This window comes from Rhodamnia argentea, chromosome 8, assembly GCF_020921035.1.
Source record: "Rhodamnia argentea isolate NSW1041297 chromosome 8, ASM2092103v1, whole genome shotgun sequence".
Lineage (NCBI taxonomy): Eukaryota > Viridiplantae > Streptophyta > Magnoliopsida > Myrtales > Myrtaceae > Rhodamnia > Rhodamnia argentea.
Window position 1 is genome coordinate 5896336 of NC_063157.1, and position 66597 is coordinate 5962932.

At 40.3% G+C, this 66597-nt stretch overlaps 10 protein-coding genes and 1 pseudogene across 19 annotated transcripts in view; 7 read left to right on the plus strand and 4 right to left on the minus strand.

Moving 5' to 3' along the window:
- The first annotated feature begins 4405 nt into the window (after window positions 1-4405).
- Window positions 4406-5627, plus strand: LOC115741355 (serine/threonine-protein kinase/endoribonuclease IRE1b-like). Its single transcript, XM_030675231.2, has 2 exons — window positions 4406-4533; window positions 5171-5627. Exons 1-2 carry the CDS (start codon window positions 4406-4408, stop codon window positions 5625-5627), a joined length of 585 nt encoding a protein of 194 aa, XP_030531091.2.
- A 4159-nt stretch (window positions 5628-9786) lies between these two features.
- On the minus strand, window positions 9787-11503 carry LOC115741354 (GDSL esterase/lipase At5g14450-like). Its single transcript, XM_048283708.1, has 5 exons — window positions 11358-11503; window positions 10978-11122; window positions 10584-10643; window positions 10218-10476; window positions 9787-10043 (listed from the first exon to the last, which is right to left on the minus strand). Exons 1-5 carry the CDS (start codon window positions 11501-11503, stop codon window positions 9805-9807), a joined length of 849 nt encoding a protein of 282 aa, XP_048139665.1. The 3' UTR covers window positions 9787-9804.
- A 1995-nt stretch (window positions 11504-13498) lies between these two features.
- On the minus strand, window positions 13499-14888 carry LOC115741353 (GDSL esterase/lipase At5g14450-like). Its single transcript, XM_048283709.1, has 3 exons — window positions 14325-14888; window positions 13923-14208; window positions 13499-13752 (listed from the first exon to the last, which is right to left on the minus strand). The coding sequence occupies exons 1-3, from the start codon at window positions 14529-14531 to the stop codon at window positions 13514-13516; spliced, it is 732 nt and encodes a 243-aa protein (XP_048139666.1). The 5' UTR covers window positions 14532-14888; the 3' UTR covers window positions 13499-13513.
- A 2324-nt stretch (window positions 14889-17212) lies between these two features.
- LOC115741352 (GDSL esterase/lipase At5g14450-like) lies at window positions 17213-19175 on the minus strand. The gene is made up of 5 exons (XM_030675230.2): window positions 18956-19175; window positions 18483-18683; window positions 18161-18336; window positions 17785-18046; window positions 17213-17596 (listed from the first exon to the last, which is right to left on the minus strand). Exons 1-5 carry the CDS (start codon window positions 19149-19151, stop codon window positions 17358-17360), a joined length of 1074 nt encoding a protein of 357 aa, XP_030531090.2. The 5' UTR covers window positions 19152-19175; the 3' UTR covers window positions 17213-17357.
- Window positions 19176-22891: 3716 nt separating this feature from the next.
- Window positions 22892-24750, plus strand: LOC115741269 (transcription factor WER-like). The gene is made up of 3 exons (XM_030675083.2): window positions 22892-23112; window positions 23201-23330; window positions 24096-24750. Exons 1-3 carry the CDS (start codon window positions 22974-22976, stop codon window positions 24478-24480), a joined length of 654 nt encoding a protein of 217 aa, XP_030530943.1. The 5' UTR covers window positions 22892-22973; the 3' UTR covers window positions 24481-24750.
- A 1192-nt stretch (window positions 24751-25942) lies between these two features.
- On the plus strand, window positions 25943-27751 carry LOC115741351 (annotated as a pseudogene).
- Window positions 27752-32232: 4481 nt separating this feature from the next.
- LOC115741349 (GDSL esterase/lipase At3g27950-like) lies at window positions 32233-34324 on the plus strand. The gene is made up of 5 exons (XM_048283710.1): window positions 32233-32482; window positions 32699-33054; window positions 33203-33271; window positions 33385-33720; window positions 33856-34324. The coding sequence occupies exons 1-5, from the start codon at window positions 32233-32235 to the stop codon at window positions 34036-34038; spliced, it is 1194 nt and encodes a 397-aa protein (XP_048139667.1). The 3' UTR covers window positions 34039-34324.
- LOC115741273 (protein KINESIN LIGHT CHAIN-RELATED 2-like) lies at window positions 34324-38310 on the minus strand. 3 transcript variants are annotated; one of them, XM_048284033.1, is made up of 4 exons: window positions 38128-38310; window positions 35574-37535; window positions 34887-35103; window positions 34324-34615 (listed from the first exon to the last, which is right to left on the minus strand). In XM_048284033.1, exons 2-3 carry the CDS (start codon window positions 37529-37531, stop codon window positions 34905-34907), a joined length of 2157 nt encoding a protein of 718 aa, XP_048139990.1. In that variant the 5' UTR covers window positions 37532-37535; window positions 38128-38310; the 3' UTR covers window positions 34324-34615; window positions 34887-34904. The 3 variants fall into 3 exon arrangements, with proteins under 3 accessions (XP_048139990.1, XP_048139989.1, XP_048139991.1); XM_048284032.1 differs by having other exon boundaries at window positions 34887-35091; window positions 35574-37551; window positions 38128-38309; XM_048284034.1 differs by lacking the exon at window positions 38128-38310 and adding an exon at window positions 37711-38041.
- A 3681-nt stretch (window positions 38311-41991) lies between these two features.
- On the plus strand, window positions 41992-51439 carry LOC115741192 (formate dehydrogenase, mitochondrial). Of its 3 annotated transcripts, none has more exons than XM_030674956.2 (6): window positions 41992-42230; window positions 49452-49623; window positions 49833-50373; window positions 50603-50727; window positions 50829-50941; window positions 51042-51439. In XM_030674956.2, exons 1-6 carry the CDS (start codon window positions 42156-42158, stop codon window positions 51153-51155), a joined length of 1140 nt encoding a protein of 379 aa, XP_030530816.1. In that variant the 5' UTR covers window positions 41992-42155; the 3' UTR covers window positions 51156-51439. The 3 variants fall into 3 exon arrangements, with proteins under 3 accessions (XP_030530816.1, XP_030530817.1, XP_030530815.1); XM_030674957.2 differs by lacking the exons at window positions 49452-49623; window positions 49833-50373; window positions 50603-50727; window positions 50829-50941; window positions 51042-51439 and adding exons at window positions 42443-42614; window positions 42719-43259; window positions 43357-43481; window positions 43562-43674; window positions 43770-44173 and having other exon boundaries at window positions 42014-42230; XM_030674955.2 differs by lacking the exon at window positions 41992-42230 and adding an exon at window positions 47765-48146.
- The window catches only part of LOC115741191 (deoxynucleoside triphosphate triphosphohydrolase SAMHD1 homolog), a 16608-nt gene continuing 547 nt past the window's right edge, over window positions 50537-66597 (plus strand). Inside the window, exons 1-20 of the mRNA XM_030674954.2 lie at window positions 50537-50547; window positions 51585-51588; window positions 61021-61145; window positions 61712-61749; window positions 61839-61861; window positions 62484-62590; window positions 62677-62728; window positions 62804-62888; window positions 63463-63553; window positions 64058-64096; window positions 64216-64283; window positions 64375-64437; window positions 64526-64581; window positions 64666-64739; window positions 64850-64942; window positions 65022-65123; window positions 65254-65334; window positions 65445-65536; window positions 65644-65659; window positions 66524-66597. The exon at window positions 66524-66597 is cut by the window's right edge and continues 37 nt beyond it. Of these exons, the coding sequence (XP_030530814.1) occupies window positions 61023-61145; window positions 61712-61749; window positions 61839-61861; window positions 62484-62590; window positions 62677-62728; window positions 62804-62888; window positions 63463-63553; window positions 64058-64096; window positions 64216-64283; window positions 64375-64437; window positions 64526-64581; window positions 64666-64739; window positions 64850-64942; window positions 65022-65123; window positions 65254-65334; window positions 65445-65536; window positions 65644-65659; window positions 66524-66597 (1277 nt within the window). The 5' untranslated portion in view covers window positions 50537-50547; window positions 51585-51588; window positions 61021-61022. The remainder of the gene's footprint in view (window positions 50548-51584; window positions 51589-61020; window positions 61146-61711; window positions 61750-61838; window positions 61862-62483; window positions 62591-62676; window positions 62729-62803; window positions 62889-63462; window positions 63554-64057; window positions 64097-64215; window positions 64284-64374; window positions 64438-64525; window positions 64582-64665; window positions 64740-64849; window positions 64943-65021; window positions 65124-65253; window positions 65335-65444; window positions 65537-65643; window positions 65660-66523) is intronic.
- LOC115741197 (uncharacterized protein At4g28440-like) lies at window positions 54466-56610 on the plus strand. 6 transcript variants are annotated; one of them, XM_030674963.2, is made up of 3 exons: window positions 54466-54631; window positions 55347-55569; window positions 55968-56610. In XM_030674963.2, the coding sequence occupies exons 2-3, from the start codon at window positions 55347-55349 to the stop codon at window positions 56162-56164; spliced, it is 420 nt and encodes a 139-aa protein (XP_030530823.1). In that variant the 5' UTR covers window positions 54466-54631; the 3' UTR covers window positions 56165-56610. The 6 variants fall into 6 exon arrangements, with proteins under 6 accessions (XP_030530823.1, XP_048140661.1, XP_048140660.1 ...); XM_048284704.1 differs by having other exon boundaries at window positions 54482-54631; window positions 55143-55569; XM_048284703.1 differs by lacking the exon at window positions 54466-54631 and adding an exon at window positions 54747-54954 and having other exon boundaries at window positions 55143-55569.

Consider the following 66597-nt stretch of genomic DNA (forward strand, 5'->3'; position numbering starts at 1 on the left):
TTACTGAGATGCCTCTACTTTTGGCTTTTGGCTTTTTCGGTTGAAATAGAGATCTTCAGATTTCTCAAGATTTCTTATGATTTGATGTTACACCAAAATTGCTGTCCACATTGGTATGGACACTGGTAGAATGAAAAATCTATGATTTCTGATGTGAGAAACTCTTTATTGATATACATCTCATCATTATATTGATGTTACAGATTATAATTTGTCTAAAAAACTAGCTGAAGCCATTCTTCACATAAGTTTAAGAAGACTCGCTCTAATGGAGGTACCCAAAAAATGGAGCATAAGTCATTTTTTTTGTATCTTGTTCAATTGTGTTGATAGCTCTTTTGGTGTTCGTGTTGCACAGAGAATGAAATTTGTTGATGAGATCAAATTAATGACGGAACGATTCTTAAATTAGAGGGACCCTTGTCTAATAGAAAAATTTCAGGTAACTAGTGTAAGAGTTTTCCTGATGTGAGCTACATTAATTGGAATTGTAATTACCGTTTTTACGGGGTTGGTGTAACAAAAAAAAAAGGGATATAAGGATTTTTAATGGGCCAAATAAGGGTCCGGATAGTGTGGGCCGAGTTCGGCCTGGCCCTTGATGAAAGGGCCCGGCTAAAACTCTAAAAATAGGGCTAAGACGCTCCCTCTAACCCCGATAACTTTATATGCCATTTAGAAGAGTAAGTTGGATCTGTGATTCCTTAATATTGATTGTGGTACCACTCTAATTGTTTCATGGTTTTGTTGAAACTTGCCTCATGATACGTGTCGCGACCTCACCTTCGGCCTCCTTGAGAAGGTTCGGCGGGTTTAGAGGTATTGTCATCGATCAATGGCGTAGACTCTCCCAAGTCCTACCTCGCGTGACATTTGGATTCATTTTCATTGATTAGCAAATTGAAATGCTATTAAGATTCGCCATTAGCCTATTGGGGTCGGTTAGAAACCAATCGAGACATGGGAGGATTATCTCGATTCCTACGCAACCAGAGTTTCTAGGTTCGGGGACTTGTTTACGCTAACTAGATAATTAGCGCCCTTTCGGTACCTAACCGGTTGATATTCCCTAAGGTGACCACACATTATGCATATCATTTTAAACTTATCAGATATCTAACTAGTACTAAATGATCATGCATAATGTTTTTCTGTCATTTCGTGCAATTACCTATTTATCCTTAACCTAGCATATAGGGAAAGCGATTAACATGCAATTTTTCAAAAGATCGTTATAAACACTCAATCAAATAAATATGCCAAATAAAGATTAGGATAAGCACATGCAAACCAAATCTATGATGGCGATATTTAAACAAACAATTTCGACTCGAAGGTCGAATTACAATGATTATCAAACCGGATTGGACATCGGTCTTCAATCAACACCAATTTAAGGCTTGAAAATTCACATTAGGGGTAAAAAGGTCAAAGAAACCAATTTTCTAATTTTCTGAAATTTTTTTTATTTTTTATTTTTGAATTTTTTATTTATTTTTCAAATTTTTTATTTTTTATTGTTTTTTTATTTAAAGGAAGCCGGGTCCGGGTCGGGTCCTCGGACTCGGACCCGGATCGGGTCGTTGGGCCTAACCGTAGACGGTGGGAAGACCGTAACAGGGCCTAGTCGATCTAAAAGGGTGAGGCCCACTTTTCCACTTTGACCGAACCGGGCCCATAATCCTATCACCCATTTCTTTGAAACAAAACAGCCTTGGCCCAGCAATTTCTCTTTTTTTTTTTGTTTCCACAAGAGCCCACACGACCAGCCTTCGCTCTTCATTTTTCTTAGGCCACCCCACTCAAGCCCGCTCTCCTCTCTTTGGCACAGCCCAACAACCTCGGCTTCTCTTTTATTTTTCACGCCATCCCAAGCTCCCCTCTTGACCTTCTTGGGCTGGTCCACCAAACATCTCAAATAAAAGAAGCCAAGCCCAGCTTTCCTTTTACTCTCTATGTCAGCCCAAACGCCCAAAGACAGACACCAACAAAAAATGTGGAATGGCCCTCCGCTACTATTCATCGTTTTCTTTATTGCGTTTGCAACATGCACCGTGACACCGGCTTCGCCTACGGTCGTGACCAAGCCCGACGCCGCTGGTCCGGGTGTGAGCACCGACGCCGACTTTGTCGGCCGCCAAGCTTCCGCGTCGGTCCGGCCTGACCTCCTTTGTTCTCCTAAAAAAATCGTCGTTACGTTCGTCGTCGGGCCGCCTCTGTCACCACGTCGGGCTGCCACGGGTTCGAGCTCGCGCGCCATGCCCGCGAGACCCGCTTGTTGCCGCTAGTAAGTTACACTCGCAGGACCTTTTCGCTGCAAATGTCGAGTCCATCTACTTCGCAGGTTGCTGTTGGTCCAACCTCGCATTCGCTCGCAACTACGTCAAGTCGCCTAACTATTGAAGACCTTCTCGCGCTCTGTCTTCACTCACTTTCTCGTCGTCACCGGCCCAAACTAGTGTGCCATCTCTCATGCCCGTCGGATACCATTGAATGTCGGAGGTGGGAGGATCATCGACACATACCACCAAACCCGTCTAACCTCGCCATAAACTAGAGAGAACTTTCCGAAAGAATGGAGCTCCGAATCGCTTCCGTCCGACACCACCTCCTCCTCTTCGAGCGTTTAACCTTTGCCTCGATATCCAACAACGGGACACGCAATGGTCCTTCCCGGACGAGAACAGGCGACGACAAGCAACTCCTCAAAACTGGTTCAACAACCACCAACATAAAAGAGACCCGATCGCACCTAAACTAAACTCTCAACCAACAATATAGGTGAAAGCACGTATGAGCAACAACAAGATTGTGGCGGTGCAGCCATGCTACAACTAAATGGAGTGCATCAAACAAGTGAGGACGTGGGCTCTTTGTGGGTACGGGACCATCCAAGTTCACAAGAAAACAATCCATACATTCATTATATGTGGACACGATGCATACATGGACAAGAAAATGCCAATCTTGGCTGGGGCGAAACGCCACAGTGAAGAGCCAAGAAATGAACTTACCTGATTGGCGGATAGGAGAGGAGCGAACTTCACAAAAACTCACGGAGCGTCCTCTTCGTGCTCTTTCTCTTTTTTTTTTCTTCGGTTCTTCCGCCCTCTTTTTTGGGACCACCGAACCAACAGCCTGCTCATTCTCCTTCTTTTATCACCTTCTTGACTCCTTCCCCAAGTTTCATTCTGCGGACAAGAGTAAAATCCGGCTAATGTGGACGTGGATTGGTGAGAGACCACGTGAGGTGTGCGGTGAAAATGAAAGTAACGTGTGTGCGTGTGCAGGTGAGTGATGTGAGAGACCAACGTGAGTGGGCTGAAGAAGAAAAAATAAATGAGAGATGGATTTTGGGGGAATGTGGGTTGAAGAGAAATAAGAAAGGGAGATGGGCTGAGAAATAAAAGGAAAAGGTGGGCTGAGGAGAAAATGGGCTGCGAGAAATTAAAAAGGAAAAGGAAAGTCTGGGCCCGATTTGGTTGAGAAAGAGTAATGAAGTGGGCCATGTGAAATGCGACAGCCACGAGCGGGCTTGAGTCGAACCGGCCCGACCCGATATTTTCTTTTTCTTTTTCTTCAATTTTCTTATTTTCTCATTTCTTCTTTTTTTTTTTCTAAAAAAAATCGTTATATATATTTATTTGTTTATTGCTTTTTCTATTTTGCAATAAGACAAAAATAAATTAGACGTATTCATATTTAACGAATAATAATAATAATAATAATAATAATAATAATAATAATATGGGATCGCCAAAATTAGGTGTCAACAATACGTAGCTGGTCACAAAAAGTACTGTTGATGAACCTCACCTTGGACTGAAGACGAAATTCTCTTTTACAATCGCAAATCTAAGGTTTGGCCAAGTGAGTGATAATCTATGTCTTTCTCTCAAAGTTTCTTTTTGAAGCACAACATACCAAATTGTCTTTACATTTCTCCAAAGCGCTACCAACTGTCTTATGGTGTGCCAAGACGGTGGATAAAGAATGATGCTAGTTGGCATTACGGTACCTTTGACGGATGCCCGCAGAATGACGAAGGTGGAAAGTTAGGCGATGCTTCTAACGATATATTCGAAGTGTAGAATAGCTTGGCTAAAGGGACTAGCGATTCTATCCGTCGTTGTATTGTTATGTGTATATCGAATAAAATTGGATTCGGTAGTCATGGGAGTATTGTTTTTAGGGAAGTTATGACAATAGACCTATCGCGGTGAGGCAGCTTCACCTTGAACGTTGGCAAGAAACGAAAGGGATAAAAGACACCCTATTAAACTATCATCATCCGAATGTCCTACTTTATGAAGGTGTGCTGGAAACGAAGCATTTTATATTTGTTTGCCAAGATCTTTGTAATGGCGGCAGTCTTTTAGACTTAGTTCAAGCGGTTTCTGCAAATATGGACTTCTCTTCTTTCCTCAATATAGAACACGGAGAAAAATTGGAAGTTCTTAGGAGGGAAATGGAGAACTTTGAATTATGGACAGCTAGTGGGCATCCGTCATTGCTTTTGCTAAACCTAATGGGGTAATTCTTATGGCTTTGAAGACTTCGATTATCTAAGATGTTATTTAGTTGTTTGATTTTTTTTATCATGTCTACTTATGATACAGGGAAATGATATTAGGATTGAGTCATTTTCATGGATTAGATATCATCGAAGGTGATGTAAGGCCCAAGAATGTCCTGATTACTAGGAGCAAAACATTATCGATCAAATGGACCGACATAGAAATTAGCAAATTGCCCATTTGAGAAAATTCAAACAATGGTAAGTTTGATCTTCTACGTTCGTTTGCAATTTTTTTTTAAATCTCTGATGTGTTGTCAAACCTTAGGGTGGCGAGCATCGGAGATGCTTTGTCTTGGGACGCAGCTAACAAGAGAGGCCAACCTGTTTAGTCTTGGGTGCGTCTTCTTCTTCCGTGCCACCTCTGGAAATCACCCCGATCTACTATATGATGAAATGGGGCATCTAGATCACGGTAGAATTGAGAACCTACTCAGACCGTAGCCACTTCTTGTGAGGCTCGTCATTTGATTTGGACATTATTGAACTCGGATCCTAAATAGAGGTAAGAGTGTGGTTTCATTGAGCTAATATGATTTTAATTTTTTCATAAATTGCACTAATCAATATTTAATTGCTTCTATTTATTGGCAGACCAAAAATATCAAACGTGATTGATCATCCCATGTTTTGGGATTCTACGAAGAGACCGTTGTTTCTATGCGATGCCAGCGACAAACCGCAATTAGAACAATTCGCTTCAAATCTTAGGAAAGAAATTCATATGGGGGCAACATGGATTCTTCCCGGTCATAAAGATTGGCACAAGATGGTAGATGGTGATATTTTGTTGAATTTATTTGCCCATGAGCTCGGTGTGCAACACAGGTTTGCTCACGTGGTATCTTTTCTGCGAGCTATTAGGAATCGCTTCAACCATCACATAGAAACCCCACACCTTCAGCAGATCGAAGGGCCATCTCCCGATGGCTTTGATGCATATTACTCTAGTCGATTTCCTGCTCTTTTGATGCATGTATATTTAGTTATGTATAGAAACCGTGGTGGGGAAGAAGTTTTCGGGAAGTACTTTACTTTCTTTATAGATTAGAGGTGCATAGTGCTCCACAAAATTTGTCTTCCATGAGTTATCTTTTCATTGAAGAGAGCTAGACAAAATGACATTCTAGCAACACTGGATTTTGATATTGTATTTTGAGTGAGAACAGAACAATTGATCAAATGTTGAAACTAAAACACTGCTATAGCAGTGAGGGAATTTCATATGTTCAAATTCTTGTTTTTCTCCTCATTCCTCTTGATTTCTCATTTTTGATTGAAACTGCTCTTATTGAGATGCCTCTACTTTTGGCTTTTGGCTTTTTTGGTTGAAATAGAGATCTTCAGATTCCTCAAGATTTCTTATGATTTGATGTTGCACCAAAATTGCTGTCCACATTAGTATGGACACTGGTAGAATTAAAAAATTCGTGATTTCTGACATGAGAAACCTCTTTATTGATATACATCTCATCATTATATTGTTGTTACAGATTATAATTTATCTAAAAAACTAGCTAAAGCTATTCTTCACATAAGTTTAAGAAGACTCGCTCTTATGGAGGTACCCAAAAAATGGAGCATAAGTCATTTTTTTTTTATCTTGTTCAATTGTGTTGTTAGCTCTTTTGGTGTTTGTGTTGCATAGAGAATGGAATTTGTTGATGAGATCAAATTAATGACAGAACAATTCTTAAATTAGGGGGACCCTTGTCAAGCTGAAAATTTCAAGTAACTAGTGTAAGAGTTTTCCTGATGTGGGTTACATGAATTGGAATTGTAATTACCGTTTTTACGGGGTTGGTCTAATAAAAAAAGGGATATAATGACTCTTCATGGGCCAAATATGAGTCTAGCTAGTGTGGGCCGAGTTCAGCCTGGCCCGTGATAAGAGGGCCCGGCTAAAACTCTATAAATAGGGCTAAGACGCCCCCCTCTAACCCTAATAACTTCATACGCCATTTAGTCTTCTCATGAGGTGAGAGAGGAGAGTGTGAGGTGGTCTCATCGACGCTAGGCATTCGGAGGGCGACGTAAAGGAAGCGCTTGAGCTTCGTATTGTCAGAATTCCGTATCAAGAACAACGAATTCCAAATTAGGTGCACAAATTCCTTTTCCTTTATTGTTTTGTTTCTAGGTTTGGATTATGGCGATCGTAAGGTGTCGTTTGCGATGACGGGCGGCTGTTTGGATTGCAAACAGTTGAGATTCGAGAAAAGTTGTTTTCTTCAATCAAGCTCATCTCGAATTTAATCTGCATAAACTCAACAAACTTTTTGTGCAAATTCGCATGGAAGATATGATATCTCACTTAAAATATTATGCCCTAGCTTTCGAATAAATTGAATAGCAACTATAAGAATATCAACTATTTGAATCCGAAGCTACTTGACCTTTTACAAGAAGCATTAAGGACTTGCTCAATACATTTTGAGATGCCTTCAATGATTTACGAGAATTGTAAGTGAAGAGGAGAGTAGGAGAATTTTCAATCCTTCGGAAATATTGTGGGATCTTCCTCCAAAATATGATTTTTTTTTCAACTTACTAGAAAAATGTGTTAACGAGAAGCCTTTTGATTGTCCATGAAAGTACTTAATTATAGAGTGTTGTTAACAATGAAACATTCTTCACTAAGCCGATTTCATAATTTTCATTAGCCTCAAATGATCGGAAAGATTTTCTTCGAACCAAACAGAAGTGAACTCGCTTGAGTAGGTGGGTTAACCCGGCGAAGCCACGCTCACGTCTCATTGGACCTAACTTTGTTTATCATGCAAACAATCAACTATCGACAAAGTTGCATACCGATATTTCGAGGCGGCTCAAGCCTCGGTCAAATGGATCGGGTCGAGACAGACCTTGTTTACAAGCCCCTTCCCGAGGTAAGCTATTCGACCTTCATACTCAAAGGGCTCGGATGAGTCCGCGCCAATGATTAGCTCAACCCCCAAAGTCAACAAATGACAAGGTTAGAATCATATGCCTTACCAACATCGATCTTACAAATGAAACATTTGTATCCTTAGGAAATGAAATTTAGTTGGGAAAATTTCAAATAAGGGTCTCAAGTACTTTCATTTTATCAAATAAGGACCCGAAGTGAACCTTGTATCTAATAAGGGTGTGAAGTTCCCTTTTTTTCTCAAATAAAAGCATGAAGTGACAAAAAATCCTCAAAAGAGAGCCTAGTCACAAGGGCATTTTTGTCATTTCCTCTCTCTTTTTTCCTTTTTTCTTTATCTTTTCATTTTTCTATTTTTAAGAATTAAAAAAAATACAAATGCACATGCGAGAGGGTTGGGGCCGCTTCCCACCGTCGGTAGGGGGCGGACAAGCCCTCGCCGGAACCAAGAGAGGGTCGGGCCCTCTCCCGGATCCGGGCGAGGGCCGCCGACCCCGCCGCCCTTTCTTGACGCCACATCGGCGGGAGGGGAGGAGCCTCCCTCCTGTGTTTATTTCTTCTTCTTTTTTTCAAATTTTTAATTTCTTTTTTAATTTACAAGAAAGGAAAAGAGAAAGAAATTTTTTTTAAAAAATCAAAAAGAAGAAATGACAAAAATACCCTTTAAGGGCATGCCTTTTCTTGAGACTTCATGGCCACTTCAAGCCCTTATTTGAAATAAAATTCACTGTATGCCTTTATTTGAGAAAATAAGAACATTTCGGTACTTTAAATGGAATTTTTCCAATTTAGTTAACAGTAAGTAAGATCTTGCCAGTGGGGTCTTCGTGCGGTCATTTGTTTGGGCCACTTGCTCCCTCTCTTCATTTCTCAATTGGTGTTCTTGGGCTATGTCCGTGGCGTGGCGGCCTCCAACTGCAACAACCTCGTCTTTTGCATTCTTATATGTTCTTTTCTTCCTTTTTTGCCGTTCTTGAGCAATCGCTTGCTGACGACAGAAGGCATCATCGCCTTGGTAAGCTATTGAACTAAGATATGAGTAATAGTGTTGGGTTTTCTTTCTGTTCTTGCATGTTCCTGGGTGACATGGTATATCTACCGACCTTGCGAATCACATGAAACAGCAGTCAATCTCGCGCAAGAATCCGAAAGAACCATGCTCCTCTTATTGAAAATTAACAGCTGCTACATTGAGACTGCCTTCACAGCCAAAGTCTCACGCTTATTCAAGATTTCTTGTTACAAAAGACTTACGAAGTGCTCTGCTCGGCAAACAGGGCATTTTTAAGGCATTTTGATATATAAAAATTTCTCCTTTCTGCCATCTGTAAGTCTATGGATGAATTGGAGCAGTCGCTCACATTGCTTAAGAAGGCTTTGAAGATACATGCTGATGCCCCTGGCCAGCAAAACATGGTTGCAGGAGTCGAGGCATGGATGGGGGTTATGTATCGTATGATGGGAAAATATTTACACCTCCATAAATTCTGCCGCTCCGAAATCCGGAACAGTGCAGAGGAAAAGTCTCCCTTGTTTGGAATTGCTTTAAACCAAATGGGTCTGAGCCTGCGTGCAATCTAATGCAATATACGAGGCTGCAGAACTCTTTGAAGAAGCATCAAACATTTCGAAAAGGAATATGGACCATATCACCGTGAAGCATTTTGGTTGGCACGTATGATGCATTGAACAGGTATGACTGTTTATTCTCAGCTTTGCTCGTGATTCTTGCCATTTAATTTGTATTTCTGCGATCTTGTCTCCATAGCATCTATCGTTTCTGGGCCAAACTTCATGGTTTTACCATCATCTCCGAGTCCCTTGAAAATGACAGCTTAAGTTAGACTGTTCTTTAATTCCCTTGTTGGCATTTCGTTCGCACTGCTGCTAGTTCTTTTATTTATGGAATGGAATCTAACCGGCAGTAGAGTCAGGTCCCCAAGGCCATTTAGGCGTGATCGTGACGTGATCTTAGAAGATGGTGGCATCAAGGTATTGTGATCTTGACGATTTACGTACTTTCTTAGGCATGAAGCAAATTTGAGAGAGGAAGTACATAAGCTATCTATTTCTGCCGAATAATCTCTAAAGCAAAAGAGACTTAGCAATTAGAAAGCCACGCCCTTCTTATTGGATATCTGGTTTTATATGTCATTTTTAAAGCAATGCTTGTATTATTTTGCATGTGAATATTTCCTAACATGTGCTCCGACAGGATTGATGTTTTATTTAGGACCAGAAAGTAGAAAAGGAAAAGCAATATTTTTCGCTCTTTTTTCTTTGGTTCTTTTGGATATTACATCTTCAATCTTGACGCTGTAAGTTATGGACAAGCACTGGAGATTGGTGAAGGTGGGTCGGACATGGAACAGTTGAGGATGCGTGAAGAGATCCACGAATTTGCTGCATCCGTGAAATGTATGCTGTCCCAGCCAATTTGATCCTGAGGATCGCCACAAGCATCTCCATGAACAGTGGTTCCATTTACGTGTGCTGACAGTCCACACATCACGAATGTCGGCACGAAGGTACCACAGCAGTAGTTCAGTGGATCAACAAAACCTGCCACCAGATTTCATCAATGGTTAGAACATGATTTACACAAGGAGATCTGCTCATTAAGTGTATCCTCCTGTTGCTTGCGGATTGCCAACTTTTTCTCTACATTTACCTTGTAGATCTGCTCATTAAGTGTAGCCTGAGAGAGCTAGTACTCTCTGATATGCGGAAGATTACCTTGGTTTTTAGCATCACTTATCAGCGATAGCTTGGCTGAATATAGGTCGACATATGTGAATGCAGCCACAGATAGATTATTTACCCTTTCTTTAAGCTGCTGATTGAATTCTTGAACGACATCGTTTTGATAAGCGACACAGCCATTCTGGTTAAGGGTGCCATTTCTGAATTTAAATGGCACAGCCATGAAAGGCAAGCATCCAATTGGACCGGTGTTGTGTATCCAAAAAGCTCTTGCTCCTTCGCCATAGAGTTGCTGAAAATAAACAACAGAAATACCTTTAGCAGTATAAAAATTAGCAAGTTTTGTGCATTATTGTTAGGCTTTTTATGGATCTCAGAAATTCTATGACTGCCCATAACTTGTATTGCTGCGTCAAGGATGCCAGGAATTGTAGCGACAGTTTGATCTACTGTCACGTTCTGAAAGGCAAAAAAAAAGATCATTCTGTCCCATATCAAATGTGTAGATGGCCTTTGAGAAATCATCAGGATGCGGAAGGGACATGCTGCTGCAACTCTCGATCATCCCTGAATTTAACGTGACTTTTTTTTATGTTGTCAGTCTTTACAAAATTATTCAGATTTGTGCACAAAATGCTATTATGGGGACTCTTAATTGGACTGAGTGGCATATCCAGATTACTTGCCTCGTGCCATAATTCTGGCTAATGAACTGCAGAAAGCTGACGAAGGGCATAATGGCTCACCATAATCACTTGAGTTCTTATAGAGTTCTGTTGTGCGAGATTTGAACTGTTTGAATTGCAAGATTTGAACTGTTTGTTGCGGCAAAGTTTACACCGCGTCCAAAGTTCGTCCCTACGGAGTCCAAGTATGCACTCATGTATGGTAATCCTAGTTTCTCAGCTGCAGCAAGTTCAAGAAAACCGATTATACCTCTGTGATTGTACAAATATTAACCTGTAATGACCTTTATCAAGGCATCTTTTTGTCAAGACAATGAACTTCTAGTGATCAAAACATGTTCATCCTGACAGGTGTGATTAACCACTAAATTTCCCTCGTTGCATGCTTATGGGATCCATATAAGGAAACCGATGACTCGAATGTTTCAAAGTAGTCCGCTAAGAAATCTTACTTATGAAATCGAGGATGACATGCTCATTGGATAACCTCTTGGGAGGATTGCCAAGGTTGGTTTCGCCGTAGGGAGGTGGAATTTGTGTGAGTGCAGCAGAGCGGCCTCCGGTGTCCGAGTTTGAATCCCCAAAGTTGTAGATAGCAGGAAAGTTGCAGCTAGATGAACTGCTGGACACCATATCCCTTTTGTGTCATTGCCAATCCCAAAACCAGCAGTCCCAAAATGCCGAGTATTTTTGCTAATGCCATCGTTCCTTCAAACTCAAAAGCAAGTGATATTACGCTGTTCTTGTGTTAGTGGTGTCTTATGGCTTTTCCAGGACCTATTCTGTACTCTTCTAAACGCAGACCGGGACAGTCGAAAAAAAGGGCAGCTTAGAGTTCACGTAAAATGGGAAGATTGGGGTTCGCGGAATTGCCTCTAGCTTCATGCCGCTCGGCATCAGATAGGACAGGCTAGAATGTTCCATCCCACAACTTGAGGACTCCTGAAAATTACAAAACTGAAGTGATAGGCAATAGCATGAAATCTTCTACTTGCAAGCGTGGACTTGGAATTAACATCTTTCTTGATGCTTCGTCTCATGCTGGCATAGTTATAATCGACGAAGCAAAGTTGCGGTCCTAATAAGGAGAGGGACAAATTGGTTGAGAGGTAGCAACTTCTATGCTCTTTATATGGAAATTGGGTCAGCTTTTTTTAGTCTATTACGTTAATATAGATTACAGAAGTGAAAATTCACTGACCAAATGGATTTCTACTCTAAAAGTGTCATCATGCGTGGAAATCCACTTCCAGAAATGTCATCATATGCACCAACTCCTAAAGGCTGACCTAAGTATGCGAGAAGAGAAGAACAAAAAAAGGGACCACAACATATGTAGACAAGAATGGTTATCGAATGGCATTGATGGCAGATCAGTTACCTCGGCAACATTGATTTGTCTGATAATGACAACTTAAGCAGGGGCATATTCGCTCATTTCCAGGATTGGCAAAGGTGGTCTGTCTTAACCTATAGGCTTTTTATTTGTTCAGATTTTAGATGGAACCTTTATGATGGTTGTTTGCACCAAAATTTAACCAGGTCATTGATATAAGTAGACACGTGGCCAGAAGGCAAATGGTTGTCGACACTAGATATGCGAGCCATTATCCACGACTGACAGAGTATTCGATATTAATATGCATCGATGATCATGAATCGGCTGGGGACATACGACGACGCACGATTGACGATCGTCATAGCAGAGCTAGTCGACAAAGATACCAACGAAAAAAAGAAGATAAATCCCCGATTAAGATACTGTTTCGCTAGAAACCCATGACGAAATATCTTTCACCAAAAATTGTTCTTCGGCTATTAATTGAGTGAAGCAAGGTCACGCGAAGCGTCATAGGCTAAGAAACGACGATCGATTTGATTCACACAGAAATGTACAAGCGCAAATCGTGCCGAAATCTAATCGATGACAAGGTTAGGTAATCAGATGAAAATAAACTTTGTTGAAATTTAATGAACCATACATTTTGAGAACACGAAAGTACTATGCCGGAATTTAACCGAGGACACAGTACTCATGATAAATACATGCCGAAATTTAATCGATAACGCGAATCTGGAATCAACAACTATGAAAGTAAAGATAAATATAAATTTGGTTGATTTCAAAAGTTGCCAACTCTTTAGCGAATTTATTTATTTTTATTTGAGTGACTTACCGGCTTTTATCACCAGCAATTCACCTTTCTTCTAGTTAATTTTTTTGGAGTTCACGGACCTCACGTTCCAATCCTTTTTCTTAGTTTTTGCAGTGTTAGTCCGTTTTTCTGTTCATGTTGTCTTGCTAGAGCTTCATGATCTACTTGGGATATTTCAAATTTAGCACGAGATATCTCAAACCTGTTCCTTGAGTGAGGCCCAAAAACTGGTCTGAATCGCCAGTATCGAACTCAAACAAGAAGCAAACGCTACAGCTTTCATGGCGAATAAGTCCACATGCTGGTTCTTTTGAAAGCAAAGCTTTTGTTATTCCCCCAGGTGAATATTACATGACGTGCTCCGACTGGAGTGATGTTTTATTTGGTAATCAAATGACGGAAGTTAGCAAAGCGAAAAGGAAGATTGTTCTCTCGCTTTCGTTTTGCCTCTTTTGGTTCTGACATCTTCAGTCTTGATGCTGTATAGTTATGGACAAGCAACGGAGATCGGTGCAGGTGGGTTGGTCATGGAACCATCAAGGATGCGTGAAGCGATCCATGAATTGGCTGCATCCGTGAAATGTATGCCATCCCAGCTGATCCGATCCTGAGGATCGCCACAAGCATCTCCATGAATGGTGGCTCCATTCACTTGTGTTGACAGTCCGCACATCACGAATGCCGGCACGAAGGTACCACAGCAGTAGTTTAGTGGATCGACAAAACCTGCCGCCAGATTTCATCAACAGTCAGAACACAATTTACACACCTCGGTAGTATAAGTTCAACGAATCATTAGGCAAAAAGGACCTCCTGTTATTGCAGACTGCCTAGTTTTTCTCTACATAAACCTCATGGGGTTTCTCATTAAGTGTATAGCCTGAGAGAACTATTACGCTGCAGAAGATTACCTTGATTTTTAGCATCACTTATCAGCGATAGCTTGGCTGAATATACGTCGACGTAGGTGAATACAGCCATGGAGACATTTCTTCTTAGCTGGTCCACACTTTCTTTAAGCTGCTGATTGAATTCTTGAATGACATTGTTTTGGTAAGCGTTGCAGCCACTCTGGTCAAGGGTGCCATTTCTAAATTTGAATGGTAGAGCCATGAAAGGCAAACATCCAATTGGACCGGTGTTATGTATCCAGAAAGCTCTTGCTCCTTCGCCATAGAGTTGCTGAAAATAAACAATGGAAATCCCTTTAGGAAAGCAGTATAAAAATGAGCAAGTTTTGTGCATTTATGTTAGGCTCTTTATGGATCACAGAGATTCTATGACTTCCCATAACTTACTTGTATTGCTGCATTGAATCTGTCAAGGATTCCAGGAATTGCAGCGACAATTTGATCTACTATCAAGTTCTGAAAGCCAAATGTAAGATCATTCTGTCCTATATCAAATGTGTAGAGGGCCTTTGAGAAACCATCAGGATGCGGAAGGGACACGCTGCTGCAATTTTCGATGATCCCTGAATTTGACGCCATTTTTTTATATGTCATCAGTCTTTACAAAATTATTCAGCTTTGTGCACAAAGAAACTGAAGGAGATGAGATTACAGGGACTCTAAATTGGATTAAGAGGCATATTCACATTACTTGCTTGATGTGCAATAATTCTGGCTAATGAACTGCAGAAAGCTGAAGAAGGATATAATGGCTCCCCGGAACCACCCAAATTCTTGTAGAGTTGTGTTGTGCATGATTTGAACTGTTTGAATTGAGAGATCTGAACGCCGAGATCGAATGGGCTGAAAGGACCAGGTAGAATGGAAGAGCCTCCGGTGGCGAAGTTTGCGCCGTGTCGAAAGTTTGTGCCTACAGAGTCCAAGAATGCACTCATGTATGGTAGTCCTAGTTTCTCAGCTACAGAAAGTTAAAGAAAACCGATGATGCCTCAGATATTGTACAAATGCTAAACTATAATGACCTCTATGAAGGCATCTTTTTGTCAAGACAATGAACTTCTATTAATCAGAACTGTTGATCCTGAGTGGTGAAACTAATGACTGAATTTCCTTAGTGCATGTTCATGTGGTTCATATTCTGCTCTAAAGAAACTGATGACTCAAATGTTCCAGCAGTCTGCTAAAAATCTCACTTATGAAATCGAGGATGACATGCCCATTGGATAATCTCTTGGGAGGATTGCCAAGGTTGGTTTCGCCGTAGGGAGGTGGAATTTGAGTAAGTGCAGTGGAGCGGCCTCCAGTGTCCGAGTTTGAATCCCCCAAAGTTGTAGATAGCAGGAAAGTTGCAGCTAGATGAACTGCCAGACACCAAGTCCCCTTGTGTCATTGCCAATCCCGAAACCAGCAGCATCAAAATGCTGAGCGTTCTTATTAATGCCATTGTTATTTCCAACTCAAAAAGTAAATGATATTTAGCTGTTCGTGAGTAGCTGTGTCTTATGGCTCTTCGAAGACCACTTTTATACTCGGATAAGAGCAGATGATGCAGCGAGAAAAGGGCAGCTCGGAGTTCACATAAACTGGGATGGCAGGGTTCCCAGAATTGTCTCTAGTTTCATGTCACTTGACATTGGATAGGACTGGTTACATTGTTCCATACCACAGCTTGAGGGACTCCTGAAAATTATAAAACTAAGAGGCAACTTGGAGTCAACATCTTTCTTGATGCTTTGTCTCATGCTTGCATACTTGTGATCACCGAAACAAAGTCGTGGTCTTCATTGGAAGAGGAACAAATCGTAGGAAGGTAGAAACTTCTGCATTTTTTACCTGGAAATTGGGTCAGCTCTTCATAATCTAGTGCTTTGATATATAAGTTACAGATTGGTGAAACTTGTAAATGTTGACCAAAGTATGCGAAAAAGAAGGAAAAAATGGACAATATAGGAAAAAATGGACAATATATGTTACCAAGAATGGGTATCAACTATCAAATGATATTGATAACCAGATCAATGACTTCAGCACATATGATCTGTCTGATAATGACAACTTAAACAGGGGCATGTTTCACTCATTTCTAGGATTGGCAAAGATGCTCTGTCTTAACCCACAGGCTCCTTCATCTGTTTAGATTAGATGATTACTATATCAAGGTTCATATTTTCCTTAATCTCTGCCTTATGCATCTGGTAAGCTGGCAAATCCTGAGTGATCTCTGCCTTTGAAATGAGTTATGATTTAGGTGAGGGTGGGGGATGCACAGACGACACATGTTTTTTTTAAATGGCTTTTATCGTCACCTCCGTGTCTCTTGAACATGGCAGTTTAGATTAGGATGATTTTCAACTTATGTATTCGCTTTTCATTTCAAGTTCCCCTAGTGTTTCTTTATCCCTTCGTAGTTATGGTATCCGGTCGGCGGTAGAGTTAGATCTCCAAGAGCATTAAGTTCTTCATTCTTTGAATCAGTCATCTTTAGCTCGAGTAGATCCTTACTTCTTGTTTACATCTCTAACAATTTGCACAGGTCGGATGAGGAGATTGAAATTCTGGAGTGTATTGTTGCCATTAGAGAAGAGGCACTTACGGGCAGGGAACCCTGATGCGGATTGAACAAAGCGGGAAGGGATTGGAGCAGAAAGTCCAGGACACTGGGAACTTTACTTACACTTAACTCTTGCATCAAGGCACTGTAATTCTGATGCTGTAAATATCGTTTGTGCGCATGAAGCGAAGTTGATAGTAGAAATACATAAGGCTGTTCGTTTGCGTTGGAAGAATTGTTGCGCACAGGAAAGCGACGCCAGCCACACCATGCTGGAATTCTAGCTTACTGGTGTGGGCAGTTGAAAGCACAATTAAGGTTAGATTTTGCACGTCATTTTGGAAATAAAGAATGTTCACAGATTTAGTCCTCTAATTGTTGGCTGCAAAGGGCAAGTATGGACTTAAATGGCTATTCCATTCGGCATTCCCAGTAACTATCGACCTATGTTGACCTTTGTTGATGAGAGAACAATCTAATTATTTTCCGGAGCGCGAATGAAAGAACTACAGAAGCTTTACATTCACCTTAATGGGTTGTTTCAAATCGTCTTCCTGCAGCTTCATGATCTTCTTGGATCTAGTATCCTATGAAGCAGAAGATTATTTAGCATGAGATGTCTGAAATCTGTTTCTTGAGAAAGGCCCACAAGTTGGTCTGAATTTCCTGTATTGATGTCAAACTAGAAGCAAATAGTAAAACTTTCCTAGTGGGAAACGTCCATGCTTGTGTTATTTCCTTTGTCGATGCTACAGGACGTGCGCTCTGAGTCCGACGGGAGTAATGTATTAGTTAGACTGAATGATCAGATATTGGAAAAAAGAAAAGAAGATTTTTGGTGCCAACGTCGTCGATCTTGACATGGTGAGTTATGGACAAGCATTGGAAATTGGTACAGGCGGATCAGACATGGAACCATTGAGGATGCGTGAAGCAATCCATGAATTGGCTGCATCTGTAAAATGTGTGCCGTCCCAGCTAATTCGATTCTGAGGATCGCCACAAGCATCTCCATGAATGGTGGTTCCATTCACTTCTAATAACATTCCACACTTCACGAATGTCGGTGCGAATCTACCACAGCAAAACTTTAGTGGATCAACAAAACCTGCCACCAGATTTCATCTTCTCTATTAGAACAAAATTTAGACAGCGCAGTGGTACTAGTCTAACGAAACATTAGGCTAACGGACCACCTGTTACTGCAGGATTGCCTAGTTTTTCTCTGCATTTTTCTGTCGTTCTTTCTCATCAAGTGTAGCCTGAGAGGGCTAGTACATTTATGCAGATGATTACCTTGATTTTTAGCGTCACTGATCAGCAATAGCTTGGCTGAATATACGTCAACGTATGTGACTGCAGCCATAGAGAGATTATTCCTTAGCTGGTTCACCCTTTCTTTAAGCTGTTGGTTAAATTCTTGAGCTACGTCGTTTTTGTAAGCGACACAGCCATTCGGGTCAAGGGTACCATTATATGGTAGAGCCATGAAAGGCAAGCACCCGAGTGGACCAATGTTATGTATCCAGAAAGATCTTGCTCCTTCGTCATAGAGTTCCTGAAATTAAATGGCAGAAGTCTATGGGAAAATAGTAACAAAGAGCAAGTTTTGTGCATTTATGGCAAGCTCTTCAGATGGATCTCAGATCTTCTATGACTTCCCATAACTTACTTGTACTGCTGCATCAAAACCCTCAAGGATGCGAGGAATCGCTGCGACGATTTGGTCAACCGTCATGTTATAAAAACCAACTGCAAGGTCATTATGTCCGATATCGAACGTGTAGAGGGCCTTTGAGAAGTCATCAGGATGTGGAAGTGAGATTCCGCTGCACCTTCCGGTCATCCCTGAGTTTAGCGCCATTGGTCGATATGTTGTCAGTCGTTACAAAAACATTCAGCTTTGGATGCAAGGACACTGAAGGAACTGCAGTTCCGGAGACTCTCAATTGGATTAAGAAGCATTGTGTCAGATACAAGGTGACTTCACTCACCGGAATCCTTCGAGTTCTTGTAGAGTTCTGTCGTCCGTGATTTGAACTGTCTGAATTGGGAGATCTGAATACCAAGATCAAAAGGACTAATGGGGCCGGGTAGAATGCCTGAGCCTCCGGTAGCGAAGTTTGCACCGTGTCGAAAGTTTGTTCCTATGGAGTCCAAGTATGCATTCAAGTACGGTAGTCCTAGTTTCTCAGCTGCAGATAGTTCGAGAACACAATTTTGCCTCAGAGACTTGCCACAAGTGTCTACCGATAACAACACTTAGACAAAGAAGCTTCTTATTTTGCCGAATTTAAAAACAGAAGTTGAAGTGATTGAAGACTGCTAAGTTCTGATTCTAAAATCATCACCAAGCTAGTGATTCCTAGAAGCTGCTTCACTTAGGTGTAAATGAACTAAATTAGTCCAAGAGGCTTCATAAGACAAAATGCATCATGGGCTCATAGCCTCGAACAGAAAGACTCACTTATGAAATCGAGGATGACATGCCCGTCGGATAATCTCTTGGGAGGATCACCGAGGTTAGTTTTGCCGTAGGGAGGCGGAAATTGAAAAAACGCGGCGGAGCGGCCTCCGGTGTCTGAGTTAGAATCCCCGAAGTTGTAGATAGCAGGAAAATTGCAGCTAGATGAACCGCCAGAAACCAAGTCACCTTCTGTCATTGCCAAGCCCAAAACCAGCAGTCCCAAGATGAAGAACATCTTTACTGACGCCACGGTTCTTTTACAATCAAAGACCTCTTTTATACTCTGCTAACAGCAGCAGATGGAAACCAGGTCACGTTGGCTGTGATGTGCAGGTCATTGTCTCTAGTTTCATGTTACTTGACAGTGGATGGGACAAATTGGAAAAACTTTTTAATTGCAAGTAGGTGCTCTAGATCAGTTGCTTTCTTAGTCCTCTTGTCTTATCCTTGCATAGTTATGATCGACGAAGCAAAACCTAAGTTCATCGAATGATAGTGATGGGAGATCAATCATATCACCGCATATTGTTAGAATATTTCTCAAGCTTGAGCTCAGACGAGACCCGAACCGAGGAAGATACGTGAACATTCGACCCCATGAAAGTCGAAATTAACTCGGCATTGAAAATCGGGTCTGTTTTCGTCTGCATGTTCAAGATCAAAGCCGCACAATAATTGAAGGATTTGAGTCCATTCTTGTTAAGTGCCGCTCTCTCTTCTTTGTCATATCCATGTCTCGGACTCCTGCTGGAGGTGTGATGATATTGAATATTCCAAATGCTTTGTTATGTGGTGTTGGAGCCTTAAAGTGAAGAAGTGCAAATCGTTGACGAAATGTGTTGTTTCCATCTTGGCAAGGCCACGTTGCTGGGCCAGCTGGTGGGCCAAGATCTCCATGATGAGAATGGGCAGGAATAAAAAACGGAAGAATTCTTGGTTATAAATAGAAGTGTGAGCAGAAGGATGGAGTGGGCCAAATCTCTCCTTGGTGGCCGAGGAGTGTGCAGAGAGTTCTTCGAGAGAGAGAGAGAGGTTTTCTTCTTGTAATTATACCCGAGTGAATTAGCGGATTAGATTTTTGTGATTAGAATTTTACAATTACTTTTTAAGATTGACATCATTCCATTAGGAATTGAGAAACAGTATTTGAGCATTCGTGTACTGTTATAATCTCCGAGTGTGTGAAATTTTGTGAAGTTCCCATGTGGACGGAGGTCATATTGACCGAACCACGTAAATATGGAGTCCCATTTCCTTTTGTTCCTTGATCCGATTTATCCAATCGCCTTGTCTTAATAGATATGATATGGTATGGCTGATTTGTATTGTTTCCTTCCATCCAAATTTACGTTAAAAGAGATTGATTTGTACATTTGGTACCGATGGTGTCGCTCGTGTTAAATCGATGACGCCTCTTTATGATTAATTTGGGTTCCCGCTTGTAATTTGCATCATTTTTGTAGTACTAGTGCATCTCGTGATACGGTAGTTCGATACTCTGTTTCAAAATAGGCATCCACAACTCGCTTTTGATTTTCAAATCGGTTGCTTCGTAAGGTATGTGATTTATAAGATATGCGAAGCAAATACGTCTTTGCAATCATGACTTTTGCGATACATTAGCACTGACTTATAAAGTTTCGGCACATCCATCGACGATTCTCGAGTCTCGAAATGGAAACGACCTCAATCTAGAATACCATCTAAACACTTAAAGAAAGAGGAAAAAAAAGAAAAATGTGGTCTGCTTAGGCCAAAGCCCACCTAAAGCATCACCCCATTTCTTAAAGTCGTGAAGGAGGGTCTCCTCCCCTCCTGAGGCAGTGGGATTTAATGAATGCCATGTTCCCTCTTGCTTGATAGATGGACCATCTCCTGTGATTAGCTAGGGTTTAAGTTGGCACTGCCCTTCTTCAATGCCTCTTCAGCTGCTCAATAATCCATCCCACAATTGGAAAAAAAAATTGATTTTTTTACCATTATTTTTCTTTTTCTTTTTCTTTTTCTTTTTCTTTTTCTTTTTCTTTCTAAAAGGCTGTTAACAAATTGGAAAATAAATTTCAGCTCACAGTTTTTGAAGGCGTCCACCTAATTAAGAACAAGGGCCAAGGCCATTGATAAGAGTCAGTGATGAACATGAATGGTCCATCTTTATTGCTCTGGATTCTGTGGACCACGTGTCTTGTCCACATTGGGTTTAATTTGTCTGAGTCGACAGCAGAAATTAAGGGCGCCGCATGCATTGCGCTGTTCTAATGAATTGTAAAAGACATGGAGATTTTTATGTACTAAAGTTAGAGCCCCAAGGACAAAGGGCACTTTCCTATTATTTTTTTCCTGCGGTTGGGACTTGTTGAGCACTGGTTTTCATGCGAAATTGAATCTATTTTTTCGTGCCAGCAAACTTTTATATTAAGTCGGCATTTTTTTAATTAAGAAATTACAATCCAAACCCCTTATAATTAGACAAATCAGAGCCGCAACCATGAAATAAATTGGAATGGAACTTGACTCCGATAACATATTAGAAAATCAATTCAAAAGCGTAAATTTATAAATAAAGGAGGACCATATTTTTATACGAAGCGTATAAATCCCATGGACTAGCGATGTGAGATATTTTCACATTTTTAAAGTTTTTTTATTAATTTATAGATGGTATTAATTTTGTTTAAGGCTGCTTTTTTAAGCGAAGTTAACAGTACACACATTGAAACTACTTTACAAGACCGTGACGGCATGAGTCTATATGGCTGCCACTTAATCGAATTAATCGTATGAACCAATTGTAATATCCCTACATTAGTCAATAGCATCCAAGCCAAAGATAATGCGCCAACTCGTGAAAATGGGGCTCGTTGCTTCTAGAAACACAGTAACACAGTTGGCTTTGATTGCATAATTTACTTCTTATTCCTAATTAGGAGTTGCAGAGGACTAATCTTCACAAAAACAAAAACTTAATTGCTTGGTTAATTTTTTTTTTTTTTTTTCATTTTTGTGCACTGAGATGTGTGCCAAATCTACCCTCTCTGTTGTTTTTTTTCCCTTCTTTTTTGATGAGTCAGAAGATAATTTGGCTCATCATACATAAATTCTGACATTCTAAATTTCTAATGCTCGCGCTCTCTTTCTCTCTCTTTGGTCAAGACTTAAGACCCCCAAGTAGACAGACTTAAAGGTCGCAATACGGTCAGAAACCCATTTATTGACTTTGTTTTAGTGGGCTTAGATTGATTATGGATCACTTAAAATTTTAAAAATGAATCAACATGGGTTGAAATGCTAAAGCCTAACTTTCTATAGGTCTAATATGGGTTTGCATCAAACCCATATTCAACCCTCTTTTAACTTGAACCCAAAATGTATGTTACCTATGAAGGCCTCAGTGAAACTTGAGCTCGTCGGGATTTGGCAACTGCTGCCGGTGGCCGATCGAAGATCGCAGTCCCTCGGTCGCCGGTTGCCGGGCATGTCGGTCGCCACCGATCGTTGCCAATTGTCGGCGACACCTACCCGACAAATAAGAAAAAAAAAAGAAACAAAGAAACAAAGAAAAAATGGAAAAAAGTTAGAATTTTTTTAAAAATTAGAAAAACTATCCACGGTATTTTAGCAAGATATAGCTTTTTTAAAAAAATCACTGTTTTAATAAATTGAATTTACTATTGAAGTATTTTAGCGATATGGGCCATTACATTATATCTCATGAAAATGAATCAATAAGATCGGATCATTTTCGATCCAATCCAATACACCCGTTTGACAAGTCTAATCAAATCACGTTAAGTTATCACCATCTCTCATCGTTGCCTTTTCTCTTTGTTTTCCCCATTTTCCCTCTTTCCCTCGTTTTCGTGCTCTCATTTTCGTGCCTATTTATAGGTTGGAGCAAAGTTTCTTGTGGCAGCAAGTCATACTGTCTTGACCTTTTCTCTCTTTTGGCTTGTCAAAATCAAGAAAGTCATAAGTAACTCTGAGAGAGAGAGAGAGAGAGAGAGAGAGAGAGAGAGCAAAAATGGCAAGGACAAAAGCCACAAAGGGGGGAGAGAATGAGCACAAGAAAGGACTGTGGACAGAGGAAGAAGACAAGATTCTCATCGACTACGTCGAGGCCCATGGAAAGGGGAAATGGAACACCATTGCCAAGCGGACAGGTTCAGCAGTTTAATTTGGCGGAATGCACTCTTTGATTGGCTCCTCTTCCTCAATCTCTTAAACTGTGAAAAACTCTCTGCCTTGCAGGTTTGAGAAGGTGTGGGAAGAGTTGCAGGCTGAGGTGGATGAACTATCTCAGCCCAGATGTGAAGAGAGACGGTTTCTCCGAGGAAGAAGAAGACCTCATCATCAGACTCCACAAGCTCCTTGGCAACAGGTTCTATCTTGATCTATATGGAAATTAGACTTCATATTATGCAGCAAATGAGATGGTATTGCAGATTTGTACTATGTTGTCCTGTCCCTAAGGACGCGGATCGCGAAGTGTATTTTAACTAATTTATCCATTGTTATTTGCATAACTTACTAACGCTACAAATTTGTGGATTTTCATATGAAGTTACCAACCTAAATTAGAGTGAATTACCGGCTCTTATTTGAGTTATAGCTGCAACTATTTCTTTCAAAAGCTGAAGATGTCAGTTAGAAAGGCAAAAGTTGGTTAATGATAAGAAATATCGGTAATTTGCAAATTGTCTAAAAAAGTAGGTATTTTCATAAAAGTGTCGGTGAATTATCAGCAATTTGACGGGTAATAAGGTGATCAGTAACTTTTTTCACTAGCAATTTTTAACACTTATCGGCGCTTTCAGAAATTTACTGACGTAAAAAAAAAATGTCATTTCTTTGAGAATATTAGCTTAAAAATTTGAACCCCATGACTAATCTATGTGTCTTTTAGGTTATATAATGTGAAATCTACTCATGATGAGTTCATTTCTTTGAGAATATTAGCTTAAAAATTTGAACCCCATGACTAATCTATGTGTCTTTTAGGTTATATAATGTGAAATCTACTCATGATGAGTTCATTTTGACTTATAATCAGACAAGGAAGACTATGTATCTACCTATCTACCGCGTACTTCCTAAATGTTTTGTGGCTGATCAACGTTATTTTTTCCTGTGTTTCCTTCTTAAGGTGGTCTTTGATTGCGAAGAGAGTGCCGGGTCGAACAGACAATCAAGTGAAGAATTACTGGAACACTCATTTAAGCAAAAAGCTAGGCGTCAAAGTGCGGGGCGCTCGATCTAGCACATCCGCGACCCCCAAGAGTTTCCGACCGCTGAGTACTCCCACATATCCATGTTCCACTTCGTCTCGCGACACGGCCTCCGAGAAAGGCCTGGTAAAGAAGTCTGACGAGGATGCGAGACTGGATCGCACGACATGGGACGCCAGCGAACCGGCCCTCGGAGACCAATCGACAAACCACTTTTGGGATTTCGAGAGCGGGCTCGGCGAGCTTGGGATGACGGAGTTCTTGCAGGGGCAGTCTCACGATCTATCTTGGCTTAGTTCGTGAACAAACTCGCAGCGGATCATGCCATTTCCCTTCCCCAATTTCAGATTGCCAAAAATAGGAAAATCCTATCATATGTCCAAATGCCTGAAAAATGCACTGCTCACCGTCCAGAGAATTCTTTGAGTCTTTTTATGACGAGACTTCTTGAATAAGCTTTGAGAACTTGGGTTGTTAAGACAGTCTCCATTCAGCAGCTGTTTAGACTTCAATCAAAGCATGGTCCTTTCGATCTCATGTACAAGATTTGATTGCTTATGTGATTCGTGATTAGACCTGTTAAAATGAGCTATAAATCTATTTCTTAATCAATAAATGATAGGCTAAGATATTACATGAGTTCGTTATATTCAATAAATATGCCGTCAAAGAGTTTAGACATAATATAGATGGTAAATGGGTTTACAACTTACTTAGACTTATCCAATTCATATATGAGTTTTCCTAGATTTGGTTAAATATGAAAGTGTTTTGGGAATATGGGTCGGGTCGGGTACGGCTTGGATATAGGTCACTAGATTTGCATTGCATAGAAATGGGTCTAATTGGATCGGACCATTTTCGACCTTACCTGATCCAATCGCTTGACGAGTCTATTAATGACACGGTAATATTCAAGAATGATTATTAAAAAGTAGAAGGGGAAGAAGATACAAGGACGGCAACAAGAAAAACGACATAGAAGAATGCTAAAATTGTGATCAAGGTACTTGGGAGTATGCCATGGACGTAGCTCAAGAACGGCAATGACAAATGAAAGATCAAAGAAGCCGCCAAGGCTTCCGCATACAGCGCCAGAATATTTTCCAAAGAGGTCTCTGCTTAGCATTTCTTAGATCATGTATGATAACAATTACCATTTCGAAGCGGCGACTGAGTTCTGGATGTCTGTTCTGACATCAGTTTCGAGCTACTGCATCACGAGCCGTTGCTATGTCGCAAGTACTACCAAATGTATCAGGTTATAGTCACTGACAGTGTGGAGATGAAGAGTAATCGCGGAGAGGCTTCATCTGTTTAACACAAGCAATACCATCAAAACCGTACAGCGTCCAAGTGTACATAACCAAGAAGCTTGAGCTAAAAGCTCGGTGCATGCCTGTGCATTTGCTGGTTTAGTTTGATTTGATCCTTAGCATTTCAATCGGCTGATTTCGCCGAGCATAAGCTGACCCTTGAACTGAGCAAGTCTTGCTGATTGTTCCTACTTAAAAAAGTAGCCGCTTTTTCCTCAAAGTTATGCAGTGGAACCATTCTGATTTGTCCCATCCAATGTCAAGCGGCATGGATTAAGCGACAATTCGCTGAATCCAACCATTACGGCCTACGTGAACTCCGAGCCGCCCCTTTTTGCTCGTCCCCATTTGTGCTTAGCAGAGTACAAAAGAAGTCTTCGAAAAGCCACCGTAAGACACATCAACCCAAGAACAGAATTGTATCATTTGGTTTTGATTGTAAAAGAACCATGGCATCAGCCAAAATGTTCTGCATTTTGGGACTGCTGGTTTTGGGATTGGCAATGACAGAAAGTGGCTTGGTTTCGGGCAGTTCATGTAGCTGCAAGTTTCCTGCTATTTACAACTTTGGGGATTCCAACTCAAGACACTGGAGGCCGCCCCCAGCATTTGCGCAGTTTCTGCCTCCCTACGGCAAAACCAACCTCGGCAATCCTCCCAAGAGACTATCCGACGGGCATGACATCCTTGATTTCATAAGTGAGTCATTCTATCTGATTCCAAGCTCTGAGATTGATTTAGTTCATTAAAACTTATGTGAGGCGGCTTCTAGAATAAATCACTAGATAAGTGATGATTTCTAAATCAGAACTTAGTCTTTAATCCCTTCAACTTCTTTGTCTAGATATGGAGAAAATAAAAAGCTTCTTTGTCCAAGGTTCGTTATCAGTTGACATTTGTGCCAAGGCTCTGAGGCAAAATGTTTTCTATGTTTGTCTGCAGCTGAAAAACTAGGACTACCATACTCGAGTGCATACTTGGACTCCACAGGAACAAACTTTAGACATGGTGCAAACTGTGCTACCTCCTTCGCTACCATTCTACCGGGGTCCTATTAGCCCTTTTGATCTTGGTATTCAGGTCTCTCAATTCAGACAGTTCGAATCACGGACGACAGAACTCTACAAGAACTTGAGTGATTCCGGTGAGTAAAAGTCACCTTGCATCTGACACGTGCTTCTTAATCCAATTTAGAGTCTCCAGAGCTGCACTTCCTTCAGTGTGCCTTTGCATCCAAAGCTGTACAGTTTTGTAAAGATTGATCACACGTCGACCAATGGCATTAAACTCAGGGATGATAAAAAACTGGAGCAGAATTTCACTTCCGCATCCTGATGACTTCTCAAAGGCCCTCTACACATTTGCTATCGGACAAAACGATCTTGCACTCGGTCTTCAGAGCATGACGGTTGACCAAATCGTCGCAGCAATTCCTGGCATCCTCAATGGTTTTGATGCGGCAGTACAAGTAGGTTATGGAAGTCATAGAAGATCTGAGATCCATTTGAAGAGCTTACCCTGAATACACAAAACTTGCTCTTTGTAACTGTTTTCCTAGAGATATTTCCGCCGTCTAATTTCAGGAACTCTATGGCGAAGGAGCAACATCTTTCTGGATACATAATACTGGTCCAATCGGATGCTTGCCTTTCATGGCTCTACCATATATAATGGCACCCTTGACCAGAATGGCCGCGTCGCTTACCACAACAATGTTGCTCAAGAATTTAACCATCAGCTTAAAGAAAGGGTGAACCAGTTAAGAAGTAATCTCTCCATGGCTGCTTTCACATACGTCCACGTATATTCAGCCAAGCTATTGCTAATCAGTGATGCTAAAAATCAAGGTAATCTTCGGCACATCAAAGGGCACTAGCTCTCTCAGGCTACACTTAATGAGAAGAAAAGCAAAACTAGGCTATCCTGCTAAAACAGGCGGTCCTTTTTGCCGAATGTTTCATGAGACTATTACCACTGCGGTGTCTAAATTTTGTGCTAATAGTTGAAATCTGGTAACAGGTTTTGTTGATCCGCTAAACTACTGCTGCGGTAGCTTCTCGCCAACCTTTGTGAGGTGTGGAACGTCGGTACAAGTAAATGGAACCATCATTCATGGAGATGCTTGTGGCGATCCTCAGGATAGAATTAGCGGGGACAGCGAGCATTACACCGATGCAGCCAATTCATGGGTTGCTTCACGCATCCTCAATGGTTCCCTATCTGATCCACCTGTGCCAATTTCCAATGCTTGTCCATAACTTACCATTTCAAGATTGAAGATGTCGGCACCAAAAATCTTCCATTCAGTCTAACTAAACATTACTTCGGTCGAAATCGGAGCACATGTCCCGTGACGTTGACAAAGGAAAAAATACTGTCGCGACCTAAAAATCGGATTTTCCAATTTTAGGTCAATGGATTACTAAATTAATTAATTAGATTAATCAATCTAGTTCGAACTCTCCCAAGTTCTACCAAATCGTGACTTATGGTACGAAAGATTATTTTGCACAAGATTTTTATTTTTTTCGGAGCCACCACTAATCATTTTAAGTTCAGGACTTGATTACATTAATTTTTCAATTAATGCCCTTTCGAAAGATGTTCAATTTAGCAATTTTGACGAATTCCGACTTGAAGTTCAAAGGTGTAATTTTTTTTTTGGATTTTCTTTTTATGATTTTTTTTATTTCTGATGTATTTTCAAAATTAAAACTTAATGGAAAATGGGAGTGAATTGTTTCAAGATTAACTTAAAGTTTTCGAATTTAATTTGCATTAAAAACCAAATTTTTAAGAAAATCTTGTTACCTATGTCTACATCTTTTAAAATCTATCTTAATGGATTCAAAAGATTTTGTTTCATTGAATGCAATCCAAGAGATAGGATTTCTACAAAATCCTATCTTTCTAAAAGAACTGATAAGACGTGATTTTTAAGAAAACATATCTTGCTACATTCGTTTTATTTTCTGAGATTTTCTGACATGAAATTAGACATGAATTGTTTTTCGAATTTTTCTGATTTTTCTTGTGATTTTCAGTTTTTATGATTGAATTTAAATTCAAGTTGCAAATATTTTAATGAGAAATTATTACAGCCGAATCTTTCGATTCAAGTTTCGGTCTAAAGCCCGATAGATAGATCCTAAAAAATTCGTAACTCCCGCTATGAAAATAATTCTATCTAAAGCCCGATAGATAGACTTATTCCCATGTGTGCGATTGCGGATTATGAGATTTTCCTAATCGATCACATTTTAAAAATATTTTTGATATCTTGAGTATCTTCAGGAGATTTTCAAATTTTCATAAGATTACACGAAAAAAAATTTAGAATATCCACAATACCACGCCATCTTTCCGATTCAAGCACGAAATATACTTGCAGGATTCAAAGAATATTCAATATCCAAATTTAACGTGCAATCTTCAGATTAAGGCAAGTGATTAGCTACAAGATTTTCAAACATTCCATCATTGATATGCAATATTCACTTTGGGTATGCTATATTCCAAAATTAGAGTAGATAGGCAATTTTTCAAACTTTCCAATTCTCGATATGCAATCTGACACACAATCCATGCCAAAAAAAAAAAAAGGGGCAATCAAATATTGCAAGTATCCGAGATTCGAAAACTACGTGGACTGCGAGATGAGCTTTCCTTTTCACACTTGCGCCGAACTTGCACGCCAAACTTCGAGATAGGATCAATAGGTAGGAGCTCCCCACAATACGGCAAGCGCTTGGACTGCGATGAGGTGCTCTCGGTGAAGCCTTCGGTGGCCAATGAGACAAGGATGGGACCACCGGAAACACGTTGGAGAGTTAAGAACTCTCTAAAAAAAAACTCTCCTTCGTATGAGATGGCCTTGTATGAACGGTCCTTCAATGAGCACCCAACATCAAAGACACGAAGGTCTAGGAGGCGTGAACACGAGGGAGGACACTGGTTGGTCTTCAGAAGGTTGATTTGTCCCTCTAAGGCCTCACCTCACTAATCCTCCGTAGAACGTTGTCGGCGACAGTGATGCGTGGATATGAACAAGAGGCTCCACAGTGGTCTTGTGAAGGCAAGACGCCGCAGAGACCTCCACGAGGACTGTTTCGTCCATAGAGAAACGGCAAGGTTGAAGGAAAATTCATCCCGTGTGTTCTCTCCATGCGTTCTCAAATTCTGAATTTTCTGAACATTCATCCCCCCTTCAAACCCTCGAGAAAGCCTAGTATATATAGAAAAAATCCTTACAAGCTTGGGGCTTATAATTTTTAGTTTTCACAAAATAGGTCACTGAATCAAAATACAACGTTAATTAAGTCTCGAAGGGCCTAATTCCTTAAAAATGGACCGAAATTTTCGGCAATTAAGATAGTGATATGGGGCCAGTTGAAATTCATATTAGCTCGGGCTTAATTACGCAATCTCGGGATCAATTTATGCTTTTCCAATTAATAGTGATTAAAATAAAAAGCCTTGACAATCTAAATGACAAAAGGATGGGCTGAATTAACTTAAGAAATGGGTTCAAGCCGAAGCGATTTGCAGTACACGCCAGTCCAAAGGCCTGGCCGAATTTTTATGTCATTTTGGGTCTATGGCACATTTTATCGGGCTCAAATTAGGCTTTATTCAAATAATTGGTCAATTATTCAAAGCCTTTCTTAAATTATAATCTCAATAGACCCAACTCTCTGCAAATTTTCGACACGTATTCATGAATTTCCCAAAAAATTTATCTGCCAATTTAGGTTCAAATCGCCTGTCAAATTGAATCTATCCCGCACCGCCAATACGGATAAATGCTAATGTAAATGCATGAATGATAAAAGTAAATATGAAACAATTATTTTTGTTTAGAACTAAAGTAGTTCTAATTTTTATGCAGAAAATGATTAAAAAAAAAGTCAAAATTTAGGTGTCAACAAATACAAGCGTGGACTTTTCACAAGGAACGTTCTACTATTTGCTTCTAGTTTGACTTCAAAACTGGAGTTCAAACCGATTTTTGGGCCTCACTCGAGAAACAGAATTCAGACATCTGATACTAAACTTGCATCCGCTGCTTCATTGGATACAAAATCCAAGTTGATCATGAAACTGTAGGAAGACAATCTGAAATATCCCGTAAAGGTGAATATAAAACGTCTATCATTCTGCCATCGCTCTTGAGAAACATAATTAGATTGCGTCTCTAATCCACAAAGGTTAGCACAGGTCGATAGCTTACCGAGCAATGGAAAAGCCATTGAAGCGCCCATCTTCCCTTTGCAACCAGCAAGAGAGGACAAACTGTGACCTTCCTTTATTTCTTTCAAAATAAGCTACAAAATCAGACCTTATTTGTGCTCCAATAAGCTAGGATTCCAGCATGGAGTGGCTTTGCTGTTGCGTCTTCATTTTGCTTTGAGCATCCTTTCAACACAAACAAATAGCGCTATGTATTTCCTCCTTCAACTTCGGTTCATGCCCACAGAAAATATGTACATCATCAGAATTACAGTACCTTGATGCCGCCATCTTCTGAGATTCAAGAGTTAGTGTCAAGTAAAGTTCCTGGAGGCCTGGACTTCCTGCTCCAATCCGCATCAGGGTTCGCCATCCAAAGTGTCTCTATCTAATGGCAACAGTATTCTCCAAAATTTCAACCTCCTCCTCCAACCTTTGCAATTTGTTAGAGATGGAGTAAATAACTAAATCATAGAACAAGGAACTCAATGTCTCTTGGAGATGTGACTCTACTGCTGACTGGATACCATAACCACGAACGGAAAAAGAAACACCAGCAGAAGCTGAAATGAGAAGCCAATACATAAGTTGAAAATCATTCTAATCTAAACTGCCACGTCAAGAGACCCAGAGGTGATGATAAAAAGCCATTTGAAAAAACGTGTATCACCTGTCCCACCTAAATCATCACTCATTTCAAAGGCAGACAGACAGATCACTGGGGATTTGCCAGATTACCTGATGTGTAAGGCACATATTAAGGAAAATATGAAAGTTGATGTAGTAATCATCTAATCTAAAGAGATGAAGGAGCCTGTAGGTTAAGAGAAAGCATCTTTGCCGATCCTAGAAATGAGTGAATATGCCTTTGTTTAAGTTGCCATTATCAGACAGATCAATGTGCTGAGGTAATTGATCTGGTCATCAATATCATTTGATACCCATTCTTGGCAAAGTATGTTGTTCCCTTTTTTTCTTCTTTTTCGCATTTAGGTCAACGTTAGGAATTTCACCAACTGTGATTTATATTTAAGGAACTAGATTATAAAACGCTGAACCATTCAAGGTAAAGAGCACAGAAGTTTCTACCTTCCCACCATTTGTTCGTCTCCCAATGAAGACCGCGACTTTGTTTCGTTGGTTATAACTATGCAAGCATGAGACAAAGAAACAAGAAAGATGTTTGACTCCAAGTCTGCAATTAAAAGATTTCATGCTTTTTCGTATCACCAAAACCTTATCCAAGTTGCCTCTTAGTTTTATGATTTTAATGAGTCCTCAAGCCGGGGTATGCAACATTCTAACCAGTCCTATCCAATGTCAAGGGACATGAAACTAGAGACAATTCCGGGAATCCTATCATCCCATTTTATGTGAACTCCGAGCTGCCCATTTTTTCGCTTGTCACCATCTGCTCTTATCCAAGTATAAAAGCGGACTTCAAATAGCCATAAGACACAGCTACCCTCGAACAGCTAAATATCATTTACTTGTTGAGTTAGAAAGAACCATGGCATTAGTAAGAATGCTCAGCATTTTGGTACTGCTGGTTTTGGGATTGGCAATGACACAAAGGTATTTGGTGTCTGGCAGTTCACCTAGCTGCAATTTCTCTGCTATCTACAATTTCGGGGATTCAAACTCGGACACTGGAGGCCGCTCGGCTGCGTTTACACAAATTCCACCTCCCTATGGCGAAACCAACCTTGGCAATCCTCCCAAGAGATTATCCAATGGGCATGTCATCCTCGATTTCATAAGTGAGATTTTTAGCAGACTACTGGAACATTTGAGTCATCAGTTTGTTTAGAGCAGAATATGGATCACATGAACATGCACTAGTGACTAGTTTCACCAGTCAGGATCGACAATTCTGATTACTAGAAGTTCATTGTCTTGACAAAAAGATGCCTTGATAAAGGTCATTACAGGTTAACATTTGTACAATGTCTGAAGCATAATCAGTTTTCTCTAACTTTGTGCAGCTGAGAGACTAGGACTACCTTACATGAGTGCATACTTGGACTCCATAGGGACAAACTTTCGATGCGGCGCAAACTTCGCCACCGGAGACTCCTCCATTCTACCTGGTCCTTTCAGCCCTTTTGATCTTGGGATTCAGATCTCCCAATTCAAACAGTTCAAGTCACGCACAACAGAACTCTACAAGAATTTGAGTGATTCTGGTGAGCCGTTATATCCTTCAACTTTCTGCAGTTCATTAGCCAGAATTATGGCACATCAAGCAAGTAATATGCATGTGCCAATTAATCCAATTAAGAGTCCCCATAATCACATTTGCTTCAGTTTGTGCACAAATCTGAATAATTTTGTAAAGACTGACGACATATAAAAAAATGGCATTAAATTCAGGGATGATCGAAAATTGCAGCAGCATGTCCCTTCCGCATCCGGAAGATTTCTCAAAGGCCCTCTACACATTTGATATCGGACAGAACGATCTCACATTTGGTTTTCAGAACATGACAGTAGATCAAATTGTCGCTGCAATTCCTGGCATCCTCGACGGATTCGAAGCAGCAATACAAGTAAGTTATGGGCAGTCATAGAATATCCGAGATCCATAAAGAGCCTAACATAAATGCACAAATGCTAATTTTTATACTGCTTTCCTAAAGGTATTTCCGTTGTTTATTTTCAGCAACTCTATGGCGAAGGAGCAAGAGCTTTCTGGATACATAACACCGGTCCAATTGGATGTTTGCCTTTCATGGCTCTACCATTTAAATTTAGAAACGGCACCCTTGACCAGAATGGCTGCATCGCTTATCAAAACAATGTAGTTCAGGAATTCAATCAGCAGCTTAAAGAAAGGGTAGACCAGCTAAAAAATAATCTCTCTACGGCTGCATTCACATACGTCGACGTATATTCAGCCAAGCTCTCGCTGATAAGTGATGCTAAAAACCAAGGTAATCTTCCACATATCAAAGGGTACTACTTCTCTCAGGCTACACTTAATGAGAAAATCTATGAGGTAAATGTAGAAAAAAACTAGGCAATAACAGGAGGTGCTTTATGCTAGGGGTTCACTAGATTAATACTACTGAGGAGTGTAGATTGTGTTCTAATGTTTGATGAAATCTGGCGACAGGTTTTGTTGATCCACTAAACTACTGCTGTGGTACAAGTGAATGGAACCACCATTCATGGAGATGCTTGTGGCGATCCTCAGGATCGAATTAGCTGGGACGGCATACATTTCACGGATGCAGCCAATTCATGGATCGCTTCACGCATCCTCAATGGTTCCATGTCTGACCCACCTGTACCAGTCGCCAATGCTTGTCCATAACTTACAGCGCAATATTGAAGATGTCAGATCCAAAAGATGCAAAGAAAAGGGAATGAAAAATCGTCCCTTTCCTTTTATAATTTCTGGTCATTAACTCCTAAATAAAACGTCACTCCCGTGGGAGCACATGTCATGTAATATTCACATGGAAAATAATACAGGAAAAGAACCAGAATGTGGACATTATGAAAGCTCTAGGGCTTGATTCTTGTTTGAGTTCAATACTGGAGGTCCAGACCAAGTTTTGGGCCTTATGCAAGGAACATATTTGAGACATCTCATGTTAAATTTGCAATAACCTAAGTATATCATGAAGCTGTAGCAAGAGAATTTGAAACAATCTGTAAAGGTCATATTCTTCTCTTTTTTCCCATACAAATTTATTGTTAAGAGAGGCATATACATGAAAAGGGAAAGGAGTAACAAGACAAAAGTAGTTAAAAAACTTTAGAATATGAAGCCCATAAACACTTATAATTAGCTAGAAAGGTGGCGAATCTCTGGTTCTGTCACCCAGAGGTGAAAACAGGTCAATTTTTACAGGCAGTGGAATAGCCGTTATAAGTACCTGTTTGCCCTTTCCAACACACAAGAGAGAATGAAATCCTGGCCATTCTTTATTTCTAACAAGAAAACATCAACGATTCCTTTGAAAGAAGTATAAAATCAAACTGTATACACGCCCAAATATGCCACACCAAGCTACATATCCAGAAGGACGTGGCTTTCTTATTATCTCTTTATTTTGCTTTAAAAATTCTTCAACAGAAGGAGATGGCATATCCATTTCCTCTCTCAACTTTGCTTCATGCCTATGAAAGAATGTACATCCGTCAAAATCACAGTACCTTGATGCCACCGTCTTCTTAGATACGAGAGTTAGTATCAAGTAGTGTCCCCAGAGGCCTGGACTTCCTGCTCCAATCCCTCCCAGCTTCTTTCAACAACTCGGCCAACCTTTGCTTCTCGGCGTCCACGTCAGAGTTTGCTGTCCCAAGTTTCTCCTGTCTAATGGTGACAACGCTCTCCAAAATTTCAATTGCATCATCCAACCTGTGCAGATTGTTAGTGAGGTAAGCAAGCAGTGGGGAACTACTCTGCAGAAAGTATAAATCATAGAACATTGAATTAAATGCTCTTGGAGACCTAATTCTACTGCCAACTAGTTTCTAAATAAATAAAAAAAATAGCAGCAGCATGAATGAAATGCCAATAAGTCAATTAAAAGACATCCAAACCTGATTTGAGCCCTCATTTAAGGTACTTGGTAATGATGATACAACCATTTGAGAAAATGCATGCCATCTGCTTCATTCCCCACCCCCTCAAACTAACCAACCCCCCACCCGAAAAAAAAAAGGAAAAAAATAAAATAAAATCTCGTTTCACATTAATGACAGACAGACGGCAAGTTTAGCAACCAATAACATCCGAAATGATTTGGCCTAGAAAGGAGATGCTATGGAGACAAGATCGCAGAAAAAAAAAATTAGATGGCCAGAATCATGAGAAAAGCTAAAAACAAAGAGCCATACCTCCCCAATGCATCATACGTGCCAGCCAAATTGCTGCAGACACCTAGAGTGTCAGGGTGATACGGTCCATATTCCTTTTCCAAAATACTTCTTGCTTCTTCAAAGAGTTCTGCAGCCTCGTCTATTGCATGACATTGCACGCAGGCTAGACCCATTTGGTTTAGAGCAATTCCAAACAAGGGAGACTTTTTCTCCACGCTAGCCCGGAATTTTGAAACAGCAGAATTTAAGGAGGTGTAAGAATCAGAATATTTCCCCATCATATAATAGATAACCCCAACCTGTGCCTCGACTCCTGCAACCATGTTTTGCTGGCCCGGGGCATCAGCATGTATCTTCAAAGCCTTCTTAAGCAATGCGAGTGCCAGCTCCAACTCATTCATAGACTCATAGATGGCAGAAAGGTCGATGAAGCCACCGGCAATCTCTTCAGATGGGATCATTGGGTTAGGCCTTCTGTAAATATGAAGTGCACTCTCACAGTAGGATTTGGATTCCTTGAACTTCCCAATCTTGTGGTACAAGTTCGCCAAGCGCACATAAATTGAAGCAACTTTCGGATGATTCTTGCCTTTGGTCGACCTGAAGACTTTAAGTGCTTTCTGGTATGCAAGAACGGCCTCATCATACTTAGCGAGCGATAGGTATGTGTCTCCAATACTGTAGTCTATTGAAGCCACATCCATTTCTTGTCCATTCGATGCCATGGCCATGCTTGCTAGAACATAATGCTCAAGTGCAGACTCATATTCACCTTTTGAGTTGCAGATAAGTCCCATTAGTCTCCTATCAGCCGCTTCTGCAAGGACATCATTAGAACCATTTCCCTTGTGGATGTCCAAAGCCATTTGGCAAAGCTTCTCAGCCTCGTTAAATTGCAATGCCTGGATGTAAGCCTCAGCCATATAACGGCATGTCTCACCAACTCTAGGGTCCGTCTCTCCCAAAACTTGCTTTTGGATCTCCAAACCAGCCGTATATAACAGTAACGAGTTCTCCATCTGACCGAACATTGCATATGTATCACCTAGCTGCATGCACCCAGCAAATTTAGCAAGCGCATGGTTTTCACCATCCTCTAAAGCTGGAATTCCAATTGAGCGCTCAAGAACTGGAATCGCTTCACTATACTGACCTAAGTCACAGTATATTGCAGCCAAAACATGCAAACACATAACCAACCCTAAACTAGGTTTGTCATTAACTCGTTGCTCATACGAGCTCACAGCTCGAAGAGCCAATTCAAGAGCTTTCTGGGGATTAGCCCCAGTAGCAATCATGTCTCTTATTCTTTTGAGTAAATAGGGTCCAATGTCTGCATCGTCAAGTCCCAGATCAAGAATATTTTCTACATTGCAATACTTTTCCCCAAGTAAACCAGGATATCTCTGTTTTCTCCGAAGAAAAGAACCATTTGTTCTTTTTGCATGCTTCTCATTCTTTTTTCCAGCAGGAGGTCTCTCATAGGGCACTTTGCGCCTAGAACTTGCTTCTGATGATTGCTCCTCTTTAACTGCAGTTTTATATCTACTTCCCATTTCGATCTTCCCATCGGTCAGATCAATGCCTTCTATTGGACAGTGATCACAATCTTTATCCTCTAGTCTTCTCTCTGGCACCGCATCCTTCATCATCTCCATTACACCGAAGTCTCCGACAAGATGGCCCAACTCTGAATCAAGTCTAGATTCCTCGCCATATGAGAGAATACTAGACCTGGAGGGAGATTGATCAGAGCTCTGCATCTCAAACACGTTGTTATATAACTGCTCGATGGAGGTGTCTACCACACGATTGATATAAAGATCAATGGAATCACTTCGAGGACTGTGCGGACTTAGTGGACTTCTTGGAGACCTTAACTGGGTGTAGCTTTCCTTATAAGATGAATTATTCCCACTGGATAATTCATCCGTGATGCTATGCACATCTCCAACTTCAGTGGCTAATCCAGGCATTTTGCTGAACATGAATCAACCCGCTTAGTAAACTGAAATATTTGGATAAAATGTAGGAGAAATAAGATACACCTATATCGAGAGAAAGAAAAATTTCAGGCAAACTGTTCTCCTAAAGCTTAAAAAATTCCAAATTGGGCTGATAGTGAATATCAAGCATAACCAAAGTTAGTCCTTACATCTAAGACACAAGAATTAAACGTCAAACAATCAAAAGGTGGATGCAGAAAAAATCGGATGAGGAGCATCAAGAGTCCAATCATGACTTGAAATCTCATCCCCTGTCGTGCGACCATCAACAACATAAACCAAGCACGTTCCTCTACAGAAGCATGACCCAGGTACGACGGAGGAACTCGAACTCGAGATTCGATTTCAGTCGCAAAATCCATTTAACACGTTCAAAACTCATTTTTTCGAGAACTTGCGAATGATCCAGAAACAGAGAGGCAAATGTGCAAGAGAAAATCATCGATCCCACCGAAGAATCAGGCACGTGCGTAAGGTCCACCTCCTTCGGAGAACGAGGACAGTTTGCATTCGCGGTGCTTCTGGCGGAACGCAGAAGAAGGAGAGACGGAACGAGGGACGCGTACCTTGGTAGATAAGCGACGGATGAGGGAGGTCGAGACTCGGGGAGGACTTTCTACAAACAGTGGGCGCCAGGTTCAAATGAAGCGAAGGATGGAGAGATGGGGGTTGAGTGTAAAGCGATGCAGAGACAAAGAGCGAGAGCAGCGGAGGAAGAAGAAGACGGGTAAAGAGAATGCAGAGGCGTGAAGTCGCATGGAGTGTCGGAATGTCGAAGCAATGAGGAATGAAGGAAAGATCTCTCTCTCTCTCTCTCTCTCTCTCTCTCTCTCTCTCTCTCTCCTGGTGTTTTAGCTGGGACGTCGCAAGTTGGCGCGGCTAACGGCTTTTAAACGCCAGCGAACAGCTGGGGTGTCGATGTTACATGCCACGTGGCATAAGCGACGATCCAATTCGGGGAGAAAAAAAGTTAATAAGTATTTATAAATTCGCTTTTCTTATTAGAATTAATATTGCGAAAAAATTTCAAATAGATACATAAGTGGCAAGTTCATATCCAAATTAATTTTTGGATCACCAAAAATCCCAAACCAGTACACACATGACACATTTACTCTTCGTTAGCTTACGTGAAATTGCTGCTCTATGGTCAGAAAAGATCTTGATCAGCATTTCAAAATAATGAATAAGCTCCTTTATTTACTTGGCACAAAACCAAATCTCGAGTCTTATTTCTTTCTTCTATTCCAAAAGAATTCAGCTGAGCAGTTAAGCAAATTCTACAATCAAAATGTAGAGTCTTGGCAGATGCCACTATTGGAAAACTCCAACAAGCAATCCATGTTGCTATTCAGTCTTTTAACCCTTTTTCTTTTTAATTTTTGCCGTGGATTTACTCTAGCTTGCTCAATCTATGTCATCAAGTGCATTTGTACATTGTCACTAGGTTTGTCGTACTACAGCATCTGACTGCTGAGTTTGTTATATATGACATTGACATGTAGTGGAAATTAATCCAATTACTAACAAGGGCTAATTCTTTTCTTTAAGAATTGCTTGGGTAGCATGGACGAGGAGATTAACAAAAAAGTTCTAAATTTATCGTAATTGTATTAATTCAGTCTTAACTCTTTTTTTTTTCAATTGAGTTTTAAATTTTTGCATTTGTGCCAATTTGTCCATCCGGCCAATTCTGACCAAAAATCGCTAATGCGGGTAATTTTTTAACAATGTTTTAGTATTTTTCAAAGTCTTTTATTTATTTATTATTTTTTCTTTTCTTTATCTTTTTTTTTTCCTTTCTTTCCTTCTTCCTCAGTTGGTCTTTGGACTTCGGGATCAACTAGAGGCGAGGGTCGGTGAGGAAAACCTCACCCGACCATGGGAGGGGGGCGAACTTAACCGGATGCTAGAAGGTCGATCTCGTTGGCCCTCGCCTCTAGCCTGTCATTGGATCTCGGGGATTGATTGGAGGAAGTAGGAAGGGAAAAAAAAAATAAAAGAAAGGCAAATAAAAGAAATAAAAAAAAATCTAATGGACTGAATTCTCACACTTATAAAAGTTTAGGACTGAATTGGTAGAAAAAAAGTTATGACTCAATTGACACAATTACAATAATTATAGGACTTTTTTTATAATTCTTCCTAAGATGACTTATTTCGTAAAGGACAATCGATCAAATGCTTTAAAGCTCAGTTTTTCTTTTGACTATAATAAGCAGCGTTAAGGTTAGAATTCTTTGGGGGTACTTGCGATCTACGTAGCATCAATATGACACGCAACACGACACGAATGTCTCCTTTCTATTGATCGCGCATCCCAGTGTGCCCCAACGTGTCTTAAAGTGTCAGCGTCCGACACGCGAGAATTGCCTTCGAGGGAGTGTCGGTGCTGCTGCTACAAATAGCTTGTGATTATGTGAACCGCCGATGATGGAGGCAGCGCATCCGGTTCAGTCGTTATCCGGGTCAAAATTGTCTGACTCGGGTCAAGAACAGAAGGTCAGCCAATTGGTGGACCAAAGAATTAAGGGACACGAAAGGAGAAATCCAACAACTCCTTCCCTTTCGTTCGAAATATTTTAAAGATGTTCTTTCCGATTTTTCCAAAAGGCGACGCTACGCTTTGGGACACCGAAAAGCCAGTAAGGAAGGACCAATCACGATATGCAACGGCAATCAATCGTTACAGAAGTAAAATAATCACATGGTACGATCAAAAAATAAATAGATAATAATCACATCGATTTAATTCTCACGTGGTGAGCGGAACAAAGACTGTTAATTTCCAACTAGAATGAAATTAAGGAACTTAACATGCTTATGCATCCGCTTTTTATTTACCGTGAGATTGACAGCATGTTATAAGTCATAAAAGATACATAAAAAAATGATTAAAACTTATTGAAGAGGTCCACTTTTTCAAAAATTTGTGGCCCACAATTTGTTGTTATTCTCATTGTCACCAGAAAAATGTTATGCCAACAAAGTTCTTAAATTAACGGCCTTTCACCATAGTAGAGAAATATCCACAAGTGACCCGAATTGATATGAATTTCATATACATAAATTTAAAAGATGTTTCGCTAGAAATCGGGATCTGTCCAATTAGTGAAATGCCTTTCGCCAACAATTGATCTTTGGTTCTTTGTTCAACAAGCTCAATCGCAATTCGGATAGGAATTGACTTGTGCAACAAGCATCAAGAACAATAAAACCAAAGGTAAGAAATGCGAGTATTGAAAATTGAAATACCGATAAACTAAGAGAAATACATAAGTTTTCGTGATGATGATCGTGTCTCTACAGCAATTACATACGGGGGTTTATATGGTACACAAAGCATAACTACTCCAAAACTATTGTCACGGGCAAGTATGAGCGATTTCCTAATTTAAGTAGGTTTCTTTATTTGCTAGTAAGAACACCAAATGGGTCATAATTTTCGTTTGGTAACGCAACTTCATTTTTCTACTTATGAGGCATTTTTTTTTTTTTTTTTGCTTCGAAAGTAGGTTTGGATCGAGTTTTCTTTAACTCCATCAATCCTTCCTAATCCGTTCTTTTCATTTCCCTCCATCCAAATAAAACATCTTTAATAACTTTCCCTCACAATCTCCTCTGACACACATACCATAAAATCTCTAACAATTCCCAAATTACAAAATGTTCTTCTGTTTAGTTAGTTAAACCTTTCTGTTTTGTAGGAAAAATCAGATATTTCTCTTTAACAAGGAAAATTAGCACACAAGTAAGAGATTTACGTAATTCGATTCAAGTGTCGGCACATCCTTCATAGAGAGAGCCAACCACGATGCCAATAAATCAGCTATGATACTTGTGAGTAATCAAGAGTGCATCACCGGCCAATCACTCAAGTTTTTTCCAATCCTCTAATAACGTCCATAATAGACTTACAAGTGTTATCTCGTATTTTCCTATGAACGATTCACCTAGAAAATTCACACACACACAAAAAAAAAAAACCCCTATTACTCATTTTACATGCTCTAGTGAGTAATGACCAAGTATAATTCCCTCTCCATATAGGAAACCTACTCATTAGGAATCCCCTCAAACTCGAAAGGAAGCTGCCAGGCTGACAGTATTGTCTGTTATTGCTGATCACACAATATCTCAATCAATGAGTACTTTATGTAAAGCACGTGACGATTGTGTGTGAATTTACGATTGGGATAGTATCGTCCCCGACAATCTTGTCAAGAAAGTATTTCCCAGCTCGGAAACCTATCAAATTTGGAAACTGTTCAAAAGGGAAATTCTTTTCCACGAAGAGAAAGTGAGAGATGCTACTTGCCGAAGCCAAAACGAGACACGCTTTTTCACATGAACAGAAAGTGAGTACGCTACTTGCCAAAGCAATTAGCGTCTCCCTTTCCCATCACGAGCAAGCGAAGGAGAAGTTGCTCTCTAATCCTCCCTCGTGACTCTTCGCCTATATATATCGAACGTCTCTCTCCCTCAGTACTTCACCAGTGTTTCATGCAATTTTCTTTCTTCTTCTTACACTGAAAATCTCTCGTTTGAATCGTTCCAAACTCGTGGACTGCGAGAATCGCTCCGGCTCGGAAAAATGGCAATGAAGCGCGCTGGTGTGTCTGCCATCAGAGCTCTCTGTTCGTCTCCGAATTTCACTAGATATGCCCATGTGAGTGATCCTTTAGTCATTGCCTCTGTTTCGACGACCCGCTAATGTTGAAGTTCGCATGACCGCGAGCTTTCGCTGTGATTATTTCGCCCTTTTCGTTCGTGCTCTGTTCCTCGTGCTTCTGGAGTTTTGAGCTGGTGACTTCTCTGATTCAAACATCTTCTTTTTATCTGCTGGCTGCTCATACGTTTTCTGTGGTAAACTTTCATCAGTCTACTGCTGGAGGCAAGAAGATTGTGGGTGTGTTCTACAAGGCAAACGAGTATGCCGAGTTGAATCCGAATTTCGTCGGCTCTGTCGAGAGAGGTCTGGGCATACGCGGCTGGCTGGAATCGCAAGGCCATCAGTACATAGTCACAGATGACAAGGAGGGACCGGACAGCGGTGAGTACGTTTTTGGAATGACAGTCTTTTCTCTGCATATTTGTTATTCATGTCGTGTTCATGTTTGCTTCGCTTCTCGCTTCTCATTTCGATCATGGTCGCAGAACTCGAAAAGCATCTTTCCGATCTCCATGTCCTCATAACGACCCCCTTTCACCCTGCCTATGTTACCGCGGAAAGAATCAAGAAGGCCAAGAATTTGCAGCTTCTTCTCACTGCCGGGATCGGTTCTGATCACATCGATCTGAAGGCTGCGGCTGAAGCGGGGTTGACGGTTGCAGAAGTCACCGGAAGCAACGTTGTTTCTGTGGCAGAGGATGAGCTCATGAGGATCCTCATTCTGGTAAGGAACTTCTTGCCTGGATATCATCAGGTCATCAATGGGGACTGGAATGTGGCTGGCATAGCGCACAGAGCTTACGATCTTGAAGGGAAGACCGTCGGGACGGTTGGCGCCGGACGAATTGGCAGGCTCTTGCTGCAGAGATTGAAGCCTTTCAACTGCAATCTCCTCTATCACGACCGCATCAAGATCGACCCGGAACTGGAGAATCAGACTGGTGCGAAATTCGAGGAGGACCTCGACGCGATGCTTCAGAAATGCGACATAATTGTGCTCAACACCCCTCTGACTGAGAAAACAAGGTAAGAATCATTCGATGGAAAGAAGTTCATGGTGTTAAGTCTGCTTCAGTTTTCTTGCAATATGTAAGGTTTTGAAGTTCTTGTAAAAATGGTTCAGAGGAATGTTTGACAAAGAGAGGATTTCCAAGTTGAAGAAGGGTGTCCTCATCGTCAACAATGCTAGAGGAGCGCTCGTGGATACACAAGCCATTGCCAATGCTTGCGCCAGCGGACACATCGGAGGTAAAACTATAGCCGGAACATCTGTCATGATCAGTCGTCATTTCCTAGCAATGTCCGACCTTCATCTGCCTATCTTTCAGGTTATAGTGGGGATGTTTGGTTCCCACAGCCAGCACCCAAGGACCACCCCTGGCGTTACATGCCGAACCAGGCCATGACTCCTCATATTTCTGGCACAACTATAGACGCGCAGGTACTCTCAACATTTCCAAACTCCTCGCCTCTTCTTAGGTACAGACTCGATTCTTAACCATGTTTCTGACTTTCGGATTCGGTTTTTCGGTGCAGCTGCGATATGCGGCCGGGACCAAAGACATGCTGGATAGGTACTTCAAGGGAGAGGAATTCCCTCTCCAGAATTACATTGTCAAGGAGGGCGTACTGGCCGCTCAGTACCAGTGATTTCCCGGCTCCTCGGCTCATGCAGTTCCCGTGTTCGAGCGTTCGGGATCGTCAAGCTTATCATAAGTTGCAGGATCTTGAATAAGTGAAATAATGCCTGCTCTTTTCTTTGTTTGTCTGGAGGTGTGTCTTTAGTTTGTGCTTGCATTGAAGATTGATGAGGTCTTTTTGAGAATGGAACCTGCACTCTGTTGTGCAAATTTTCTGCCGTGGTTTCTCCTTACACCAACGTTACTTTGGCTTAGTCCAGAAAAAGCTAGTATCCACACAATTTGCGGATAATTATCATTTATCACCTGATATAATTATGAAGCAACTCGAAGTATGGATCCAGAAAAAATCACGTAAATACATTTTGAATGCAAAATTATTAGAAATTATTGTGGGTCCAATCATTCAAGAATTTGTGGCCCACAATACCGTGTTACTTTCACAGTTTAATAGTCACCCAAAAATTATTATGCTAGCAAATTCTTGAAAAGCAAAAAACAATGCTGATTAAAAAAAAAAAAGCAAAGCCTAAAAAGCGAAAATGAATAAATGCAAAAAAAAAAAAAAAAAGTCGGACGCAAATCTCGCACATTTTGTTTTTCACCATTTAAGGTGGCGCTTGATCTCAAAGTCAAAATATGCAATCGTGACATGAATATCTAAAATCTTATGCAAAATGCTTCTTTGTTATTGCTTGGCATGACTAAGAATATCTCAACTTTATGGTGTTTATAGAATTGGTCCTCCGACTTATTTATTTTTTGGAATTTGAAAAGTTGACAGTGGGATGATATAACAATGGACTCACAATCGCGAGTATTATGCGTGTCAAAAAAATATATAAAAATCAAAGTGAGATCTACCTCTGATTTTATGCCACGCCTTCCATTGTGACACTGTGACATCGTCACAGTATCAAAGTCCTTATTTTTTTATATTATGCCTTTTAACCCTTTTTTAAGAAAAAAATCGTAATAGATGTACTTTAATTTAGTCAATCCATGTCATCGAGCCCATTCGTCTGACGGCGTAGCGAAATTTGTGATTCTTGACATGTGCGGCGAATTTATCAAATCACAAGTGCTAATTCCAATGTTACTTTAAACGGAGAATTGTTAAAGGAGGACGGACATATGACGTAAAGCACAATCAATCATAAAACAAGGACCGCCTGAATTGCAGCTGCGATGCCTCCCACTCCCAGATCCCGATTTCCGGGAATCCCCCTACATCTCCCTCTTTCTATAACTAAACAATAAGTGGAAATAATATAAAAATTATGTTGGTGTTAACGTAAAGATTTAATTTTACTGATCTGTCAAATTTTAGGACCCGATTGCACCTTTCATAAGTTTCGGGACTCAATTGCACTTTCGTGATAAATTTTAAAATTTCTAGTGAACATTTTTCGTAAAAGAAACAAGTGTCTTGAAACTCCCGAAACTCGTCACGAAAGTACAATTGAATCTTGAAATTTTTGAAAAAGTGTAATCGGATCTTGAAACTTGTCAAGTTGATGTATCAAGCTCTTCCGTGATTTGGTTGCACCGATCGATAAGTTTTAAGATTTAATTATACTTTTTAAAAATTTTGGGACTCAATTATATTTTTATGTGATAAGTTTTAAGGCTTGGTTATATATATATTTTGAATATTTTACAGCTTAATTAAACTTTTGTGATAAGTTTTTGATTTTTTTAACTACATTTATCCGAAAAAGGGTGGGTCGTCCACGTAATAGGGCCTATCGTGTTAGTGTGGAGTCAACCACCTAATGAAAGGGACAGCTCATCTGATAACAGTCGTTATCCGGGACAGCGCCGTTCGACTATTCGACTCGAGACAAAGATTAGAAGTGTCGGCTCAGGGATGCTGCCCAAAGGACGCCCCGACTCGACGAAGTCCCTCCCTTTTTTTGGAAAATATATATATAAAAAAAAAACTCCCTTTGGTTTGTTTTATACTTTCGCGCGCTTTGCTAATCAAAATCTTCCATGCTTTTAATTTTTTTGATCTAAGTCGTTTAACTTTCCTATCAGATCTATGCCACATCGAACCCGGCAAAACATCATCGTCGCAATGCCTATGCGATGTCGGAGCATGACGTGGGTAAGATTGTGTGGGCCGATATTGGCGTCCAAATTGTCCGAATTTACCTGCATCATACTATGACATTATATGAATTGAGTATACGTCTACACACATTTCTCGTATTCTGTCCGCGTCCTATTTTGGCGAAGTTTGAAGGCTCCATCCCGTGGCACTTAATTAGACAAATTAAGTACATAAGCTTAATTAAGAAAGCGAGAAAGTACGAAAAAGGAAAAGTATAATTTTTTACATCTTCTTTTACATTTATTCATTTTGATGTTGTTTTCACTGAAAACTTTTCAACGAGCAAAATACAAAGAAACTTCCGACAAAAAAAAAAAATACAAAGAAACTTAATGCTCTGTTTGGTTCATGAAGATTTCTGAAAGTGTTCTCGACTACTTGTTTTTTCGGAGAGCGAAAGCAGCATGAAAATCATTATTACATCTTGGTTACAAAGCCAATCAGGGGTTCCAAAAGGGACACGATGTTCGGAAAAGCATGGCCGCTTTGGACACCGAAAAGCCAGTGAGGAACAGAATTTGCATTGGCCACTTTGGACACTGGTAAAAGGCAGCGAGGAAGGACCAATCGGCATTTGCTAATTACTACATAGAGAAACCGTCAATCGGATTTCATTTCGATCCGAACCAAAACTCGATTTGGACAAGTGAACTGTTGAGGTTGTCTCATATCGGTTGTAGAAGAGGCTGATAGTCAATTGGAATGAGATAGACTCAAGACCACCCAAAGCTGATATCATAACGTAGGTTACCAATAAAACTGGACCCAAAAATCACACAGAAAATATACAAGTTGTTGCTCCTCTAGATATGTGAGAGAGAAATTATTGGGCCTTATTTTTCGAGCTAATTTTTTGGATGGGAGAGGTCCAAAATTACTCAACACAAACATGCCTTGCCATGCCAAAGCTACTTCGCTTAGCTTAATGACAGAGCTCATATGGATAGATAAGAGATGGCGAAAGAGAGAGAAAGAAAAATGATAACTTATTAAAATGAGTGGGGTCGTGAGAATGTAAGCCGATATGTATGTGAATAAGGGTGAGCATGATCCACAATAGAACAAGAACCCATACCAGTATTTTACGTTTTAAAGTATGTAGGGTAAGTTTCGGGTGGAATCTGAAACTTGGAACATGAAACAAGTTTTTGAATTTTTCTAGTTTTATGTCTTTGCATGGTCCTACATTATTCCATTAATGATGATTTTCTGATATGAAATCATAAGTTTGAACTTTCATTTTCGGCGATATCCATGATGGAGATATGATTGAGAGTTTTATTTTGTTAATGTTTTAAATTTTTCGTGTGTCCGAATAAGAGATGTAGTTTACGTGGATTGTAACAAAAAAATAGCGGTCATTAAAGGTAATGATTCACTACGATCGTTTAATTGAGACAATATGCCAAATTTGGGTAGATCCCGAAACCAAACTTAAAACTTGCGGTAGGGTAGATTTTAGTTTCAGAATATGTAGATTAGATTCTAGGTTCAAAATATTGAAGAACCGATTTTGATAGGTCAATTCTCGATGAAATCTGAATCGATTCTGAAATCGCTCACTTCTGGACATGAAAGCTTAAAATCTTAAGTTACGTTGTTTCAAAAGAGAGGATTATATTTGGCATTGAGTGCCCACGTCAGATTTGCTTCTTGCAATCACCCATCGAAAGGGCAAAAAAAAAAAAGTGAAAAAAAAGCGGTTAACAATTTCGATTACAAACGTCACCACCACGTGTCAAAATTGACAGCCCTCATCGACGTCTCCGACGGGAATCGCACACTCGCGGAAGCCAAACGAGGAGAGGCACGCGCGAATCGGACAAGCAAGTGAAGATAGCGCGACGACTTCGGCCTCTTGCCGAAGGCTTAAAGCCAGTGTTCGTCACGAAAGCAAGGGAAGGAGAAGTCCGTTCTCGCTTCCCTTATGACTCCTCGCCCATAATTATCGGACGTCTCTCTCGCTGAGGCCTTCACACCTTGCCAGTGTTTCATGCGATTTTCCTTCATCTTCCGACACTGAATCTCTCTCTTCTGAATCGCTTCAAGCTCGTGAACTACGAGATTCGCGCCGGCTCCGAAATGGCCATGAAGCGCGCTGGTGTGTCCGCCATCAGAGCTCTGTGCTCGTCTCCGAATTTCACTAGGCATGCCCATGTGAGTGACCCTTTTTAGTCATCGCCACTGTTTTGATGACCCGCTACTGTCGTAGCTCGCATGACCGCGAGCCGTCGCGCGGTTCTTGTCGGTGCTATGGTTCTCTGGCTTCTGTTTTTGATGTGTTGTGTGTTCTAAAGGGCGCTTTTAGGCTTATCCGTGTTTTATCGGTCGTAGCACGCGGATTTTGATCAATTGATCGACGCGGTAGCATGTGACTGAGTTGAATAGCAAGACGGTGGTTCGCTTGATCGGAATTTAGAGGGTCGTCTTGGAGTTGGGTCATGGGGATTCGGTTTGTGCATCGGCATCTGATCATCGATTGGTCAGGCTTCATTAAGTCGGAAAAACTGCGGTGATGACGAGTGCCTGACAGACTGACAGTAGGCCTTGTGGGCTTGTTTTGGTCTATGTCATCTTGGCAATTAGGAAGGGGAAAACGGAAGCTTTTTCTTGGAGAGTTGGAATAATGGAATCTTTTGTCATATGTCTTAGTATCATCATCTTAGAGGGTTCGAACAGAGACAAAGTCAAAGTCGCACATCTTGGATCTTGATGAATATTAGTTTTGTCATGTTCGAAGAAGTGTATACTCAGCATGCCGCGAGGGCTACAGGAGTATAAAAGAAAAAGAAAGCTGCGCAGACATTTAGTTGTAATGAGCTCCTGCTACTTCTCATAAATGAAAGCCTTCCAGTAATCGCATGGTCAGTGTTAGTTTTAGCACCGATGAGACCGTCCAGTAGCAGCTTGGTTTTTCCTGGTTTGCAGCTTGGTCCTTTCGTTTTTTTAACATTTGAAAAACATAGATAGTATGTTCTCAATCATATGATTGTACCAAAGCAAAGAGGTTTGTGATCTAGAAACTTGTGCACGATGTGGGAAGATGTTATAGTTAGACTAAGATATGCCTTTGTATCGAAATTTAGTCTGCCAAGGTTGACAGCATCAGACACTTAACGAATGCTTCTTCCATCTCAAATGCTCATCCTGACATCTGCAATTTCAGGGGAAATTGCTCTTTCTTTACAAGATTTATTACTTTCCTTGACTATGGGGTGCAGAGAAAGCTCATGTGACATGTTTCGCTGTTTTGTCTCGATAGGGGGTTGCTGTTCACTTCTCGGATTGTTTGGTTTCTTAGGGTAATTCTTGTTTCAATTGATAATGTCATCAGTTGGTAATTGACACCCATGTCTCTGGAATTTTGAACTGATGCCTTCTCTGCCTCAAATCTACCTTTTCCGCTTCAAAATTTTCTTCTTTCCTGACTGCATATGTGTTTTCTGTGGTCACTTTTATCAGTCTACTGCTGGAAGCAAAAAGATTGTGGGTGTGTTCTACAAGGCCAATGAATATGCTGAGTTGAATCCCAATTTCGTGGGCTGTGTTGAGAGAGGTTTGGGCATACGCGACTGGCTGGAATCGCGAGGTCATCAGTATGTAGTCACAGCTGACAAGGATGGACCAGACTGTGGTGAGTGCGTTTTAGAAATAACACTGGCTTTCTATGTAGGTTTTCATCTTCCTGGAACCTTTGGCTGTAGCTGATATCTGCCATTTCATTATTCTCGATGATTAATAATTTGGTTGTTGCCTGACTATTACTGTATCGCTTTCTATAACTTGTTATTATTTCATGTTTATGTTTGCTTAACTTCTCACTTCTCAATTCTATCATCACAGAACTTGAAAAGCATATTCCCGATCTTCATGTCCTCATAACAACCCCCTTTCACCCTGCCTATGTTACTGCGGAAAGAATCAAGAAGGCGAAGAATTTGCAGCTTCTTCTCACTGCTGGCATTGGTTCTGATCACATTGATTTGAAGGCTGCAGCTGAAGCAGGATTGACAGTGGCAGAAGTCACTGGAAGCAATGTAGTTTCGGTTGCAGAAGATGAGCTCATGAGAATCCTCATTCTTGTAAGGAACTTTTTGCCTGGACATCATCAGGTCATCAGTGGGGACTGGAATGTGGCTGGTATAGCATACAGAGCTTATGATCTTGAAGGAAAAACTGTTGGGACTTTTGGTGCTGGACGAATTGGCAAGCTTTTGCTACAGCGATTAAAGCCTTTCAACTGCAATCTCCTCTATCATGACCGCCTGAAAATGGACCCAGAAATGGAGAAGCAGACTGGGGCCAAATTTGAGGAGGACCTCGATGTAATGCTTCAGAAATGTGACATAATTGTGATCAACACGCCTCTAACTGATCAAACAAGGTAAAAATCATCTTAATTTAAATGCCTACGCTCCAAAAGAAGTTTATGGTGTTAGTCTGCCGTTCGCGGAATTCTTGTAATGTGTAAGGTCTTGAAGTTCATTCGTACTTTTAGAAGTATATTTTGAGAAAATTTCTAAGAAGAAAAGGGCTTTCAGAGAGAGAGAGTGAGAGAGTTCTTGTAAAATGTTGCAAGCATTATGTGATGAAGGCCATTGTATATGTTATAGAGGAATGTTTAATAAAGAGAGGATTTCCAAGTTGAAGAAGGGTGTCCTTATCGTCAACAATGCCAGAGGAGCAATCATGGATACACAAGCAGTTGCCGATGCTTGCTCCAGCGGACACATCGGAGGTAAACTAGAGCCAGAAGATCACTTACAGTCGTATTCTTTTTCTTCCTTTTTTCACCCCAATTTCCTATTTGTGTCCGACCTTCATCTGCCTATCTTTCAGGTTATAGTGGGGATGTTTGGTTCCCACAGCCAGCACCCAAGGACCACCCCTGGCGGTACATGCCGAACCAGGCCATGACACCTCATATTTCCGGCACAACTATTGATGGGCAGGTACCATACATTTCCAAACTCCTTGCCTCTCCTCCTCTATTAAAAGGTATCAACTCGCTTTTTAATCATGTTGTGACTCTCTAATTTGGTTTTGGTGCAGTTGCGATATGCAGCAGGAACCAAAGACATGCTGGATAGGTACTTCAAGGGAGAGGAATTCCCTCTCCAAAATTACATTGTCAGGGAGGGCGTCCTGGCCCCTCAGTACCGATAATTTCCCTGCTGCTCGGCTCATGCGGTTTCCGCGTTCATGTTTTCGCAATTTTCGAGCTTATAATAAGTTGCAGGATCTCAAAGTAGCGTAATAGTGCTCTGCTCCTGCAATGTGTGTCCTAAACTCCGTGTCGCTGGCTTGTTCTGTACTCAAGATGATGCAGGATCTTGAACTAGTGTGCTAATGCTGCTCTTACAATTAAATGTCTTGAAATGTCTCTAGCTTGTGCTGTATTGAAGATTGCTGAGGTCTAATTGAGAATGGAACTCTACTCTTTGTGCAAATTCTCTCTTGTGGTTTTGATTTACACCGATGTTTCTTGGACTTCGTCCGAAAGGTGTCACGGCATTGATAGACCACAGTCCCCAGAAACCGATACGACTCATGTCCTAATGTACTGATTGTAGGCGATCGTTGTCTGGGCAGGAGGACATTCGCAACTCATGCAAAAGTGGAGAAAAGTACGCAAAAAAAACCTAAATTTATTGTATTTTATTAATTGAATTTTAAACATTTTCATATTAGTACTAATTAAGTGTATCTAGTCAATTTAGATCGGAAATTGCTAATATAGACGTCGGCTGTTTTACGTAACACACAATTGCCATTGACGTGAATATTTTTTCAAAATTTTCCTAATTTTAAATTTGTTATTAATTTTTTTCTTCTCTTCGTTTCCTCTTTTTTTTCACCGATCTCGCCGACCACGGGACGAGGGCCATCAAGCCCTCGCCAGCCATCAACCTTGCATAGATGTGGGCGAGCCCCTAGTGAGGTTGACCTCACCAACGGTTGCCGCAATGGTCAGGGCAAGGCGCAACTATGGGCGAAGCGGCCATGGCCTGGCCGCGGGTGCCTACACCTTGTCCAGTGGCCGGCAAGCTCCGGCAATCCTCGTCAACCACTTTGGAGAAAGAAAATTGAAGGAAAAAATAATAAAAATTCGAAAAAGAAATATTTAAAAATTACAAAAATTATCCTCATCGATATCCGCTTTGCCACGTAGAAAAATCAACATTCATATCATCAATTTTCGGCCAAAATTGGATGGATGAAATGAATTGGTATCAACGTGAAAGGGTTTAGAATTAAATTAATCCAATTGAAAGGTTTAGAATTGAATTAGTACTAATACAATAGTTGTAAGACTTTCTTTTTTTTGTACTTTTCTCTTGATATGAAAAGCATCCTTTCAGTAGGAAAGGACTGTAATCAAATATGTACTTCACAAATTATCCATTATTTTGGGGCAGCGCTATTTTCACTCCTATTTTGGCTAAACCACTTCTTTTTTAAGTCAACAGACCGAAATACCGTTTTGTCTTTTCAATTTTTTATTTCCTTTTTTATCATGCTAACCAACATAACTACCTTTATTTCTATTTTATCTTTTAAATTAGCAATTTCACAATAACTATCGAATTACACCCAATATAATATCATTCGTGCATCATATTATCACTTTGCCTACAAAAGGTCATTATTGTTAACTCATGGTTTCATTTTTTCAATTACAAAAGTTATATAAAAATTTAGAAATCTCTAGTTATAACGGTTTATAAATACACAATTAACTATATATTTTCTATGAGATAGTTTGTGGGAAATTTTATTTTAAAGTTGAAAATTATAACTCAATCTAGTTATCTAGCAGATTTTGACCTTGTGGGTGATTTTACGGAATAAATTTGTACGTTTATGAAGTTAAATATCGCTGATTTGTGCTTTCATTTGAGCTTTTGACATTTTAATAAGAGTTGCAAGATGGGGTTGAAAAATTATTTACACATTCCGCACTTTCAAACTCACATAAGATTTTTTTAAGCATATTTTAAGGTTTCGATCCACTTGCTATGAGAATGAATTTACAATCAATACCAATTGCTTTCTTCATAGCATGAGTTGAATAGCAAGAAGTTTTATTTTTTTTCCTTTATGCGTTTTTCCTTTGTTAATATTTAGATATGGTCTAAATATAGATATGTTTGACATTTGATCATGCTTGTAACAAATTAACATTTTTCATATGTTGATAAATTTTCTCTTCCATTTTTATCAAGATCGGATAAATAATTAAATTATATTTTATTTTTCGACATTGAAATATAGTTCCAGTCCCACTATTCGAAAAAAAAAAACTTAGTTGTGTATTCATAAGCGGTCATAAATAGAATTTCTTGTGAATGAGAATATGGGACTATAAATTAAAATTGACAATATTCTCTAGGCAAAATAAAAATAAGATATAGTAAATTGATATATTAATAGGTGTAATGAAGTATTTATATTGTGAAATTAACTAGAGAAATGATATAAATAAAGGCAGTTTTATGGATTAAACTAATAAAAGAAAGAAATAATAAATTGAAGATAGAGAGAGCGAAGGGTATTTCAGTAAATTAGCTAAAAAAGGAGTGTATTAACTAAAATTGGAGTGAAAATAGCACCGGCTTTATTTTGCTTATACAAAAATGCTTGTTTTTCATACGATCTACTGTATTGTATCGAACATTGTTTTAATATGAAAAGTTACTATCAACAAAATAATCGTAGTTGAAAGCTGTTTTTTTTTTTTTTACCATAGAAAGTTATTTTTAGTATGATCAATGTGAATTGCGCACAAGCTTACTTTTTCAGAGGCTGCATTGACGACTATTATTGCTAATGGACTAAATCACTTTTCTTCCCGAAAATTACTGATCACATGGACAATTCACATAGGCACTTATTTTTCTAATTTGGAAAACCGTTAGCTATTGTTTTTTTTTTTTTTTTGGTCAAAACCGTTAACTATTGTTAAACAGTTACATAGTATACACTTTTTTATGAATTAAGTTTTTTTCTGTCTAAAATGCTACTAATCACATAGGGAAATTACTTGTAAATAATTGGCTAATACGTGGTTAGCAATTTTTTGTAAGGAAAAGTAAGTATGCTCCATACTTAATGTGAACTATTGCCATTACGTTCCGAATTTACTAGTGTATATGAGAACGAAGCTCGTTTAACAAATTAAAATTTTAGTGATTACATTATACATTGAACTAAAGTTCAGTAACCGTATTCAACAAATTAAAAAATTTAAGGATGAAGTCGCATATTAGGTCAAAGTATAGAGACAACCTTTGTGTCATTGTCCCTTAATATAAACTCGTGTATTTTTTTTTTTTTTGGTTAGTTGACAAAAAAAAAAAAAGAGACCGGACGGAGAAAAGATGAACTCAGTATTTCCTCAGCCGTCCGATTCCCGGCCCGCGTACGGCGAAGATGCGTCCAGAAAATGACGGACTCCAGGGGCCACGAGCGAAGTAAGAAACCCTAGTTTCTCGCGTCGTTCGACAGGCGATTCTGACGGCCCTCCATTTCGCTCCCACCCACTAGCGCAACAGCTTTCGTTTCAATCGTCACTGTTCGTAAAACCTAAACACAACGTGGAGAAGATCTCACTGAACCTCATCACAAGTGCAGAGACTGAGGTGAATTTCTAGGCGCCATTTTCGTTGGATTTTATCGTCGTCGTCTTATGTTGTTGGAATACTTCCACTGAGGATGTGTTCTGTTCTTTCTTTCTTTTTTTCCGTTGTTTTTTCTGGATAAATTGTGAGAAGGAGTGCTTGGTCTCGTGATTATGGACATGGGTGGGTTATCGTTTTGTTGTGCTTAGAGGTTTCTGATCGCCTTTTGATGGTCTTCCTGCTAATCGTGTGTTGGTTAGTGGGCACATGTTGATGTTGCAATTGGGTGATGCTGCTGCTGATGGTATCTGATTTTTCCGGAGGAATGCCGGTAACTTTAAGAGGTAGCGTTGATGTGGATTCTGGGTCAGTTTAGAAGTGTGCGCCTTGATAATATGTTATATTCGATCTGGTTTATCTGGAATAATCCAATTGCGTGCTATTGTGTGTATGTGGTTACTTCGGATATTTCTCACATATAGTAGAAATGAAAGAGGCGAAATCGACGGTGTTCTTGTCGTAATTGATGCAGGTTTTGGTTGAGTGGATGAAATTAAGTCTGTAATTGTTGGTTTGAAGTGTCATGACTGATACTGATAGGACATTGTAACCATTTTTTTGGCCCGGGGGGGGCACGTGGGTCCTCCGTGGTCATTATTAGTTCAACTAGGATTAACGAAAAACAGGTGAAAGATCCGGTTAACAGCGCACCTTGATTAACTGTAATTTTGTACAGATGGCTGAAGCAAAGCCTGCAATGAGGAAACCAGTGTTCACCAAGGTAGATCAGTTGCGTCCTGGGACTAGTGGCCACAATCTCACAGTGAAGGTCGTGAGCTCGAAGATGGTAATGCAGAAGGGCCGTCCTGATGGGCCACAAGTGCGTCAAACGAGGATTGCCGAATGCTTGATTGGGGATGATACAGGCATTGTTGTATTTACAGCTAGAAACAAGCAAGGTACCATTCCTTCTTTTCTTAACTGCATTTCAGGGTGAATATACTGCGAACAGTGTGTCTTCAGTGATATGTCATGGCAGAGTCTGTGAAGAAAGAAGAAAATTAAATTGAAGGCCTTTGTTTGTAATTTTCCGTTCTGAGGCCTCTTAAGTGTTGAACTTCCGCAATTTTTCTACAAGCCACGTGTCTCATCTTGTGGATTCCGAGTCTTCAGCAGTTAAGCTCGTAATATTTCTCGAATTTAATCGGAAGTAACATGCTTCTAACTCAAATATTATTAAATTTGAGTCCAATAGCTTCTGCAGTTAGGCCTCTCACAGTTTGCTGATTTTATCAACTGCAACCGTAGTATGGCTGCACCATGTCATGTTCAATAGTGGTACACATGTTTACTGCAGTTGACTTGATGAGGCCCGATATGATTGTAATCCTGCGGAATGCCAGAATCGACATGTTTAAAGGATCCATGAGGCTTGCTGTGGACAAGTGGGGTCGTATTGAGGTGACCAAAACCGAACCGGCCGATTTTGCTGTCAAAGAAGATAACAACCTATCGCTTGTTGAGTATGAGTTGGTTAATGTTGTTGAAGAGTGATGGTTGGAAGTTTGCTTACACTGGGAATAAGACCGATTGAGAAAGGAATTCGATTAGCGGTTCGAGAGATGGTGAAAAAAGTGAAGTGGTGCGAGGATTTCCTAGTCAACTATGAGTATCGGTTACCGAAAGAAACATAGATCAGCTGATGGAGATGGTTCTTACTCTTGCCTCGGGTCTCATTTGGATCCTGCTGTTGAAACTGTCTGGATCAGTTTGGCATGGCATACTACCGGCAAATAACTGCAGATGGAATGTTTAGCAACTTATTTGGATACATCTTATGAGAGGGCGAGGATATATCTATTGTGACATGATGTTAGAAATGGACAAGATGCTTCATGCGACCGTATTTATGTATTATGAAAATCTTCCGTTGTGTTTTCGTTTGTAATTTGCACTGTCTACTCTTTCGGCATATTGTGGAGCTGCCCTCTTTCCCTTTTTGATTGTTGAGTTTGTCTTCTGCGGATGTTGTTTGAGTTTGCGCGTTCCCGAGAACAGGGCAAACTTCGGGATAGAAGAAAGTGAAATATGAAAGTCTTGACAGGGAAATGTTAGAATGATTGGGGGCTTGCAAATTGGTACGGTCCTATCAGTGAGTATGATTTTATTAAATTGGTATCTTATGGCACTCATTATGACACTTCAGGAGTGGGATTTCTACTTTAGAAATATTTCTCAAGCAAAAATTCATTTGGCAACGCAATTTCTGAAGTAGGAATTCATTTGATTACGTAAATTTATTTTTCTAAATTTAGAGCTTTTTTTTTTTTTTTTGCTGCAGAAATAGCTTTGGAGCTATTTAAAGAAGTTAAAAAAAAAATTAACTTCTTTTCGAAAGTAGAAAAATCAACTTCTGATGAGAAGTTAATTCTTAAAGCAGAAGTGCTGTCGTATTCTCTAGCTTGTGAACATAGATATAGCAAGAATTCATCGTTTCATTATGAATTTATTTCGCTATAATTGGGACGATCTTGTTCGGCTTGTCTAGACAATAAGCGTTAGGACAATTCCTCGTATTTCTAACCGATAACAACAATGGAAAAAAAAATTCACCTAGAATCATGCTTTTGTATGTTAGAACTTATTTACGTGCTAAAATATAAATTAGCTTTACTTAAAACAGAAAAATTAGAAATAAAGTGATGCGAAATAGATGGCATGATCCGATTGGGATTGTGATCCGCACGTGCGTCATCCCACGACAAGTGTGGACTATCGCTTTGTGGGCCGTCAATCCATCGTCAAAGCATTGCCGACCCATTGGAGAACCGATTTATGGGTTGACTCACTGGGCTGGACTCCAGTGTTTTCAACCCATTTTCACCTAAGCCTTCAAATGTTTGATAATTCATTTACCACCATCCACACGAGTCTATGACTCATTTTGACATTTTTAACGACCGGTCGCCATCTTCAGGTTCAAAAAAAAGAAAGAGAGAAAAAAAAAAAAAACTAACATGCAATCGCTGTTGCGACAGGTTCTTTTTTCTCAACTTAGCCCCAGCTTAATCCCGGCTTAATGCAGAAATTGGGGTGTATTGTGGAGTCGGGGTGGTTGAGAATCGTAAAGTAAAGCGGAAGAGAGAATTGTGGAATTTTTTCTTTTTTACAAATTTCGATGCTTGTAATAATGATTACATCGGCCTATTTATTGACTTTATGAGATCGCTGTCTAAGGTAATATAATATGCACAACTGAATGAAAATGTACGCCCAATCTTGAGAGATACATAGAATCAATAGAATTATCGAATATCTCCGATATAGGAAATTATCCTTATAGAAATCTTGATTATCTCTAACATCGCATCAAACTCAAGGAGACCAAGTCACCTTGAATTCGAAACCAATGGTAACAATGCCACGAACTCCATGAAATCAGCACTCAGCGACAGTCCCTGGTTGTGTGTGAGACGGCATCTGGCGTCGTCTAAAGGCAAGTAGCATTGACTTCTCAAAATGATGCGCAGGAAGGTCAACAAATCTGAGAGAAAACAGAAAGCGGCCGATGTGGCTGGCTTGCGAAAGCAGTGCTCCATGAAATCAACACTCAGCAACAGTCCCTGGTTGTGTGTGAGACAGCATCCGGCGTCGTCTAAAGGCAGGTGGCATTGACTTCTCAAAATGATGCACGGGAAGGTCAAAAATCTGAGAGAAAACAGAAAGCGGTCGATGTGGCTGGCTTGCGAAAGCAGTGCTCCATGAAATCAACACTCAGCGACAGTCCCTGGTTGTGTGTGAGACGGCATCCAGCGTCGTCTAAAGGCAGGTAGCATTGACTTCTCAAAATGACGAACAAGAAGGTAAAAAATCGGAGAGAAAATAGAAAGCAGTCGATGCGGCTGGCTTGCGAAAGCAGTGCCGAGCAGGCTCTGACTGAGCATGGCTTCCTTCGAATAAGGTTCAAAGCGCATCGACTAGTATCATCAACCGAAGCGAAGGAATTAGGCGGTCAGGTGACAGAAGTGTGGAAGGTACAAGGCGGCGGGCATCCGGAGAAATACTTGCTTGGAATCGGATCAACCGGATTGGGTTCATTGTAGTGTAGCTAATGATTAATCGAGCTGCAATTGGACCTCACGTGTAGAGCGCGATCTAGACAAGGATTCTCGTACCGCATGCGAGGTTGCTTCGGATACGTTGCAATAGATCAGTAAATACTGGGGCCGTTAAATGGGTAGATCGGCTCGAGCCGAAAATAATCCAATTTATTTAACATGTTTTGATCCATTTTCGTTCAATATAAATATGAGGACTCATAATGACGTGGCCCGGTCCATATTAATAAAACGCATTAATATTTAAACTAATTTAGAAAAATTCATTATTTTTCGTTTGGTCCGCTTTGAGCTCTTCACGTGTATATGTTACTTGGATAATAACTTCATGGCAAATTTAAAAAGTAAATTAAATAACACAAAAATTAGGCAGTAAAATAAAAAGCGTAACAACCTATAAGTTGAAATACTTATAAATAATTCTTGACGAGAGAGACTCCGATGAACTAACCATTGACATGAAAATAATATCTGCTTATAAGAACTCAACGCATTTTTCTAGTATTCCTTCTTTCTTCTGTTTTCTCTTTCTTACGTTACTTCTATTTTTTGTTATTGTTGTTGTAAATATCAGATAGAAACGAAGATAATTAAAATGTAAAATTTTAAATTTCCAACTTTACCACTAAACAAAGCATGAGATAATTCCCTAGGAGGTTGCAAGCAGATCATAGTGTCCAATCGCTTGGCTAGTGGCTACGCTAGTATTGACAAGCATATCGGTAGGTCGATTGCCTTTCCAAAAAATATGATGAATTTTGAACTCAAAAAGAGAACCCCTAAATTTTCTAATATCTTTAAGTAGTGTTCATCCCGTGTTATCCGTTGTACTCTCTTGGTTAACAAGTTCGGTGATAATTTTGGAGTCCATCGCTGATGAGTTTACGGAAATCAGGTTGTTTTGCTATGGCATGTCCCAACCATAGGGCTCGTAGTTCCGCTTGTGAAGACAAACATATTCCAAGAAATGAGGTAAAACTGGCAAGGCAGTCGCCCGCTTCATTCAGAATAATCATCCGGCTCCTACAAGTTCGAGATTACCTTCGGACGCCCCATCCGTATTCATTTCAATTCATCCCCGGTGGTGGAGGATCCCAGGAGACCATAATGTGAGAAGTGAGCGATCCGCTTTTAGACAAGTTGATCGTCGACGAAGCTATGATTTCCCTCGTGCGTGTGGTTGAATTACCTGTATAGGGTGGGAAGGAAAAACAAAACTTTCTAAAAAAAGTGGCTCGTTTCGCCATTGCCCAAAAAGTCATATGCTTAGGCCAAAGATAATACTCCAATCATAATTGGGAGTTGGATCTTCCCTTGTCAGCCAAGTTGAATTTCAACAACTGAGATAAAATTTAAGACGCGCCTCACAATATTTTTGGAGTAAAATTTGTGTTTTAGAAGTGCTTTTGGATCAAAAATCTATTTAATGATGTAACTTCTAGAGTAGAAATCTGTTTGGTTATTCAATTTAATTTTTTCTTTCTTTTGAAGTTTTTTTTTTTTTTTTTGCTTCAAAAGTAGTTTTGAAGTCGCTTAAAGAAGTAAAAAGGAAAAAAAAATTATTTATCTTCAGTAGCAAAATCAATTTACGCTCCGAAGTAGAAATAGAAAAATCAACTTATGATCAAAAGTTGATTTCTAGAGTAGAAGTGTTTCCGCGCGCGCCCTAACCTCGCACCAAAACGCTGCAAAGGACCGATGGATCTGCGAGCGGCCCTCCGTCGTTTCTCGAACGAGTTCGAGCCATTGATTTTGCGCAAATATCTAGAGGCCGCATCCCAATTACGGGTGCGATATGAAGGGATTTAGGGGCGAGCATGATTTCAAATTTTAGGATTGCACGAGCTAAGTTTCAAGTACCAAAAATCGCGAAACCGGATTCCTATAAAATACGTCCCAGGTGAGACGAGGGGGACGGCGAGCGAATGCGTGTGACGAGGGGCTACCGTGATTGAAAAGCGTAGTATAATAAAGCAAAAGAATAAAAAGGGGGGGAACGAGCCCTAAATTGAGGGGAGCAGGGAATCGAGAATATTCGGTTGCCATCATTAACGGCCCCGCAGATGCGTTGCGTTGCGTTGCGCTGTGCCAGAATCGCGGAATGGAATAGAATGGAATGTCACACGTGGGCGCCATCTTCACTCCAATCCCAATAATTTAATTTGAAAAAAAGTGGTAAACCTCATTCTCTACTCCTCCCACCCCACTGCTGCGACACTGCGTCACGCCATTCCTCTTCGTCTGCCTCCCTCCCCTGCCGGCGATTCTCCTCCGTCGATTCCGCAGTCGTTCCGATGGGAGCTTATTGCAGCGATGACCTCTCCCTGTCGCCCGCCTACAGCTTCCCCTCCGCTCAGGACTTCAGGCTCTCCAAGCACGTCCACGACAACCTCCACGGCTACGTCTACCTCGATCCCGTGAGTCTCTCTCTCTCCCTCTCCCTCTCTGTAGTCGATTGCTGTTTCCGCGTGCGCTCGCGCCGCTAGCTGTTGTGTGGCTGATCGAACGGGACGCGGAAGTCCGGTTTCGCGTGTGTGAGTTGGATGCGGATTGGCGAGAACCGGTACTGGTATCGGATTGCGGAGTTGCGTGCCGAGAGAGTTTGTTCCTAAGCAGAGAAGAGTCACAGAGTCGATTTACGGTCGCGTACTGCGGAGATGGAGTTTGTGATGAATGATCGGAGCGTGGTTGGCGAAGAAGCGGACGTGAATTTCGTTATCTCTGTACTTGATATAAGTTGGTCCGCGTGACGTTGGCATGCTTTGGCTTCTTTTTTCTTCATTTTCGAAAGGTTGCATGACTTACTGTGTCTACTTGTCCTTGGGTCTTTATTTATACTTGTCAAAGGCTGCTCAATATGCTTTCTCTCAATTTTCCTTTTATATTTCTCGCATGGATTGCATGTACAGTAGTTAAGCACTTGTTCGATTGAAGATGGTGACGGGACATCATTTGACAGCTTCTCTGTTGTTTCATCTTGCAGCTTGCGTTGAAGTTCATTGATACCGAACATTTTCAGAGGCAAGTTAGTGTCGTATTTGCCGAAGTCTCCATAGATTGCCAAGTTACCCTGTGGTTAACGATTCTTTATTTCTCCAATTTTTTTACAGGCTTCGTGACCTGAAACAGCTTGGTGAGTTCAATGTTTAATTGTGGAGTCTACATTATACCGAGTTAGATTTATCCATGCAATAGCTATGACAAATAGTGTCCCAATTTCTCTTGGCTTCCTGAAATGGTGCTTGGTTTGGCTCCTTCTTTTGGCTAAGAAAAGTTAACCATACATGCATCACCTGCATAAAGAGCCACTGGATGGGTTTTAACCTATTTGTTGATGTCTGCTGATCATTTGAAACCATTGTGTTGTGGTTCTGCTTTCACTAGAGAAAGAACCAAGCTGCTCAATGCACTCTTTGGTGGTACTCTGGAGGGCGTTCCCTGCGCTTCTATGAATAATTGTTAGTTCTTCACAGGTCTAATAACTAGATACTCCCTTACACCCAAATGGTTTCCTGACTCGCACTAGAATTGCTTAATGACAGCAAGTTAATTCATGAGTCTTGGGGCTTTAGCACTGTCCAGTAGTGTTGAGTCAATTCTCATCATTTGTTCAGCTTCAGCTTTCCTAAATATATTAAGGAATTGCATCTCTTCTGGAAATCATAGCTTTCCAAATATATCCCCATGCATTTATCTTGACAAAAAATATCATAACATCTGGCAATTCTGCCTCTATGAATGCCACACAATCTCAGGTGTGACGAACATGGTGTATCCTGGGGCCGTGCATTCCAGGTTTGAACATTCTCTCGGGGTGTATTGGCTCGCTGGCGAAGCTGTTCAAAAGCTCAAAACTTATCAAGTATGATGATGTTATCTTTGATTCTTTGGTACTTAATCCTCGTCCTTTGTTAGAATGACGGAATTGGATTTGCTTATGTCATGCAGGGCTTGGAGCTCGGTATTGATCGTTTCGACATTCAAACGGTTAAAATTGCTGGTAATTGCTGTCTTATACTCAAACCAACTAGACAACTAATTTATTATGTTATTCATCTGTTTACTCAACTTGTAGGACTTCTTCATGATGTGGGCCATGGTCCTTTCAGTCACTTATTTGAACGCGAGTTCCTTCCCTTGGTTCTTAGAGATTCCGACTGGTAATTTGCATTTCTAGTAGAGTGCATTCATGTCCATTCTCCAGGCTTTTTCATTACATGACATATTTACTAATTGAGTTCCAGTTATACCAACAAATTAAAAATATTTAAGTGGTTGAGCATGAACTTTTCCTCTGTTCCGGTTTTTTTTTTTTTCCGGTCAACTGGCGTTGCCATTCAAGTACTGTCTGGGATATTTGACGCTATTTTTTCCATCCAGTTTTCCAGTTTCTTGATGTCACGTGTTAGTGTACTAGATTCTTGGCTGGTACATAAACGAAAGTTGTAGTTTGCACCATTTTGCTAGCAGGGAGATTGTGGAACTTCTGTAGATAACGCTAAATTAATCTACATGTCCTCTACTGTTGGCAAATCATTCAGTGGCAATAACTTTTACATCTATGGTATCCTTAACATGGTTTTGTTTTTCTTGCAAATTACTTCTTTCTCATAAATTGATCTTAGATTTCTCTTGGCAAATAACAAAGAATTAAAAGATGCATGTTGTTAAGCAGTTAGTTTTGCAGTTTCTGCAGAGATATTGTTGTCCTTTTCATGCTATCTTACGTTCTAGGAATCATGAGGAAATGTCAGCGAAGATTGTTGACCATATTGTTGACGAGCATAAAATCGACATTGACCCTGAAATGGTTAAGAAAGTTAAGGTATGCTGCTTTTATTGGAGGCATCTATTTTGCAACATCTTTTTCTGGTGCATTACAATGTAACGTTATCTCTATCTGGATCTGCTTCCAAATTTCACTCAGAAGGTTTGGTCACAATGATACAAGAATCTTGTGCACAATGTTTTTGATTTGTTGGGTACTTGAGTTCTGTTCTGGAGATAAAGACAAACCAAAATGAAACAAGAATCTTGTGCAAATTTTCTTCTGATTTGTTGGTGCTGTGTTCTGTTCTGGAGATAAAGATTTCACTAATTAGCTTGGGTTGCATGTTTTGTGTGTTTGCAAGTCCTAACAGTCGATTATCTATGTACTTTTGTACTGTGAATACAACCATACTGAAACTACAATCATATCTTTTACTTCTCATGCATTATATACAGTTGTCTGCAGCACATTTGGGCTTTATTTATTGATGTCTTTCTGCAGTGCACATAAATTGCCAATGTAAGGTTCTGTTGAGCATTTGTTTGCATTCTAATGCAGGACATGATAATTGCCAGCTCAGAGCATTCACTACCCAAGGTGAAGTTCTGGTTGGACTTCGGAATTTGGGCATATTTCTAATACCTTATTGTCATACTATTTTCATTTTCACATGCCTATAGATTTTTGGCTGATAATGTTGCAATCTGTAAATCCAGGGCAAGAAGGAGAAGCTTTATCTGTATGATATTGTTGCAAACGGTAGAAATGGGATCGACGTAGACAAGTAAGATCCCTTATGATCTGCCGGAACCTTTACTTGATTGAGTCATTTGTTGAATATTTTGTTTCTATATTGGAGTCACATGCATCTGCAGGTTCGATTACATTGCGAGAGACTGCCGAGCTTGTGGTCTAGGATGCAACTTTGAGTTTCAGAGGTATTTGTTGAAACCTATTAGTAATCCGGATGTTATAAGCGGAATTGCAGAATATATCTTCTCAATTTTGAAATTCTTCATCTAAAAGGTTAATGGAGACGATGCGGGTCTTGGGTGATGAGATTTGCTACCGCGCCAAGGATTGTCAGTAATTTTGTCCAGCTCTCTATATCATTATCTTTTATGCCTAGCTCTGTTAGATCTTATTATCATTGGAGAATTTGTTAGATCTTACCATCCACAAGATGTTTGCAACTCGTGCTGATCTCTACCGAACAGTCTATACACACCCAAAAGTAAAGGTATGTGCTAATGTGGATTCTTTCAATTGATAGAGCCCTCTCTCTCTCTCTCTCTCTCTCTCTGTGCCAGCTTCTTGAGTTGATACGCTGTCATGTTGATATCTTTGCAGGCAGTAGAGCTTATGGTGGTAGATGCTTTGGTGAAGGCACATGATCATTTGGAAATTTTATCTTACATTCACGACCCTCATGAATATTGGAAGGTTTTCTCGAGTTTTTCATTTGTTTCCGATTGATACAGAGCGATTACCAGCAGTTAGTAGATGCATTTTCCTTTTGCAGTTAGACGACACTATAATAAAAACTATAGAGACAGCTCCAGACCCAGAGCTTAAGGAAGCTAAGGATTTGATTCTGCGGATTCGTAGGAGGAATTTGTATCAGGTAGGTACTCTAGTTGATTGATTCTTGCGCTTTGCACCAAATGTTATACAATTATGCTGAAGTAGCCACTCTGCTCTACTGCTTTCACCAGTGAAACTGTGACCTTTGAGTGTTGATTTTTTTGTGGCAGTTTTGCAACGAATATGCTGTTCCAAAGGACAAACTGGAGCACTTTAAGGCCGTGACTGCACAAGATATTGTTTGTTCTCAGGTTTTGTTCAGATTTTACTGGGTGATTGGTTAAATATGGGGATGAGCTCTTTCCTGTTGGCAACACCATGCGAGCAAGATAGTAAAGTTTTAACCAGTCCTATTTAACAGAAAAATACTGGAGTAACCCTAAAAGAAGAGGATATCGCTGTAAGCAATGTTAGGATTGACTTGACGCGTGGAAGGCAAAATCCTCTTGAAAGGTACCTGAAGAGCTTTGTCGCGGAGTATCTTGTATTGTTTTGACATATTATATGCATGACTCACTGACTTCTCGTTTTGCTGCCTTTTGTGCATGTATCCCTTCCAGCATCAACTTTTTCAAGGTACTAGTAACTTCACTATGCTGTTTTCCAGTTCTCTTATCTTTTCAGCCTACGCAATAATCTGTTCACATTGAAAGAACTTGATACATCTGGAAAAATATAAACCGTAATCAGAGGACATTTGGGTGGGTGGTTGTTTATCCTTAACGTAGGTAATTCCCATGCATGAAGAGTTATGTCGAGCTGCATGATAACGTTTGCATATAAAGAATAGACTACATCATCCATGAAGAGTTATTTTGGTTTGCAACAGTGCATTATCTTGTTCTTGACTGCAAAATTCACGACTTCTACCAGAACCGAGAGATTTAGTCTAACTAAGTTACATGATTTCAACTCTGCCTGAACGAACAACACAACCAAAGGGGAAAAGGATTTGTGTTTCTTGTTTGCTGCAGAGAGGGCCTTAACATAATGGAGTTCCTGAGGTCTTTCGTTGAGTTTGAGGTATATGTTTCTCCTAAGCAGTGTGGCCTCGGAAATTTTATCCTGCTAATGCAAGATTATAAGTTGATCATATTCTCCCAATTAACGAATGATTCTCCCTAAATGCCTCAAGTGACAAAAGGTTTCTGGCTTGACACTGACTTTTCACAATATAAAGGAGAAATAAGGGCGTCTCTTGATGCTGGGTCCGCTGAATTTTATCAAATTCCAATGTTCAATCGATAAAAGAAAATGTTTTCTGGAATAATGGGCTCAGTTGCATTCCTAAACCATTAATAGCATTTTGAGCCTAGGAACTAAACATCGGATGCAAGGCTGACCATGTTCAGTTGGCACTATCAGGGATGTGGCTGCCCAATTTGAAGGCTTCATAAATTTCTTTGTTCGTAAATGTAACGTGAGATTTGAATTTCTCAGGACTACGAAAGTGAAGAGAAATTCACCATACCAGATGATCGCATTAGTCACTTGCTGCCAACATCCTACCAGGA

What these genes read in the sequence shown, in the direction of transcription:
- LOC115741355 (XM_030675231.2), top strand. Translation starts at nt 4,406, where the DNA reads ATGGACTTCTCTTCTTTCCTCAATATAGAACACGGAGAAAAATTGGAA. An exon ending in CTTTTGCTAAACCTAATGGG is followed by an intron (nt 4,534 to 5,170) that starts GTAATTCTTATG and finishes ATTTATTGGCAG; the next exon opens with ACCAAAAATATCAAACGTGA.
- LOC115741354 (XM_048283708.1), bottom strand. Translation starts at nt 11,503, where the DNA reads ATGGTGTCCAGCAGTTCATCTAGCTGCAACTTTCCTGCTATCTACAAC. An exon ending in CTTGGCAATCCTCCCAAGAG is followed by an intron (nt 11,123 to 11,357) that starts GTTATCCAATGA and finishes GTACAATCACAG; the next exon opens with AGGTATAATCGGTTTTCTTG. An exon ending in TCCTTGACGCAGCAATACAA is followed by an intron (nt 10,477 to 10,583) that starts GTTATGGGCAGT and finishes GTTTATTTTCAG; the next exon opens with CAACTCTATGGCGAAGGAGC.
- LOC115741353 (XM_048283709.1), bottom strand. Translation starts at nt 14,531, where the DNA reads ATGACATATAAAAAAATGGCGTCAAATTCAGGGATCATCGAAAATTGC. An exon ending in GATTCAATGCAGCAATACAA is followed by an intron (nt 14,209 to 14,324) that starts GTAAGTTATGGG and finishes GTTTATTTTCAG; the next exon opens with CAACTCTATGGCGAAGGAGC. An exon ending in TCAAGGTAATCTTCTGCAGC is followed by an intron (nt 13,753 to 13,922) that starts GTAATAGTTCTC and finishes ATCTGGCGGCAG; the next exon opens with GTTTTGTCGATCCACTAAAC.
- LOC115741352 (XM_030675230.2), bottom strand. Translation starts at nt 19,151, where the DNA reads ATGACAGAAGGTGACTTGGTTTCTGGCGGTTCATCTAGCTGCAATTTT. An exon ending in CAAGAACTCGAAGGATTCCG is followed by an intron (nt 18,337 to 18,482) that starts GTGAGTGAAGTC and finishes CGCTAAACTCAG; the next exon opens with GGATGACCGGAAGGTGCAGC. An exon ending in CAGTGACGCTAAAAATCAAG is followed by an intron (nt 17,597 to 17,784) that starts GTAATCATCTGC and finishes ATCTGGTGGCAG; the next exon opens with GTTTTGTTGATCCACTAAAG.
- LOC115741269 (XM_030675083.2), top strand. Translation starts at nt 22,974, where the DNA reads ATGGCAAGGACAAAAGCCACAAAGGGGGGAGAGAATGAGCACAAGAAA. An exon ending in CACCATTGCCAAGCGGACAG is followed by an intron (nt 23,113 to 23,200) that starts GTTCAGCAGTTT and finishes TCTGCCTTGCAG; the next exon opens with GTTTGAGAAGGTGTGGGAAG. An exon ending in CACAAGCTCCTTGGCAACAG is followed by an intron (nt 23,331 to 24,095) that starts GTTCTATCTTGA and finishes TTCCTTCTTAAG; the next exon opens with GTGGTCTTTGATTGCGAAGA.
- LOC115741349 (XM_048283710.1), top strand. Translation starts at nt 32,233, where the DNA reads ATGGCATTAGTAAGAATGCTCAGCATTTTGGTACTGCTGGTTTTGGGA. An exon ending in TGTCATCCTCGATTTCATAA is followed by an intron (nt 32,483 to 32,698) that starts GTGAGATTTTTA and finishes GTTTTCTCTAAC; the next exon opens with TTTGTGCAGCTGAGAGACTA. An exon ending in TTAATGAGAAAATCTATGAG is followed by an intron (nt 33,721 to 33,855) that starts GTAAATGTAGAA and finishes TTGATCCACTAA; the next exon opens with ACTACTGCTGTGGTACAAGT.
- LOC115741273 (XM_048284033.1), bottom strand. Translation starts at nt 37,531, where the DNA reads ATGCCTGGATTAGCCACTGAAGTTGGAGATGTGCATAGCATCACGGAT. An exon ending in ACGTATGATGCATTGGGGAG is followed by an intron (nt 35,104 to 35,573) that starts GTATGGCTCTTT and finishes TTACCTCACTAA; the next exon opens with CAATCTGCACAGGTTGGATG.
- LOC115741192 (XM_030674956.2), top strand. Translation starts at nt 42,156, where the DNA reads ATGGCAATGAAGCGCGCTGGTGTGTCTGCCATCAGAGCTCTCTGTTCG. An exon ending in CCTCTAACTGATCAAACAAG is followed by an intron (nt 50,374 to 50,602) that starts GTAAAAATCATC and finishes TATATGTTATAG; the next exon opens with AGGAATGTTTAATAAAGAGA. An exon ending in CTCCAGCGGACACATCGGAG is followed by an intron (nt 50,728 to 50,828) that starts GTAAACTAGAGC and finishes CCTATCTTTCAG; the next exon opens with GTTATAGTGGGGATGTTTGG.
- LOC115741197 (XM_048284702.1), top strand. Translation starts at nt 54,900, where the DNA reads ATGCTGCTGCTGATGGTATCTGATTTTTCCGGAGGAATGCCG. An exon ending in ATTTTTCCGGAGGAATGCCG is followed by an intron (nt 54,942 to 55,346) that starts GTAACTTTAAGA and finishes AATTTTGTACAG; the next exon opens with ATGGCTGAAGCAAAGCCTGC. An exon ending in TACAGCTAGAAACAAGCAAG is followed by an intron (nt 55,570 to 55,967) that starts GTACCATTCCTT and finishes TGTTTACTGCAG; the next exon opens with TTGACTTGATGAGGCCCGAT.